General features: G+C 35.4%; 2 protein-coding genes and 3 pseudogenes across 2 annotated transcripts; 3 read left to right on the forward strand and 2 right to left on the reverse strand.

The window, feature by feature from the left end:
• Positions 1-5917: 5917 nt before the first annotated feature.
• Positions 5918-10864, reverse strand: LOC131395427 (olfactory receptor 5G25-like; annotated as a pseudogene).
• A 1279-nt stretch (positions 10865-12143) lies between these two features.
• Positions 12144-13109, reverse strand: LOC131395763 (olfactory receptor 5T2-like). The gene has a single exon (XM_058527591.1). It carries the CDS (start codon positions 13092-13094, stop codon positions 12144-12146), a length of 951 nt encoding a protein of 316 aa, XP_058383574.1. The 5' UTR covers positions 13095-13109.
• Positions 13110-26378: 13269 nt separating this feature from the next.
• Positions 26379-27365, forward strand: LOC131395764 (olfactory receptor 5T9-like). The gene has a single exon (XM_058527592.1). The coding sequence runs from the start codon at positions 26379-26381 to the stop codon at positions 27363-27365; it is 987 nt and encodes a 328-aa protein (XP_058383575.1).
• A 19376-nt stretch (positions 27366-46741) lies between these two features.
• On the forward strand, positions 46742-47786 carry LOC131395428 (olfactory receptor 5T2-like; annotated as a pseudogene).
• Positions 47787-63246: 15460 nt separating this feature from the next.
• On the forward strand, positions 63247-64183 carry LOC131395765 (olfactory receptor 4B1-like; annotated as a pseudogene).
• The last annotated feature ends 7906 nt before the right edge of the window (positions 64184-72089 follow it).

Raw genomic sequence — 72089 nt, forward strand, 5'->3', positions numbered from 1 at the left:
TCCGCGGGACATTTATCTACTCACTGGAGATGTTTACTACATGCCAGGCATTCTTCAAAGTGCTTTGAGAGTATTAACTCATTTAAGCCTCATAAGAGCCCAATGAAGTGGGTTAACAGAAGGACCTAGATTGCTCTACCTCTCATCATCTCACTCAGTCCATTTTCTATTTTTGGAAAAAGCAAGTCAACATTCTACCTCAGAAGCTTCGTCTCTCTTCTGCTTCTAGCATATTTCACTCCAGATATCTGCACAATTTTCTTCTTCACTTCCTTCAGGTTTTTGCTAACATATCCTCTGATCATAGAGGCCATCTCTAATTATCCTTTGTAAATGATTATAGCTAACCTCATCCCAGCACTCATTCACTTTTTCTCTTTAGCCAGTTTTATTTTTCTTCAAAGCAATTACTATTACCTAACACTGAATTTTTATTGCATTCTACCATGCTGTAACATTGGGCATGGATTTTTTTTCAATTTTTACACAGCATATCTATCCCCAATATCCAAAATAGTGTCTTAAAAAGGAAGTATTCAACGAATATTTTTTTTAATTAAAGCTCCATTTTTTTTTTTTTTTTTAGGTTGGCCCAGAGGTAACATCTGTTGCCAATCTTCCTCTTTTTTTCTATTTTGTCCCCAAAGCCCCAGTACATAGCTGTATGTCCTCGTTGTAGGTCCTTCTAGTTCTTCTATGTGGGAATGCCACTTCAGCATGGCTTGATAATTGGTGCTTAGGTCCGCACCCAGGATCTGAACCCACGAACCTGGGGCCGCCAAAGTGGAACACACAAACTTAACCACTGTGCCACTGGGCCAGCCCTGTCAATGAATATTTTTAAACAAATGAAGAAATGGACAAGTAATTCTAACAGTGTGGCTGCAGGTAGAAAAGTTAGGAGATTGATTTAACTTTGTATAGGTGTTGGATACTGAGAACTTTCCTTGAGAACGGAAAGGAATTAAGGTTATTTCTTTGAGAGATAATCCAAGGAAGATCAAACTTGAATGGACAGGACTTGTTTTCCCGGAATGGGAGAGAGAAAAATTGACCCAAGGCAGAATTCTAAGTGCCAGAATTCAGTGTCTGAGCAAACGTTCATATAACTTCCTAGACCTCACCTGGCTGGCTGGCCTTTGACGTTTGCCCTTATAAAGCTTCTACAATTCATTTCCAACAAGATCGTAGCTGACCCAAGAGACTGAAACTTGGTCTCACCACACAGATCACTGGGCTTAAGAGATCCGAGTCAATGTCTACTACCATTTCTACTATATTTTCTTTTGGCTCTGTTTGTTCTTGGCTCCAATTCTTTATTCCTACTCTGGCCCTAGATCATCTGGTTGTTCCAGGAAGGTGGACACAGAGATGGGCCACTCAGATCTCATCAAGGAAGAACGTTCAGCCTAAAAACTAGGAGTGTAGTCAGCAGACAACCTTTGACAGTTGGCTATTTCAAGGTTGGCCTCAACTGCAGAGAGGCACCTTGCCCAAGGTCATGCCATTCCAGGAACAGACCCCATCAAGTGACTGAGTAGGTAGGAATATAAATACTTGGCCATTTTGCCTTAGCCTAGGACAACTCTGACAGTAGTTGCTCTAGAATTTCACCAACATTGGCATAGCTTCTCTTAGTTGGCTTCACAGTTTTATTTTTTTTTCTCCCCAATATAACTTATTTCTCTTCCGTTTATAGGTGTTGATCCCTGATAAACATCTTGCAGTTCAAACTTTGTGTCAGTGTCTGTTTCTGGAGAAGCCAACCTACAATAGCTGGTACCATCAGTAGTCTGAGAGAGCAGGTGAAAAGGCAGAATTGGAGCTGAATCATCCACCACCAAAGTAACAATGAGAACATCATAACTGGTGATAGGTAGAGTTCAGACATCTCTCAACAGAAGATAGTAGTCCAATTGTTATAATTTTCAATAGGCTGAATTGAGAGGATATACCAGTAGAGGGGTTGCACTAATAATGAAAGTAAAATGTATCAGATATTTGAGACATATGAATTGAGTAGTAGCTATCAGGATAATGGAGTTGTATGGCTATTGATAAGCCATTGATGGTCTACAGTAGAGGGAGAGTAACTAGCAATTGAAGCCAAATGTGAAAGCCAGGGCCCCTCTTTGGTTACATAAAATGAAATTCTCATTTTCCTTTTATGTGAGGTGGGAAAAGACCAAGGACTAAGTTCAAGATTTAATAATAATAGTGCCTGAATTTCATAGGTAGTTAAGTGGCCAAACAAGGCAAGTCTGCTACACCAAGGTCTGGTCCTGGGATCCTAACACTTAGAATGGAGATATCTGAGTGGATGCCACTGAGAATATTGACATCTCAGAACCCCCTAAGCCTGCAGACATGGCCTGCCCCTCACCACTAAGAGCTAGTATTCCTCCAAGCTATAAGAAAATGTAGAAGTCTCTCTCTCTAAGGCAACATGCCTTCTCTTCAGAGAACTCTCTCACCTCCTCAGGCCACTAGACCTATAATTGAGGTTAAGTCACAGTATACTCAAATAGGAGGTCCTGGATTTGATAAGGGTGTGAAAAACCTATATCCCCAGAGGATTTGCAATTACTAGCTAGCTGTATTAGGAGACAAGGGTGTTTGTGTAGGACTGGATTCTGAGAGTCCTTGGTCAAGGGGACCCCAACATAAAATTGAAATAAGAAAGAATTTTTAGTTGTGAAGACTCTCCCAAGATAGGAGATTTAACACCCAGATAAGGACACTAGGAGATGATTTAATTCTCTACTTGAATGGATGTATGGAAAGCCTGATGACTTATGTTGACCAAATCACTATGGTAGACAGTGTAGAAATGGATTAGGGACATGAGAAATCTAGAGTTTACAGTTGGAAGCCCTTCAAGACGACTATTTTCCAAGAAATGTCCTAGAGGGTACACCATTTATAAAGACCATAGGAATATGCTGGTTAGAAGGGCACCAATATCACTAACAACGATTAGTGGTAGCTCTCCTCTCTAGACTAGGTCTGGCTGTAGGAGACAGTGTTACAGAACTACAAAACTTAGCTGAGAACTATGGGGATAATAGGACTCCAGACAAGTGATGTCAGTAGATGTTGCTGAACCACCAGAAAACGGGAATGGATGATTGAACTGAAAGAACATAAATCTTTTATTCTTCCATTTTCTCCTAGTATTTACTTGAAATATAACAAAATCCTTCACTACTATTCTGCCACCACAGTTCATAATAAGGAATTCACTGTCTCATTTCTAATTACTAAAATGTTATGTTATATTTGATATCTGATAGGATGATTCTCCCTTCATAGTTATCATTCCAATGGTTCTTGATTGGTGTGAATTTCCTATACAAGAACACTGAAAACATTTGAAGTGCCAATTTACCACAAATTCCAAAAGTACTCATCTATCTGTTTCTAGATATTCCTTTCCATTACATTGATTTTTTTTTTTTCTATGCTGCTAACGTGACAACTAGTGTCGTGATAAGAAATTTAGTTTTATGGTAGAGAGTATCTTCTGTCATTCACCACAATTTTACAATTCTTATTTCGGAAATTGGTGATCACTGGAACTTAACAGGTATGAAGTATCATGCCTAGAATTCAAGAAGTCAGAGAATTCAAGTAGCACAATATGATGGCTGTGATGTCTGGAAATATCAGAGATTTCCTGGTCTAAATGATCATCCAAATGCTGGACATAATAAGTTGTTGATGAAAAGCTAGGAAATCTGGGAAAGTTGATCCAGAAAACCTTTCCCTTTTTCCTCCCTTGCTGTCACAGCAATGAAGGGGACACAAGTGGAAGGAGATTGCATATGTACTTAAGAGGAACATCGTAAGTTATATTTTACTCCATATGTCCCATTCGTATTCATTAAGTCAATACATAAATACTGATTATCCATGATGTATCAGGCAGTGTTCTGAGTACATGGGATACATTAGTGAACAAAACAGTTAAAGAAATAAAAACATTTGACATGGTTAAAATCTCAGCATCACTGCCATGGAAATATTTTAGTCTCCATGTGTGTCCAATGTGTCAGCCTGTGTATCAGAGTCTAGAAAAGCCTCTTCAAATCACACTATCAGCCTCCTAAGAAACAGGACAGATGAACTATTCATCAACAATCACCTGAACTTGCTTGGGTCCCGTTCAAAGGATGGATTAGACAAATGTTGTAGCCTGCATCCTCTTGTTATGGCGCTTAGAATATACCCCACTCCTTTTCCCTGAAAAATTACTATTTGTCTCAATAAATGAAATAGTGTATAAATAAGTTTAATATTATACATTTATTACCACTCTATGCACTATAAGAAAACAGAAAGCCTTAAGTGTGGCCCTGATACAGAAGAAAGCAAAAATTCATTTAAAAGCTGGATAAAAGTACTAACCAGTTCTTCCTAGACATAGCCAGCCTACAAATCAACATGCACTAAAGCAAACAGCCATAGGATGCAAGTGAATTTCCTGAGAAGGAGGCCAGTGTCAATGAAGAAGGAACCCGTTATAAAAATGAGGGTATTGACATTTAGTGATGAACCATTTAGTAAGAAACTATAGGGCCCGCCAAGTAGACAGGAAAGGAAAAAACAAAACAAAACTGTTCTTTGACAAAAAGATGCAGGAGAGTGTAACATGAAGAAGGCAAATGGGGCCAATTATTTCTGCTATTTGAGGAGGACTCAACTTAGATGTGATACATTCCCTCCAAAATCAAGGGCAATCTACATAATCTCTCCTACATCAATCTCATGAAAAAAGCAAAAAAAAAAAAAAAAGAAGAAGGGAAGGGAGCAGGAAGGAACAGAAGGAAGGAGAAAGGAAAGAGGGAAAGAGGAAAAGAAATGAAAAGAAAGGAGAGAAGAACAAACAGTAGTTTGGGGACGGGGATGGCCATGGCCAGCATTTTGAAAAGTGGAAGAAAGAGCAAACATCTTTAGTTTCAAAATCCCATGCAGCAACAGAATAACCAATTAGTACCAACCATAGCTAGAGGAGTTGAAATCAAAATTGTCAAGAATATGTGGAGACTGTAAACTAGAAGCAATTACAGATGGAGAGAATGAGAAATGATAAACCTAGGAAGGGATCATTTCTATGAGGAATGATGTGGGTCTTAAATCACTATGGGTTGAAAAGACATCAATGAGCAGAAGACTAGTGAAAGAAATTTTCCAGATAAAACTGGAAGAGAGATATATCCCTAAAGCACATCTGTTTCCCATTTGTTAGGAGAGATTATGTTTATGACTTAAGGTCACTATATGTATTCTGTTTGTTTTATTCACTCATTCATTTAATTGTTATTTCCTGAAAACTTACAATGTGTCAGGTGCTGTTATAATGTGTTGTGTATTAACCTGTGTTCAAAACACACATGATGTTTACTCCCTTGGAATTTTCCATCTAGGCATTCTAATTTTTTGTTTATAAAGGGCAAAATTTCATTCCACCTTTTGTGCTCAACTATTTTTATCAAAACTTGTGTTATCATTATAAAGTACTGAGTTGAAAAGTCTTCCAGGTAATTGAACTCAAGGGAGAAAGTGCCTAGAAGGCAAAACTGGAAAACCAGGGATATCATTGCTAGGATGCTCTTTTTTGTTTGTTTATTTTTTGGCCACTATGTGAAAAGATGGCATTTATAGGAGTTTGGACACCTTGTTAAAATCATAGAACTTGAGAGAAGAAAGTAATTTAGATGGCATTGAGTTCATTACACTCATTTTACTAATTAAGACAATGACAACCAGAAATGGTGTAGGATTTATATGCTCTTAATCCTCTTGATAATTAGAGGAGACAGGTTTAAACTGACATCTCTTTAGACCAAGTCCAGTTCTCTTCTTAGTACACACTTTAGCTGCTCCACCTGTACAATGACAAGAGCTGTCCTCTGAATTACTTACACAGCAAGAAATTGTTCCTAACAGATGTCCTCCTAAATGTATCTTTTACATTTGTGTTACTCAGGCTATAAATGAGAGAGTTCAACATGGGAATCAATGGGTATAGAATGCAGAAACCACTTTATTAATGTCCTGAGATGAATTTGACTTGGCCTGTAAGTAAGAAGACAAGGGTACCACGCAAGATGGCCACAGCAGACAAGTGTGAAGAGCAGGTAGAGAAAGCTTTTCCTCTCCTATCAGCAGACTGGATATTCCATATGGTTTTGAGGATATGAACACGGTACAGCAGGATGATCAGGGCACTGGGTATTCCTATTAATCCAGCCATGATGAAAAGAACCAACTTATTGTTCTGAGTGTCAGCACACACCAAGGAGAGAAGAGGGAGAATGTCACAGAAAAAGTGGTTGACCCCATGTGGACCACGGAAAGGTAAGTGAAATATGAAGGTCTCATGGATAATAGCACATAGAAAGCCCATGGCATAGGGTCCCACCACCAGCTGCCCACAGACCCGCTGGGACATGATGACTGTGTACAACAAAGGGTTGCAGATGGCTATGTACTGATTACACTTCCCCTGCAGAGAACTTATAGTCTATAAATCCTATAATTGATGAGGCCAGACTTGCTTATCAATATTTGAATCTGTCATAGCATCTATAAGTTGTTTGTACTAGTTCATTATAATTAATCCATAACTTTCAATCAATTTACAAAATTTAACTTACAGGAGTCACATTTTCTGACTACAATACATTTCAAAATTAATATTTATAAGGTAAAAAATATATTTTAGCTTTAAAATTAAAAACATAAAATTTAAAAAATAACTTTAAATTATTTTTAGTCAAATAGAAAATTAAAAAATTAACTTTAGAATATCTGTATAATGTGCCACAATAGGAATAATTAATGTCGCTGCACATGTATTAAAAGGAAAACAACACTCAGATGAATAATGCAAATATTAAATTCCTGTATTATTAAACAGGTACCAAAAAACAAGCAGTTATTACTAGGCATTAGAGGAAAAAACAGTGACTTCAGCCTGTAGAGAAGCTGAATTTGCCACTCCAAAATATGCCTCTTTGGCATAAGGATTATCTTGAGCTTGTTTATTTTAAGAAATAGTAGACACAGGAGAAGCTCTGAAAACCTAGTAGAAGTTACCCTATTGTAGGAGACATTTATAAGGCAAATCTCCATTTGTAAGGGTGTCTCCCTCTCAGTACTGGAAGAGGAGGATGACTAAATCTCTAGAAACTCTTATCAACTTAAATCTGCATAAGACCATGCCCCTGTTTACTGTGCTTTTCCTGGCAATCTCTCATAACTGCACCCCCAATATCTTCTTTTGTCTTTAGTTGGAGATGATATTTAAGGCAGTGGCTTGGGTCATTTTGGGGAATTACTCAGTTTTCCTGGATAACTCCCACATATATAGGAGGTATAAATATTATTAAACTTCTTTTTGTTTTTCTCCCATTTATCTGTTTTTTATCATAGGGGGATCTCAGTCAAGAACCTAGGAGGATAAAGGAAAAATTATTTTTCCTCCCTCACAAACCTAATAAAGTAGGGGAAATAAAAAGATAAAACTTAGATAACAATTAATAAATTAGAAAGCAAAAAATTTTGAACAGCATCTATTCCAAAAAGAAAAAAGAGCCATTGTTTCATGAGTCAAAGAAGAAAGAAAGAAAAAAAAAACCTAGTGACAAGAGATTCTCACATATTGAGGTATATGGGGTAAATATTCGGGTTCACAACTGATTCAGCTTGAACTAAAAAGCCTGACTTATAGCCTATCAAACATGCATTGTACATCTGCTTAACCATTAAAGTAAAAAATACACTTTCTTAAGGTAAGAATGCATACTTCCCCTTCTATGGCCTATTAGTAATGCCCTATTGATAAGACCCTGATTAGTCCCTTTCCTGACATCAGGGTCACTTTGAGCTGCTAATTTGCAACTGGATACCTCTTTGAAATTTTGATGAAATGTGTCCTGGATGTGTTTAATGTACGTTCTTTGTTCTAAAAAGGTATAAGAGTGTACTGAAAACCATGCTTCTCCAGAACACTTTCTAAGGCCTTCCCAGGTTATAATCCTAACTCTGGCTCAAGTAAACTCACCTTATTTCTCTTATCTATAGAAAGGTTATTGGTTATTTTGCATTGACACTAGAATCGTCCAGGAGAGAGAGAGAAAAAAATATATATTTAAGAAGCATAGTTTAAACCATAATGATCTAAGGAATGAAACTACATCATCATTAAATCAAAAGAGATTTAAAATCTCTGGTCAGACTTTGGTTTCTGCCATGACAATAAATGGTACAAGAATAGCCCTGAAATCATAAACGACATTAAATGTAAACAAAATTGTTTCAATGTTGGGAAAATATTGAGCAAGAAAAACTTGTTTCTGGTAATTTTGCAATCACCATGCCTATAGAGGTGGCATTTATGTTGAAAATTACCAATAGTCTCTCATTTGGCTTACCTTTCTAGGTTACCTATTGTCAAATAGGTTGACCCTGTCTTAGCAGTATTAAATTTTTGATGACTAGAAGAATTGTTACCAGACACATACCCACGTTCTTTACCCGCCACACAAGAGGGGCCAAATAAAACAAATGCCAGGTTTATGGCAAGGAAAGAGTTTTTATTTCAGGTGACGTCAGCCAGGAGATGAGAGTTTTCAAATTTGTCCAGTCTCCCTGAAAGCTGGGAGACAAAGGGTTTTAAAAGTTGTGAGGAATGTAGCTGCTTGTAGGGAGGGGGAGCCTGTGGCCTTGCTGATCAGCGCTTTCCCATCAGCCTGTGTTTGGCCTTGTGAGGCTGCTGGCAGGGAGGAGGATGGTGAGATAAGAGAATCACAGGTGTGTGTCCTTCAACCGTCTCTGTCTTCGTGGTGGGTGGTGGATTCTGGCGCCAGGAAGCCAAGGAGCTGAGGTCTGAGAAACTTTAGTTTCTTGATATCAGTTTCCCTGTAACAAACCTCAAGAACTGGTAATTAGCCAAAACTTCAGTGTGAGCCCAGCTTGAGTCCACCTGGGCTTTTAACAATTTGTAACTGCTATCTGCCTTGTGAAGTTCAGGGACACAAAGGTTTAAAAAACCAATATTTACATGTGATTGTAACTTTAACCCCTATATTCTGGGTTTAATGTAGGGGAACTGATATCAGGGCCGGTATCAATTTCCCCCCTATTTTATGTTCATTCCTCAATCTTGAAGGATTCTGGGCAATGACTGGTCTAGCTACTTCTCGCTGAATTGGGGCTTAGGTCCGGGTTAGAGGAATGAGACTGTTTAGCACTCATTTGCATATATTTTTAGTTCCTGGTTTCACGTGGACATTTTGTATTATTAGAACTTTTGTACCTTGTTTAACAGTTTGGAACAACATCTAAAGGCACATTAAGTATCTGACCAAAAGGATAAGAAGGATAGACAACCCAAATTTTAACAGTCCCTGAAAAATAGACTTAATCCCTTGGAGAATCCAAGAAAACAGTCCTGAAAATCAGTCTGGACCTGATACCTCTGGGGATGAGAAGAATTTAGGATCCAGTCCAATTTACAGATAGAAAACAAGACCTCAAAGACAATTAACAGAGCTAGGATCTAATATCCACAAATGTGTACTATACTTTCTGTTGAAACATAATTTTTCTCTCTTAAATCACCCTCATTTTTACCAAAGATAGCCAAATTAAGACTCATTGCTTTGTAAAATAAGTCTAGTTTTAATAAACTTGGCATGATTATTTGCATAAGTACAGCAAGGATAGCAACTGATCATATAGGCTCTTTTAAATCTGCTTTGCTGAAACTTTTTATAAGGGATCTCTGAACTTCAAAGGCCTCTCAAGGCCAGGAAAGCCAAGCCAAGGACTTGTCTTCAGACTTGCCTGTAATACCTACAGATCTGGGTGAATTCCTCTCTTCTTTTGAGGTTCCCAAAAGTATTGAGGTTCCAGGCACCTGCCAGATAAGTGACCTTCCTTACTTATCTGTAAGGTTGCTGTTTGGGAATGCTGTAAACAAGGTACCAGGCCAATATTTCCAGGTGGCTTTATTCCATAAACTCCAATCTTTATTCCTCAAAAGCTGTCTGCTCATATCTGAGCCTGTATATGTTTTTTCTCAAATATGCTGTTCCGATCAAAGCTTTGTTAATATAACTGATGTTTCCAATTGTGTCCTGCTATAAGAAGAACAGATTTTTATTGAACTTATGTAAATAACTATATCGCCATGAAATAAGAGCATTCACTTACTGAGAGTTTCCAAATTCTAGAGAGATCAGGTAGGGAGAAAAAAATAAATGCCTCAATTCTGCTTACTGCTATAAGTTCTGCTTACTGCTAATTGCTATAAGTCATGGTTCCTTAAGAGAAAAGAGAAAATTTTTTTCTTAAACCTGGAAAAACAGAACATTAAAAAAATTCATAAATATTTAAACAAAAAGTTATACAAATTATAATTATCCTTATCAGTTTATTCAGTCTCGTGCAGTTGATTCTTGATTTTAATCTTCTGTTAGCAGTTTCATGAAGTCCTCAGTTTCTCAGTTAGAATTTTGTAATTTCTTACCCAGTTCAGTTCTATGATCTGAAAGTTTAGCACAAAACTGTACATTAGAGTGCCAGAGTCTTTTCCTTGAATTTTTATGAAGATGAAACATATTTTGCAATAGCATCTAGATTAAAACAATAACTGTCTGTAAATAACAAAAGATTTTTTAAAAATGATATTTGACAAAGAAACTTGGTTATTTCTGTGATGTACAAAACTTTAAGATAACCAAAATTGTGACTGATAACCAGGACAGATCTGAATTTTAGGAATGTTATACAATTTTAAAACCCCTATATTGATAATGTTTACCAATATAATATCGTAGGTTTCATGAAGCAACATTGAGCTATCCATTTAAACAGGGTGACAATTAAAGAGCCAACTTGACCATGCACAAAACTCCTGAGGGTTTTACTTGTACAAACCTTCTGTCACTTACTTTTGATGACAAATTTTGTAACAGAGATAACATGTCTGCATCATATCCAATGTTGATAACTCCGAAAACATATTTATTTCAATTAAACTAACAAATTTAAACAGCCTTTTGTTTATCAAAGATCATTTTATATCATGTTAACTTGAAAGACATCTGGGCTAACTCTATTACATTCAGAAATAACTTATGAAAGTGATTACTCCAAACCAATTAAATAGAGCTCCTTTAGAAACTGCACCATCCAGAGGCAGACAAACACATATAGAGACAGATAAACACAGAGATCTTCAAAATTTTAACCAGGTCTCAGGTACAAAACTCAGAAGAATAGTTAGATCCAAACTATTTTTCTAGCAGCTGGATCTGCTCAGATGGCCAAAAATATTTACTAAAGATTTTTTTTCCTTTTACTGTAGGAACTTTTACAGCTGTTTTTTTTAAATAACTTTGTCTTTTTTAGAAGTTTCTGTATATTAATCAAAGATTCCATCCCATTGTGAGAGGTTTTGAATCCTTTCTTTTAAGGGTGACCCTTAAGGTAGACTCATATAATATATACCAATATTCATATATTGAAATCCTAATCCTTGTACCTCAGAATGTGACTGTGTTAGGAGATAAGGTGTTTGTGAAGGTAATTAAGTTAAAATGAGGGCTTTAGCATGGCCCCTAATCCAATATCACTGGTATCTTTATATGAAGAAGATATTAGGACATTGACACTCAAAAGAGTAAAGAACAGGTGAAGACACAGGGGGATCACTGCCATCTACAAGCCAAGGAGCAAGGCCTCAGAAGAAATCAACCCTGCCATTGCCTTGATGTGACATTTTTACATTCTAGAACAGTGAGAAATAAACTTCCCTTTTTTAAGCCACTAGTCTGTGATACTTTGTTATGGCAGCACAGACAAAATTACACAAGCTGTATCAGCATATTTGTACATATGTGTGTACATATTTGTTTGTGTATATCTGAGGATGAATTAAGTAAGAAGGAAATAGATGATACAATTTTTCCTCATACATGGAAACTGTGTAGGTGGAGGTATGACTATGATTTTTATCTAAAAATCACTAAGAAGAATAGAAAGGCACTAATAAACTAAAACAAAACATTTTTATTATAACTTCTTGATATGGAGACAATGAACATCACTCTTAATTTATTTCAATTTAATGGTTAGTGTGCAAAATATATTTTATTGATACCCTCAATTTTACCAATCAATCTAATCATTGCCTCTTTTACATCTTTGTTCCTTAAGCTGTAGATGATGGGATTCAGCATGGGAATCACAATGCTGTAAAATGTTGACACTATCATGTCATGGTCCAAAGAGTAGCTGGAACTTGGTCTCACATACATGCAGAAGATTGTTCCATAGTAAATTGACACTCCAGTTAGGTGAGAACCACATGTAGAAAAGACTTTTCGTCTCCCTTCAGGAGAATGCATCCTCAGAATGGCCAAGAGAATGAAACCGTAGGAGACCAGAACAACCAGAATAGTGACTGTCTCAATAACGCCTGTAAAGTAGGAGACTAGAAGCTGGTTTGTGTGCGTGTCAGAACAAGAAATGGCGAGGACAGGAGGGACGTCACAGAAGACATGTTTAATTTCATTAGATGCACAGAAGCTTAGGCTAAATGCAGCCCCTGTGTGCACTGAAGCATTCAAAATGCCACAAAGATAGGAAGCAATAATGAGTGGCACATAAACTCTGGGTGACATGTTAACTGAATACAGCAGAGGGTTGTAGATTGCTACATAGCGATCATATGCCATTGCAGCCAAGAGAAAGCATTCTGTAGTCCCAAAAGTAATAAAGAGAAACATCTGGGCTGCACATCCAAGAAATGAAATGGCTTTATTTTCCAATAGGAAATTTACCAACATTTTTGGGGTCACAACTGAGGAATAGCAGGCATCCAAGGATGATAACACACTCAGAAAATAGTACATAGGGTTGTGGAGCCAGGAATCCCCAATGACCAATACAACCAGTCCCAAATTTCCCATCAGAGTAAACAGGTAAATTGTCAGAAACAGGCAGAATAAGATGGTTTGCAGTTCAAGCTTGTCTGTGAAGCCCTTCAGTACAAATATAGTAACTTCAGTGACATTCTTCATGTTGACACTTCATATTGAACAAACTTGAAGATATTTCTAAAATTATAATCCATACTGCTATGACAAAAATCAGCAATATTGTGACTCAGAGAAAGTGAACTATGTCCTCATATTTATGTCTTGGCAATGCATAGTTTCCTAGCTGCATTTCAGGAGACAGTAACAAGATGATGGGTCAAAGGTTGATGCCAGTCACTACAGAATCAAATGGAAGATTTGAGTTTTAACTCACTGGCTCAACTCAAGTCATTTCTAAAATCATCAAGTCAAATGGTTAATTAACAATGAATTTTACTAGCTATTTTTCTATTAAATCATGTTAAAACACAGTGACTAGCTAAAAATATTTTGTTATATAATTATGACATTAATGTTTATTTCAAAATAATAGAATAAACATTGAAGGGCTAATTATGTTAATAAAGCTAATTTTGAAAATAACTTTAAATATAGTGTCGGGGAAGAGGGAGAGTCCCCCTTTGTCCTTTCCCTTAAGGTTCTTATGGCTGGCCAAATAATTAAAAGACAGGTTAGCAGGAGAAAATAATACCAAGTTTGATAACATGTATACATGGGAGAAACCAGGGAAACTAAGTTTCTAATACAATAGCAGGGAGTCTCATCTTAAACACCATCTTCAGCTAAAGACAAAGGAGAGTGTTGGGGGTGGTAGAGGTTTGGGATTTCAGAGGGGAAGAAGACAGTTCACATGGAGAGGGAAATGTAAATGTTTGTCAGACAATTCTTTGCAGGGCCACCTGTAGAGAATGTGGCCGGAGAGACAGAAATCACAGTAATCAAAAGTATGTAGATTTAAGTCCTCTCCTTCCATGCTGATAAGTGTTTCTACAGAGACAAGGCCATCCCCCCCACTTCCCAGTACAAAGAGGGAGATAGCTTTACAAATGTAAATGTTTTGGCAAACAGAACTTTGATAAGAATGTGCTTAGAGAGGACCCTGCCAGTCTGTCCATACCCAGAGTTAAATTCCTTTAGGCAGTTAGTGGGGGAGGTTAAATGTTTATCAGAGAAAATAATCAAGGTAAAGAGATATATTTCAGGGGTGGTCCCCACAGTGCAGTGGTTAAGTGCATGCACTCTGCTGCTGGTGGCCTGGGTTCGCATCCCCGGTTCGCACTGAGGCACTACTTGTCAGGCCACGCTGTGGTGGCCTCTCACATAAAGTGGAGGAAGATCAACATGGATGTTAGCTCAGGGCCAGTCTTCCTCAGCAAAAAGAGGAGGATTGGCACGGATGTTAGCTCAGGGCTGATCTTCCTCACAAAAAGAAAAAAAAAGAGATGTATTTCAGGGTGGCCAATTTTGATCTCCCACAATAGAATATGTCGTATTAGATTAGTTTGACAGACTAACAGCCTACTGAATTGTAATATTTTATGAGTTAATCTCTAAAAATTTTCCAACTCCATTAGGTTATTCTGAAAGGAACTAATGAAGATTTTTTTGAAGATGGATTATGATGTTATATAAAATTTTATGACAACTTGTTTCCTTTAATATGTTTTTCAAATACTTAGCATTATTTTGTCCTTTTTGGGTAAATATTTGGTCATTTGCATTGTTTTTGGAAATCTAAATTCTTGATAATCTATGTTTTTATACTTTCTCAAAATCCTGTGGTTAAAATGAATTATAGAAAAAATAAAAAAAATATATGATTTGCCTATTAGAGTACTACATTTGATGAAATATTGTTGATTTTGGATTCAGTGAAATAACAACTAGGTAATTATTATCTAAAAGTAACAAATAAGTTCATAAAGATCAGTAATTAAAAATATAACAACAAAAAACAATCTTTGCTCCTAGATTTAGCATTTGAGCAAAAAAAATTAGCAAAAATTTAATATTAGAACATGCAGAAAAAAATCATTCCTGTGTAGTCCCATGGTTAATCAAATTAGGAGTCACAGTGTTAGCTGAACCTAAATTCAAAGTTCCATTATTAGTCCAAAATGTAATACTAGCTTGAGGATAGATTTTACTCTAGTTATTTATTACAGCTCTTTATTTTATTTTTAATGTATCCACTCATAGAAAATTTGTCAGTCTTGAAGACGTATAATCTGCTGCAAATAATATTCTGTACACTATTTAAATTCATAATTTCAGCCAACTCCAGTTTCAATACACTGGCGTGGATCCCACCAGTAAGAGAAAGAGTTATTTGGATTGGAAATAGTGATGGAAGGAGAAGAAAGCACAGACCAACAATCTTCTGGGAAAGATAAAGTCAGGATTCCTTAGAGGAATTGTCAATATCAGGAGAAAATATTTTCATAGAATTATTGGAAAGATTAAAATCAGGGAAAACAAGAAATACTCACTTGAGACATCAGAGAATGCAGAATGTAGGTTGAGTCCTATGTACTGGAAATAACAGCTACAACAAAACAAGTTAGGGTATTCAAACCACTTACTCTAATTAACTGAATATTTTTGAGTGGGTCTAATACTGCACAACATTTAGAAATATATCATTTCATTAGAAAAATTCGTAATGAATTGATTGGAAAACCCCCAATACATCTTTCTTATTTTAAAAATGCCAAGGGGAGGGATCACATGAATATTAACCATTGGGAGATTCAGACAAGAGTTTATGTAGATAAGATAAAAATAAAAATAAAGGAAACCAAAAACAAACTTTGATGAATATAGTGAAATCAATGTGTTTTAATGCAATTAGGAGTCACAAGAAAAAGTTCAAGCCCAACACAATTCTTGCCATCAGGTCAATGGTAACGTGGTAAAAACAAAATTACACAGCATTTGGAATCTAAAAGTTTGCTCCTCACTCAGCTCCATAATTAAAAGCCACATCTGCGATTAGGCTTTTCTTCCCAAGTTGACTCCTCTTTCAAATAGTATTAAATTTAAATAAGACAGCAGACACAATAACACAAACCCAGGCAGATTAATTAAATATGCGAAACAATGAATATTTAAAGTATTTCCTTTAAATATGTCAATTTTTGGTATAAATTTAGGGTGTCCTTATAAGTGAACTGTTGTCATCTTGTATTTGTTTTTTAAAATTAGCAAATATTGGGCCACAACACTAATATTATAACCAAATCACTGAAAATCACAGTTGACCAGAGCCTTGAACTAGATATTTCATTCTTTTGGTACATGTAATAAATATTTTGTGATTATTAATATGTCCTTAAACATTTTTCTATCAGATTAAATCCAATGTATTACACTGTGATTATGATTTTTTCTCTGTGCACTAAGTGTCTGGATTACAGGATAAAGGAGTTTTGTGTATTGTATGATCTGTTAATAAAAAAACAAAACAAAAAAACACACAGATCACCACAATACCATTTTCAACACTGCAGTGGAATTAATTTTGCTTTGGATAAATAAGATAATGAAAAATTACAATGTTAAACACTTAATTAAATTTCTCTTAAAGCTATCATTTCTGGTAGATGGGCATGACTAAATTGATATTAGTACCTATTGAAAGGATCCAGAGTTATAAAGAGAAAACTGATTCTTGAAGAATTTAATAATATAGAATTATAATTTTATAATTTATGTAAAGCCACTTCCAAAATTATAACTTTAATAGTAGGCAGAATACTCCAAAAATCTTGGGCTCAGTATTGAAACACTAAGTTTGCAAAGGAGGAGAAAAATAACAACAGCCACTTGTGGAGCTGTAGGGATGGACTTCTGCTCACATTTGTTTTTTATTTCACCTTTATAGCGACTCTCACAGCTAATAAGTGCCAGACCAAGATTCCAGCCTAGATCTCCCTCATGGTTCATGCACTTTTCACCAGTTTTTACTGCCTCTTATTATACCAAAGCTTCATTCTGCAGCTGACTCACTCCTACCCCCACCATGGGAACAAAACAAAACGCTCTTTGATGTATTTGGATGTTTTTAAGCCTTTAAGAGTAGAGAAATATTATGAAATAAGTAGTAATCTGAAGTGGCTTTACATTACATAGCTAGGAAAATAAACTTAAAAGAATTACTGATTATTTTTCTCATTATATCAAAATATAATCCCCCAGATAGTTGAATTGGTCAAATGTTTGCTTGCCCTCTATTGATAAATTTCCTGATTGTTTTACTTGGAACTGATCTGTCTTCTTTCATGAAGAAAATGAAAACATACACTGTATTTGGAGCATTCTTATTACTTCTACAAACATAAATTCTATATTTTCTATGTTTTACTTCAGGAAGCATTATTTTCCAATTCTTAGACTGCATAAATCAGATTGTGATGAATACATTCTATTCACCCACGCAATAGGCAACAACAAAAAGGGTTATTACTAGGGATTTCATAACATATTTGACCTCGATATTTAGGTCCCACCTCCTAAAATATTCCACAAATGATCTGAAATATTCTCCTACCTGCGGAACAGCAAAGGCAGATTTAGATACACCATGAATATGATTAATTTAAATTGTTTATATCCACTTACTCAACTGCTGATAAAACCCATGGGAGATGTCCCAAGGGGAATGTGCCACAATTATCTTCTGGTTCAAAATAGCAAAGGTAATGATTTACTCAATAATAAAAAAGTAAACAGTTCTGGAATAATGTACTACATGTCAATATTTACTAAATAAAGTTATTTAGTCTTTGGTTTAAAATGATTTCTTAAGAAAAAAATATATGTTTTGACACTAAATAAGAAATCTTAAGATGTGAGACGTACTTTTACATCATAGCTCTGACACTGGGTTAGCACTAACTTCTCTGAGAACCAAAGTCCTCATCCTGGTAATATAAGCCAATTTATATTGCAACAAGTCAGTAAATATGGAAAACTATAATAATGTAAAATGACAATATCTCTCTTGCAGAATCTAGCAGATGGATTTATAGTCAATCAAATTTGTTACACTTTTACTCTGTTCAAATCATCAAGTGTGTGGTTTAAATGAATAAAGTATATATTTTGAGCTCACTGGAAGATTATTATTCAAAATAATGAGAAAAGTCCAAAAAACTCATAGAAATCTGGAGGAAACATCAAAAATTTAAAGCTCTGTAGGGCTTTATAAGTCATATAATTTTGTGAATTCTAAATACAGTTGAGAGTTTACTAAGATTAAATAAAAATGTCTATTAATCAATAGATATGTGCACACAATAAACACATATACACTCCTAGAACCAAAATAAAGAAATTTAACATTGGTAGAAAAGGGAGGCCCAGTGGAATTTTAATTTTTCTTTGATTTTCCAGGTGTTCCCCACCCCAACCTAGACTCAGTCAGAATGTCAGAGGGACTGTAAGAGACTGAAATGGCACTATATGTCATTGAGGATCTCAGAAATATGCAGCACATAGTCCTTTTGAAAAGTAGGGCTTCACCTAGAGGAATAAAATGCCGAGAAGAATGTCAAATGAGTAGCACAGATACACTAGGAAGGATAGTTTCAAAGGGAAGGGGCTTCTGGAAGATTCAGGACTCAGAAAGTACTGTCATAGCAACACATAATGTCTAGGATGCAGAGTCCTCCTTTGGAAGGTGGAATCTGTTTAGACACAGGAAACAGCAGGTAGAAAGTGCTAGAGTCAAGCTTAGCTCTGAGAGCTAAAGTGGCTGCACAGTCATATTTTAAGGCCATCATAAAAACATGAGAGTTATTTCTTGAGCGTGAAACTGGAAAAGCAACCTTGATATATCTCCGACTTCGTATATACCTCCTTCTGATAGTCAAAATACCCATTATATTTACACATTCAAGGGACAAAAATGTTACTATTGAACTCCATATAATTATATTTAAATTGCAAAAGGATAAAAACAACAAAATAATATTCCAAATATTACTAAAATCAGAGCATAAAATCAGGCCATAAAGCAATCAAACGAATACCATATTAAATATATCCCAAAATTATGTAAAACTAAAATTTTTAAAATGACTAACACTTCAAGAAAATCAAATGTGTCAGGAATTTGGTGAATAGACATAAGGAGAACGTGAAAAGATAATTCACAGAACTTAAAATAATAAACCAAAAAATAGAAGAAATCAAGAGTAATTTAGTAAAATCCAAGAGTGAATACTCACTGTAGAAAGCATGCTTAAGGAAAGAGAAGCCAGAGAGATATGGAGAAAAATCGATTTCAAGTAAAGAAAGAAAATTAAGGTTTGATAGAAACTGATGCACTTAAAGGTACTGAATTACAACTTCTTAATGATAAAGACATGACTCATACAAATATAAAGTTAACACATAGCAATAATTTATAACCATCTCAATAGGTCTATCAGTAAAATGATAGACTGGTATAAAGAACTTTGAAGTAACAAGGGTTTGTATAGTGTATTAGAAAAGTGACAACAAAATAAGGTAGTCTTTTAACTTTATTGAAGGAAATATACAAGAGTAAAGTCCACACATTGGAAGTGTACAGCTGGATGAATGTTTAAACTCAACATAACCCTGCAAACAAGACCAAGACTAAGAAGTAGAACCTTGGCAACACCCAGATCCTCCCTTATTCTGTCTTCTCATCACTGTCCCCTCTGTAGGATCACACGATTCTGCAGCAAAGATTAACTTAGGTAATAGATTTTTAAAGTCAGGGTTCTTGAGTTTTGACATAAATCCAGAAAATCTATCATTTAGAGGTACCAGTTACATGAATGTTAATAGACACATACAATTGTATAACCACAATCATGCTATAGAACATTTCTATCACCCTAAAAATGTCCCCTCTCATCACTTTGTGGTCAGTCACTTCCCTTTACCCCCCAGTTTTGGCAACAGCAGATGCGTCAGAGTGTTCTCCTCTGTTACAACTTTGCCTCGTCCAGAATGTGATAGAGGTGGAATCACACTGTATGCAACCTTTTGAATTTGGCTTCTTTCACGAGCAGGATGTATTTGAGATCCATCTTTGTACTTGAATATATCAGCATTTGTTCCTACTAATTGATGAATAGTATTCCATCCAAAAGATGTACCATGGTTAGTTTATCCACTCAATAGTTGATGGACATTTGGGTTTTTCCAGTTTCAGAAAGTAGTGAACAGAGCCGTTATAAATATTGACAAACAAGTCTTGGCATAGACATATGCTTTATTTTCTCTAGGTAAATTACACAGAGTGAGATTGCTGGGTCAGCTACACTCTTTTACTTTCCTACCAGCAATGGATGAGAGATCCAGTTGCTCTGCATTGTTGTGAGCACTTTGTATTGTCATTTATTATTACACTTTTAAAATTCTAGTCATTCTGATAGGTGTATGGAAGCACGTTGTGGTTTTAACTTGTATATCCCTAATAGCAAATGGTGTTGAATATTTTTTTTCATGTGCTTAGTTGTCATTTGTGTATCTTCTCTGGTGAAGTGTCTGTTCAAGTTTATGCCCATCTTTTATTGTTTATCCTTCCTGTTGTTTTTAAATTGTTGAGTTTTTAGAGTTCTCTATATATTCTGGATTCATATTCTATATTGAATAGCTGTTTATCAAATATTATGTATAAGTCTGTGGTTTGTTCATTCTCTCAACAGTGTCTTTTACAAAGCAGATGTTAATTGTGATGAAGTAAAATTTATCAGTTTTTTCTTCTATGGTTCATGCATTTTGTGTTTTATACAAAAATTTGTGACTAACCCGCAGTCACACATATGTTGTCCTATTTTTTCTCCAGAAATTTTATAGTATTAGGTTTTCTATTAATATCTAAGATTCATTGTGAGACAACTTTTAAATGTGATGTAAAGAATGAGTCAATGTCCCTTTTTTTGTGGTATAAGGCTATTCTACATGTTCAATATCACTTGAAAAAAGAAAGACTATCTTTCCTCCATAGATTCCCCTTAGCAACTTTGTCAAAATTTAATTGACTATATTGTTTGAATCTATTGCTGAGCACTCTTCTGTTTCATTGATCTACATGTGTATCTTTTCACCGACGCCACACTCTCTTAATTATTTTTGTTGGGTAGCAGATCTTGAATTCAGATTATGTGAGTCCTACTTTATTCTTCGTTTTCAAAATTGTTTTGACTAACTGAATTCTGTTGTCATTTTTATAAATTGTAGAATTACTTTGTCAGTTTCTGCAAAAAACTGCTTGTTTAATTTTAATTAGGATTGCATTGAATATATAGATCATTAAAGACTGCATTTAATTTATAAATCCTTTATTCACAATTGTGCTTCCTATCAGTATCATTTTTCTTTCTTTCCTTTTTTTTTCCTCTTTCTTTCTTTTAAAATTCAGATTCCATGACCAACATTCCCTATCTGCTACTTTAGAATCTCTGGGCATAGAGCTTAAGCATCTATGTGTTTTTCACGGTTTTTTGAAAAATTTCTTTAAGTACGTAGCCTAGTACTAGTCTACAGATTACTATATAGGGTCCCCAAGACAGGACAAGACCCTGTACGACTCAAAGTTTGGCCTTTATCTTTGCCATATTTCTAATATCTAATGTTCTATTACCTAGAATATTACAGCTATCTGTATACTGTCCCACCTCTGCTGTCAATACTTCCTAGTCATGTATTTTATCTTACTTCCTCTATTAAATACTCAGAGCTTAAATATATCTCTCATATCACGTAGAAGTATAGCACAGTAAAAGTTAAATAAATATAGTAATCTTTATTAATGATTGTGAATTCTGTCATAGCTTATGCTTTCATATTATTTCATTATGTGCATGTTTGCAGGATTTTGAGCAAAGTAAACAGGTTATTTTCCCAGGAAGAGAAAATTAGATTTCAGTTAATTTGTCTTCAACCCAATGGCATATAGCTGTTTAGCATCAGAGCTAAGGCTATTTCCTGTATCATTAATTTTTTTTCCAATCCTGTGAATATTCTTTTTCCACTGAGGGATCATTTTACACCAGATGCCAAAGTGCATTCATGTAATCATTTCTAATCCTGCAGTCCATTGTTCCAGAATCATTCACTTGTTTACTATGGAAAAAAACAAAATCATCGTGTTACTTTTCTGCCCCAGATGAGAATTGTGTTTTCCACCTGGAGCATCCCTGTGGACATTAAGAAGAGCTCAAGAACCTGATATAAGACTCCAAATGCTTAATATTCGTAGTGTAGCTTAACTGAGTGAGCAGTTCATTTCCACAGGTAAGAGGAAAGGTTTTTCATTACTTACAAAATATCTCATAAGTTATAACCTTGAATCTCCAACTAGCTTATATGTTTTAATATTTAAATCTGAGATAGAAATTTCTAGTTAACTCAGAGTTGAATTAAAAATTGAATGAGAGAATTCCAGGGAACACAGCAGGAATAATAGGAAGGACTGTTTACAGATTTACGTCAATAGATTCATAAGTTAAAAATTTGATTTTAACATTCTTGATGGAAGATAACAATCAGAATAAAAGTAGTAGAAATAAAGGACTATATTTCAAATTTAGGAAAATGATTAAATGGAGAGAGAATTAACTATTAACCAACCATATACAATGAGTATACCCCATTTTGAGATCATAATTTTTTTTCTTTTTCTTGGAGGGATATAAATGATTTTTAAATTTATTTCACTAGTTAGCTAATTGATTTAGAAGCCACTGTAGTTTTATTTATTTTTTAATATAACACTCTGCTTAATCTTGTGGCTTTATAAAAGAATTCAAACACATGAGGATACTATTGTATGTTGTTTCTAGGGGATAACATTTCCAGAATTGTGGGATATCGCAATGAGTCTGCAATATGGTCAAGTGGAAATAGCTTCAAGTTTGGAGACAGAGAAACCTGGACTTGAATCCTGGCTATGCTAGTAACTAACTCTGTGACTGTGATCAAGTTATGGGTCAGGCTGGTTCTCAGTTTTCTCATCTACAAATGGATGTTGAGTGATTTAGCTTGCAGGTTGCTGTGTAAATTACATAAGATAATGTACACAAAACTTCTACCTTCTAGTAGCCACTTAACAACATGTGGTAGCTGCTGTCTTAGCTTTTCTTCTTCTCAAGCTTAGTGCTTGTGGTAGTGTTCTCCTGGATGCCTCGTACTTTATATTTTCTGAATGCATGAGGGTTGAGGAACTGATTTGCTTTTAGTTTTCCAGATTGATAATATTTTGCTAAAAATTCAACATCTATAGTTTTGTCTTTCTAACCTCTGTCTCTTAAAGTGAAATCAGTTAGACATAAATACAATCAGTTCTAATTTCTTTAAATATTAAGTGACAGAAATGCCTGCTTGAAGAACATCTTGGAAGAAGTAAAAGAACCCCATACTTTTTGTCTACCCTTCCTCTATTTTTCTACAGTGAAGGGGATAATTGCTCTAATGGGGCATGATTGAGAATAAAATATATCATCATTCATAAATCACCTTCTTGTAATACAGATAAAATCAGAGAAATCAAGAGTTATGAGAAAATTATTATGGATAAAATTATCAGGGGAATTTAAGCAAACATGCTATTATTTTGCTCTCATCCCCGAAGTCAGAATGCAAAGACAGAGATATATTTTTAAGGTGCCTGATACCATAGAATATTGGGATTCACTGCATTTAATCTCACGAGAAATGTATTTTAACATATCTTTTGTCATATAACAAGCATATGTATAACTGAAAGCAGAAACACTTAGTTTCTGGTTTGGTGCCCATTCATTGCTCAGTGCTTTGATGAAAAATAGATTTTAAAACTCCCTATTAATATTTTATAGTTAAATAATATTTGGAAGGCATATTTCATATGTATGTATCCTTCATGTATAATTAATACATTTTAATTTTATAAAACATACTTTAATGCATCTCATAAATAAGCACTCTGCAATCATACCTTGTTCATGTAGTTGAACAAGATATGCCTGAAAATTTGGTCAGTCTTAGTTATTCTTTGGTTTGGAAGGATAAAGTTACTTTTCTAAGGTTACGCTCTCACTGGTGCTATACCTGAGATATTCATATAGCATGCTAGAATCAAATTATAATGCTCTTAGTATTCAACAATTGTATTATCTTAGACACATCAGTTAAGTAAAGGTTAGAATAGTAATGTCACTGAAAATTCTCCTGTGTAATAGTCAACATGTATTTTGTAATGGATTCCTTCAGTAGACCATCTATTGGTACATTTTTCAAAATTTGCTTGCATATTTTGCTTTGTTTTGTTTTCCCTGCTTTTCTTCCTATCTGCCTAATTCCTGTTTTGTCCCTGACTATCTTTCATTAATATTGTTGTATATAACCCATGGATTCCAGAGAAAGTGAGAGAGAGAAATGGAGGGACTAAGAGAGAGAATGAGGAATTTTTTAAACAGAAATGAATTTTTTGTGATGCTCAAACAATACATTAATATATATTTATATTATTAATTGATAATTTTATCTTATTTTATTAATATGACCATTCAAACTGAATTAGAAATTATTAAAAGACATTTGTGTTTGTATGTTCTCAAGAGTAATGTGTGAGTTGTCTGTATTTACATAGAAGTCAAAATTTAGCTTCATTATATGTTTTTAGTCTAGAATTCTCTAAGGAAAAAATGAACAATTTTTTTTTTACTTGGTATCCCCATATTTAAAATGCTATTCTCTGTATTAAAAAAAATCTTCCACATTGATCTGGAAAGAACTTTTAGTGAAAATAAAGACCTGTAGCTTTCTTCTTCTCCTAACAATACATTTAAGCTGATTTTCTCATTCCTTCTTGACCTGTGGACAGCTCTATATGACAGAAACGTGGTGTGCTTCATGTCATGAACAAAAATCATTTGTATGTCCCTCATTCCATACACTGCAGAATTTTCAATCCTTTAAATACATTTTGATCTACGACACACTGAAGGAAAAGCAAGAATCACAGTGCTAAAATCTTGCTCCTAAATATGGTAGATGCAATATGTAATTTTGTTTCAATCACGAAGCCTTCAGTCTGGATACAGGTGACTCTTCAATGTTTTGTGTTTTTTTCTTTAATGCACTTTTTTTCCTTTTTTTGCTGCAGAAGATTTGCCCTGAGCCAACATCTGTGTCAATCTTTCTCTATTTTTTGGTATGAGGGCCGCCAGCACTGCTGACAGAGGGCTGCTAACAGAGCTGTGTAGGTCCATGCCCGGGAACTGAACCCGGGCCATCAAAGCTAAGTGTGCTGAACTTAACCACCAGGCCATGGGGGCTGGCCTGAACTTTTCTTTTTTCATATTCCATGGACTGAGAACCAACCAGTCCAATGACCAAATATATCAGAAATAAAACACTGCTTTGTGGTTTACGTAGTGAATTTATTCTTTTAGCAGTAGCATTTATAAATTTTATGATTTAGTATTGGGTGGTTTTCTTTCATAATAATTTTAGAGACTACCTAAGAAACTATAATATATTAAAGGAATGGCTGTGATTTATATTTGACAGAAATATATCTCAAAAATACACTCAAGGAATTTGCAACTGTAATGAGTACGTGGATAGAGAAAAATTTTACGTTGGCATTAAGTTATATTTGGAAATACATTGAGAGTATAATAAACTGTGGAGGCCTAAATGGACAACTTAGTGATGAGTGTCTTGATGAGTATCAAGAAAGAACACTGATAAACAAAACAAAACCAATTGTCTCTTACTGTTTGTATGCAGGTGCATCTGCCCCCAGAATAACAACTGTTGTCTGTTCACCAGTGTTCCAGAAGTGCTAGTGGAATGGGATCATAGCCAAAAAAGAGGATATACAATCATTTGGTCAGAAAAGGGTACCCCATATGACAAGCTGAAATGTAAGTTTAACTTATTCCATTTCCTAGTCATATGGGAACATTTTAAAATTAAATAATTTTTACATTGTTTTTCTCATTTAGATACAACCCAATATTGTGATATAATTTTATAATTTTGAGCATTAAGAAAAGGCACTTGATGCATGTGGTAGAAAATATAGGGTTTGTGCTCAGATGTATACTTTCTCCTATAATATTTATGCATTTAAAAATTCTTATATTCATTCAGCTTTGTGAATTTTAGCGGAATACAGTATGAAACCAAATGGTAGTAAACTTAGAAAATAAGCTGGAAATTAAACAACATAAATTGGCATGTTTTTAACATGGCAAATTTAGTCAACCACTTACTAAAATAATTTATTTAATTAAACAGGGTAATGCAGTCACTTGTACCCAACTTCTTTGTCACCACCTATTCCTTCACTGCCGAGGATTCCAATACGCCCTTCTAAAAAACAAACAAAGATGATAAAATAGGGTGGGATCTATTCTCAAAAATATTGCTTTAAAACCTATAAATAGAACTGAAATGTCAGGGTTGACATCAGATTTAGATTTATACAGGATTCAGATGAAAAATGGGACTGAAGTCACCATGTTTATATTGATGGGCTTCACAGATGATTCTGAGGTGCAAGTCTTCCTACTTTTGCTCTTTCTAGCAATCTATCTTTTCACTCTGATGGGAAATTTGGGACTGGTTGTATTGGTCATCAGGGATTCACGGCTCCACAACCCTATGTACTATTTTCTGAGTGTGTTATCATTCTTGGATGCCTGTTATTCTTCAGTTGAGATCCCAAAAATGTTGGTCAATTTCCTGTCAGAGAATAAAGCCATTTCCTTCCTTGGATGTGCAGCACAGATGTTTCTCTTTGTTACTTTTGGGACCACAGAATGCTTTCTCTTGTCCGCAATGGCATATGATCGCTATGTAGCAATCTACAACCCTCTGCTGTATTCAGTTAACATGTCACCCAGGGTCTATGTGCCACTCATCATTGCTTCCTATGTTGGTGGCATTTTCCATGCTTCTGTACACACAGAAGCCACGTTTAGTCTATCTTTCTGTGCATCGAATGAAGTTAGACATGTTTTTTGTGACATCCCTCCTTTCCTCGCTATTTCTTGTTCTGACACTAGCACAAACGAGCTTCTACTCGTCTACGTGGTGGGCTCTATTGAGATAGTCACTATCCTGATTGTCCTGATCTCCTATGGTTTCATTCTGGTGGTGATTCTGAAGATTCATTCTGCTGAAGGGAGACGAAAAGTCTTTTCTACATGTGGCTCTCACCTAACTGGAGTGTCAATTTATCATGGAACAATCCTCTTCGTGTATGTGAGACCAAGTTCCAGCTATGCATTGGACCATGACATGATAGTGTCGACATTTTACACCATTGTGATTCCCATGCTGAATACCGTCATCTACAGTTTAAGGAACAAAGATGTAAATGAGGCAATGAAAAGAATGTTTGGTAAAAACGGGTGTATCAATAAAATATATTTTTGAGATTAGCTATTAAATTGAAACAAATTAAGAATTATGTTCATTGTCTTAATGTCAAAATGATAAAACTGTTTTATTTAGTTTATTAGTGTCTTCCTATTCTTCCTAGATATTTGAGATAAACATCATAGTCATACCTCCACCTGTGCAGTTTTCACACATGCAGAAAAACTGTGTCATCCATTTACTTATTTAATTCACTCTCAGATATATACACACACATATGTACATATATGTACATATAGGCTGATACTGATCAAGTTATTTGGCTAGGGCTGCCATAACAAATTACCACAGACTGATGGTTTAAACAACAGAAATGTATTTCTCACTGTTCTAGAATCTAGAAGTCTGAGATCAAGGTGAAGGCAGGCTTGGTTTCTTCTGAGATCTTTCTCCTTCCCTTGTAGATGGCAGTCTTCTCCCTCTGTCTTCACATTGTTATTCCTCCATATATTTCTTGTCCTAATTCCTCTTCTTATGATGACATTAGTCATATTGGATTAAAGTCCACCCTAAAGGACTTAATTTTAAGTTAATTATCTCCACAAAGACCCTACTGCCAAATACATTCACATTCTGTGTTACAGGGTTTAATATGTCAACATATGATATTTGTATATATTATGTGTATATTTACACACACAGACTGAGTCACATATGTGCACAATCTTTACTTTAAAATGTGTAGTATTAACTCTCATCTTATATGACTCAAATTGCATAGGTTTCAATAGTTGCAATTATTAGTAACTTTATGATTATATCTGACAAGTTTGAACAAATACCACCTAATCAATAGCAAAACCACAGCTCACATAATCTCAGACCACTTTCCATGGAATCATGGGTTTCGACTCCAGGTCGAAGTGCTCTGCTCCAGCCTTAGATCTATGGATTGGTAAGACTCTAACCAGACCCCATGGTTCAGAGATACAGAGAATGTGTTCAGATCCCTGGTGTCGTTACCATGCAGTTTGTGAGGGTGCTTTTCTCTCTCTTTCATTATTTCATCCAGAGCATGGACATTACACTCATTCTTTATTTCCTCCCAGAATACAGAGACTATACGTTAGCATTTATGAAGATGATACTTAAACTAAAAAATGACAAAAGATAAGTACAATTCATAGAATAAGGTACAGTTGGCTGGCAGATTGGACTCTTCCCAAATTAAACCCTATCCATCTTTATGGCTTTCCTTACTGGGCTGGTTCTGACTCAGCTTGGGCTCTGTTTTCCTTTACCCTTACCCCCTGTGATGCCTTTGCAGAAGCCACATCTCCTCAGCGTCCAGGCCCAAGAACCGAGGTACAGAAGAGAGTCTGTACTATGCTCCTGTTTAGCCCCGCTTCCAACAGACCTCATTTTCATGGCAAAGTCATGTCTCTTTCAAAAATATGTGGTTGTGCTTTTCCTTCCTTCGTTTCATTATCGTTAATATTTTTGGAGTGCAAAATCCCTTTAGTTGCAGTAGGACTATCTCCTCAAAGGAGATCTAAAAGGAGAACTAACCTAAGGACATTTCTCTAAAGTGGGATTATTACATTTAAATACGACCTCAACAATACAGAGTATTTCATACACAATATATTACCTTCACAATTTTTCTGCATTTCTTTTTTCCTATTTGGAAGGCTCTCCATACTCTCATTCTCATCATTATTTCAATTTAATGCCTCTTCTTAGTGAGGATATTATTGACTACATTATGATAATTGCAGTTTACCTACTTTGCATCTCCTCCTATTCTTTCTTAAATGCATCCGTTGCCTGTATCATTTCATATAATATGCACTTTAATTTATATTTGACTTATTGTCTAATCTATTTTCCAAAGTCTAGTATAATATCTGACACATATTAGTTGCTCAATATTCTCTAAATTAATTAATATTTTAGGTAGGAAACCATCAAAAGCATTTTACTTAATTCAATTAAGAAACATGTGAAACAGAGATGGCATTTTATATAAACATTAGCTATCGTTTAGATTTTCTAGTTTAATTTTTCCCTTTTAATTTTTTCCCCTTCTTTCTATTGGTCTATTTACCACTCTTTTCTAGCTTTCTGATTTGGATATGGATTTTCCAGTGAACAGTGTGTCAGTAGCAGCCCACATATTTTGTCATATTTTCATTATCAATATTTCTGATTTTTTTCTTATTTCTCTTTGACCTAGGAGTGGTTTAATAACTTATTTTTAAATGCCTAAATGAAATAGTTTGAGTTTTTAAAAATGTGTTATTCGTTGTTAGAATGTGATTTTTAAATTATCTTTATTCAGATTTAGTTTTCACTAATTAAACAGAAGTTTTCCTACGTGCTGCACATACACTTGAAAAGAGAGAATATTTTCTCTTATTTGTGGTCAAAGTTTAATACTTACTTAGCTATAAAAATAATCTTATCGAGGGTATAGTTTAATTATTTTATCCTATTTAATGTTTTCTTTGCTGAAAATGTTTAATAGATGTGTGATAGGTTTTTCTAATGTTTGAATGCTTCTGTCTATTTCTGTCTTTGCTTCTCTATAAGAAGTTTCCTGCTTTGAGATAATTGTTGCTACATTACTATTTGCATAGATAACACTCACTGCTAAGTCTTCATTGTGAATTAAAATATATTATTATAAAGTATCCTTGTTTTATTTTGATGCTTTTCATTCATTCTATATTTCCTAGTATTAAAATTACAACCAATGCCCTCTTTTCATGTATATCGCCTAAACGTATATATGCCCATATTTTTCTTTTTACCTTTCTGAAATACTTTGCAATATATTTGACATTCATGAAATTATACTTAATGTCTTTTCCTTTTAAAGGTATGTTAGGTGCATTTACAATTATTGCTCATCATATATTTAGTCTTGGCTTTGTCATGATGTTCATGTTACAAATATGTGTCATATACACACACAGACTTATACGGGCATCTATATACACAGTCACACACACACACACACAAACATATGTGAGTCTTTCCCTTTGTGGTCTGTCTTCATTACTCTCTGTGTCACTACTATTTTAGAATATTTTTGTTTTTTATGAATGTATTTAGTTTATAAATTCCCCTTATATTTTATCCTTGTTGTCCCTTCTTTTTTAGATACAACTTATTTGTTTCCTACTACGAGAAATATTGATGTTAAAAATGAATGGGTGATGTTTGTTTCTGTTTCTTTGACTTTATTTCTTTTTTGACACTTCAAACTATATGCATGTTCTGTCTTCTTTGCCTAAATATTCTTCTTATCTTCTCTCTCTCTTACTGTATTTTTATGGAATCTATTCACTTTTATTTTTTGAGTTTCCCAGGAGCTTTTTTTACTTAATGCAAATAATATTTAGAGATACCTATAATTCTCAGTATGTTTAAAGAGATGTGCATTTTCATCACTCCAAAAGTAAATCTTGTAGCAGCCAGTAGTCATTCCTCATTCTCCCACCTCCAAACCATGGAACCACTACTCTACCTTCTGTCTCTCTAGATTCGCCTATTCTGGAGTGCATATAAATCTTATCATACCATATGTGGTCTTTTGTGACTTCTTTCCTTAGAATAAAATTTTTAAGATTCATCCATGTTGCAGCCTCTATCAGTAAGTACTTCATTTCTTTTCATTTTTTTGCCAAAACATATCGATTGCACAGATATGCTATATTTTTTATTCATTCAGCAATTGATAGAAATTTTGGTTGTTTCTACTCTTTGCCTATCATTCGTAAAGATTATGAACATTTTCACGCAAGTGTTTAAGTAAACAAATGCTTTCAATTATCTTGGGTAGATACTGAGGAGTGGGCTCAGGACCAGATGGTTTCACTGAAGTATTCCACCAAACATTTAAAGAAGAATCAACACCAATCCTTCACAAACTCTTCCAGAAAATAGAACAGGAAACACTTTTCAACTCATTCTATGGCATCAGTATTACTCTGATGCCAAAACCAAAGACATCATAACAAAAAAAAAGATGTAAATGGAATAATAACAACTCTTTTGGATATAGGTGTAAAAATCCTCAAGAAAATGCTGGCAAATCAAGTTTAGCAATATAGGAAAAGAGTATTCGGGATTCTACTCAGTCTTACCTTCCTTCTAGATTAGTTTTCATTTCTACAGTGATTTTTTTCCCCAAATCTCTCCTGAACACAATCAACTCCTCTTATGAACTCCCATTTTTTTAAACATATATTTGCTAACTTTGTTTATATTTTATATATTTTTTGCTATTATTAATATATTTTAGATTTTTCTTACTTTGTGCGTATGTATGAGTGCATGTATGTGTGTGGGTGTGTGTCTATTTTTGCCTCGTGGTACATTTTTCTTATGCATTTTTATCTGTCAATGCAGTAATTAGAACATATTTTTCTTTTATTCACGTGATATTTTTTGAATGGGTGAGACTTGTTTGCAACCTTTCTCTCCCTCATGTTGCAATTAAATGAATTTACAATACACTTGGGAAGGTTTGTGTGGGGTGTTAGGGTAGTTCCAGAGCGTCTTTCACAGATTTACACCCAGAGGGCTTGTATCTCTGTCGTTAACATAACTGGTTGTTGTTGTTTTTAATGTTGTTGTTTCTATATTCTTTTAGTATCTTCCACATTCTGAAATCTATCTCCTCTGGAACCTACACCAGGTCCTCAACATTCTTTTTTCCATGTACAAATTGTACATGCCTGTACTAATTGTATTCTATCCTCAACAACATTATGGGTCTCAGTCCTAGAAAAGAGTTGTAGAGGTGTTTGATCTCCTTCCTTTCACTTCTTAATCACCACTCCATGATATGATGTTTTTTCTACAAAAGTATAGTACTATTATCACAGTTGAGAAAATACAATTTATTACTTTATTAAAGAAAGCATTAAATAAAATACCAGAGGCCATTGAAAGGTGTATGTTGCTGGCAGACGTTCTCTAGAGCTGCTGAGAGAAGATGGTGTGATTTTGGCAATACAAAATAACCTTCTTAAACATAATGGTACAGTCCTATTTGCAGAAAAAAGAACTCTGTAATGGAGAGAAAAATTTATCAGATGATGGAACGGTGTCGGGGAGAGAATCTGTGTTATTTGGGGTACAGGCTATCCTGGTGTAACAAAGGGATTAGAAACAGAGTTGTTCAACAAAGAAAAAAGTATCCTTGGGCATAACTGTGCAGAGCTTAGTTGACTAGAGTTTGTGGGTGGCTCTTCTTCGTGAGATAATCCTGGGAGCAAGCAATGTTGTTGCTCTGCTCTCTCTCAGAGGTCTTCCAATTCTGCATGATTAGAGATGGTTCATGCAGCAGTCTGTCAACATTCGAGTCTGTGGAAAAGGTTAGATTTTTCACATTGGAATAACAATTCCCCAATTTTTCTTCTTATGGATATTTTTTAGGAATAATTCCATTTATTTAATAAAGATTGTACTATTCAGACTATCCATTTCTTTTGAAATGAACATCTTTAATAAATTGTGCTTTCTATCAATTATTAAATTTATTCACCAGATTGTTTATAATATTTCTTTTTTTTTTTATTTTTGTGAGGGATATCAGCCCTGAGCTAACATCCATGTTAATCCTCCTCTTTTTGCTGAGGAAGACCGGCTCTGAGCTAACATCTATTGCCAAGCCTCCTCCTTTTTTTCCCCTAAAGCCCCAGTAGATAGCTGTATGTCATAGGTGCACGCGCTCCTAGTTGCTGTATGTGGGACACGGCCTCGGCATGGCCAGAGAAGTGGTGCGTTGGCGCACGCCCGGGATCTGAACTGGGGCCGCCAGTAGCGGAACGCATGCACTTAACCGCTAAGCCACGGGGCCGGCCCTATATTTCTTATTTCCATTTCAAAATTTGTGGAACCCATAGTGATATTCCTTCTTTTATTCATGATATTGATAATATGTGTCTTCTCTCTTTTCACTGTGGTGGCCCAAGGATTACAATATGTGTGTTTAATTTGTCATCAAATTAAAACTTAAATAATATACACCACAACTTATAATGTAAGAACCTTTAGAGTAATAGACATATAATTCTTCTTTCTAAATTTTTGTGCTATTTTGTGATAAACTTTACTTTTATGTATTGTTTAAACCAACAATCATCAATATAGTTTTGCTTCAGTCATTTATTTTTTAAAGTAATTAAAATTAAAATCCCAATATATGTTATATTGACCTTCATTTTTATATTTCAGTGTTTTTTAATCTTTTTGTGTAGGCCATGTTTCCTTCTGTTGTCATACTCCTTCTGCCTGGAAAATTGTTGACGTACAAGCCTGCTGGCTATAAATTATATGTAATTTCCATCTCAAGTCATATAAATGACCTCTAATCTTCTATGTCTTCTTTGAAAGAGACTCATCTCCTGTAGCTGCAGAGACGAGATTACATAATACAAAACCTATAATTCACTCTGCAAGTGGCTGATTTATGATACAAATTGAATTTTCAACCTTGGAGTGTGCCTACTGTTAAAATGAGGACAGTGATTGGGAAAAATGGGATGTGAAAACTTTGATGGGAATGTATGGAAAGAGTCTGATAAAGCTGGGGACATTGATCCTCTAAATTCTGATATCTACTTGAGTAGTAGAAGTAGCTTATCATTCTCATCTGAGGGGGTTAACCCTATATTGCCTGAGGAGACAGTAGTAGCCTCCCCTGAGTCAGTTATCATGGAATACAATGCTGATTCTTATCAGGACACACATATCTCCCCTCTTCGCTGCTAGACCAACTAGACTCAGGTTCCAGTAGGCCCCTAAAGGTGAGGAACAAAGTATGACCAATGAAGGGGTGCACTGCACTCCAAAATAATTACTTGAATTTTTAATTTATACAAGCAGAAATCTGGGTAACATGTAGGAATGGATACTAAGGGTGTGGGATAATGGTGGAAGGGACATAACGTTGGATCAGGCCAAATTTATTGATACGGACCTGCTAAGCAGAGAGTCTGCATTTCACGTTGTCCTGTAAACATGGACATAATAAAATACACTATGAAAGCATAACCTATGAGAGAATTTATAATCCTGTAATACAGATCATTATACTTTTTTTAAATTTTAAAATGTTACACTTCTAAGTGATGCGAGAATTAAATTTAAGCTCACTGCGGTTTAATAGGGAAGATAACATATGAATGCATTAATAGCAATTATTGACAGAAGAGATGGGACAGTATAAAAATAACTGTAGTATTATGTGTAATAGAACAATAGAATGTTAGAGAAATGGCAGAGAAAAAGGTCAAACCTTTTGATATTGTAATAGGGTCTTTTCTTGGGGATCCCATAAGAATCCATAGACTATCACCTGGCTATGTATATGAGAATATCTTGGAAAAATTGTAGAAAATACATGGATGCCTAGGCTCCAGGCTCAGAAATTATCAGTTAGGTAGGGAATGTTGGTTATGGAATCGGAATGTAAATAAAAAGAGAAAAAAGGACAATACTGGCAGGCTGCCCAAATGGGAAAAATTGATCTGTTAGTGAAATCAGTCCTAGACTGGTCTATGGATTCAGTGCAACCTCAATTAAAATTTAGCAAGAACTTTTGCAGAAATTTACACTCTGACTCTACAATTTATATGAAAGAAGCAAAGAATTTCGAAAAAAACAATTTTGAAAATGAAGGATAAAGTTGGAATAGTCACATAATCTGATTTCAGGACTTATCATAAAGCTAATATAATCAGTGAGATATTGGTAAAAAGATAAACATCTATATCAGTGGAACAGACTAGAGTCTTTAGAAATAGATTCACACATATAGTCAATTGTTTTTTGACAAAATTGCTAAGAAAAATCCATAGGGGAAGGATAGTAATTCTAAAAATGATGTTTAATATGTAGAATAACCTTATGCCATGAAAAAAAGAAACCTTGACTCGTTTTCACCATATACAAAACTTTTCTCAAAATGAATCTTAAACATTAATATGTCCTAATACTACAACATTTGTAGAGAAAACATAGAGCATTTATGTGACCATGGTTTAGTCACAAATTTTTAGATAAATCTCAAAATACGTGAACCATAGGAGAAAAAAGTGATAATTTGTACTTCATCACAATTAAAATCTTCTGCTCTGAGGAAGACATTGTTGAGAGAATAAACCAACAATTCACAGACTTGTACAAAATATTTGCTAAATAGCTATCCAATAAAGAACATTTATCTAGAATATATAAGGAAGTCTACAACAAAATAAAAGAAAAAGAATATAAAGGGGGCCTGAACTTGAACAAACATTTCACCATAGAAGTTACACAGATGGTAACTAAGCCCATGGAAAAGTGTTAAACACCATCTGATGCTAGGGAAAGAAATGCAATTTAAAATAACAATGTGATCCCATACACCTATTAGAATGGGTAAAGTTTAAAAGTATAATAATAACTGACAATACAAAGTGCTCATGTGGATGCAGAGCAACTGGAACTCTCCTCCATTGCTGGTAGGAATGCAAATGGCGCACCCACCTCAGAAAAGAATCTGACAGTTTCTTATGAAGTAAAACATACCCTGACTATGTTACTCTGCAATCTGACTCTGTTCTTTACCCAAGAGAAATGAAAACATAGATGTACACAAGGACCCAGATTCCAATGTTTATAGTAGCTATATTCACTATTTTCCCAAAGTGAAAAGAATCCAAATGTCCATCAACTGGAGAATGGATAAACTGACTGTGTTACAACCACAGAATGAAACACTGGTCAGCAATTAATAGGAATAATACTGTTGATATATTCAAGTACATGGATGGATCTCAAATATATTGTGTTAAGGGGGGCAAGTCAAATTCAACAGGTTACGGATGATGTGATTCCACTTACATCACATTCTGAACAAAACAAAAATATAAAAATGGAGAACACATCTGTGGTTGCCAGAACTGCACATTCAAGCAAATGATTGACTACAAAGTAGTGTGATGGAACTTCTTAGAAAGATGAAAATGTTCTATAACTTGATGATAGTTATGCAATTGTGTGGGTTTGATAACATTCATAGAACTGGCACCTAAAAATGGTGGAATTTTATTAATTCATATTAAAACATAATAACTCTAACTCTAAAAGCTAGCTTGTTACACAAATGAGATTTTCCTCAGAATGATGATTTTTGTTGTACAGGAGACGGTGACCAGAAGACAGTATAAGAGAGGAATCTAGGGTGTTGGCAATATTCTACTTCTTAGTCTTGGTCTTATTCATAGGGTTATGTTCAGACTCTGAAAATTCATCAGGCTGCACACTTATGATGTAAGCACTTTTATATATGTATGTTTTCTTCAATAAAAATTAAAAAGGAAACAAAAATCTTATTTTGTTGTACATTTTCTAGTAAACTCAATAAGCCCCTGATGCTTAAATGCTTTTTGACTGTCTTATCTTCTTACTGACTCTCCTATTATTGAGAAAGTTAATAAATTTTTGCCATTCATCATTTTATATTATTAGTCATGTTTTTTAACATTTTGAAAATGATAGTTTAGCATTTATCTGTCAGTTTCTCAAACTCTTAATTATTTTTCTCTATTTCAAATTGATTTTTCTTCATATCTCTTTTCTATCTTGTCTTCTCTTAAATATATCTTCAACAATTACCACTAACCCTTGTATTCTAATAAATTATTTTTTATTTATGATTTTTTGTTTTCTTTCTAGTTAATTTCTGTATCCTCTTAATTATGTTTTCAAATCCTTCTAATGTCTAGCCATTTCATTTCTAATATACTAATATACTTTATGATTTTGATAAAACTTTAATTATTCTTTTAAATTGTCTTTGGTATTAAGATACTAAATTACCATATTAGTTTGCTTGCTATATGTCCTTTATGATATGATTTTAGTAACATTTGGAGCATTGTTCAGTTATTTTTATTTATTTGTAAGTTACATACTGTTAGAATACATTAATTCTTTTATCCAACCCTCCCATGTTTAAATCTGACTGGCATTCTGACTATCATAAGAAGGTATATGTGTAGGTTGGAGATAAGTCAAGGTACCTTTTCCAGTTTCATGGTCAAAGAATCACTTGCATGTTTTCATAACCTTAAAGTATTGTCTTATATCACTGCTTAGACTCTCTGAGCTAAGCCTACCTCATTAGCACTTCTACCTGGAGTTCCTTGAATCCCATAAGTAGATAGACCTTACCTTCAAAAGTGGTATTCTATACTTTAGACATTATATGTTGCTGTAACTGTACTTTCTGAGATCTCCATCTTCCAGAACCACCCTTCCTTACTTCAAAATTTCCTTCTCAGTGTTTCTGCCTTACTCATTGACATTTGTCTCTTAGCATTTTCTTCCTCAGGGCGAAGCCCTGTCCTTTCGAAGGGAGAAGGTGCTGCATCTTTCCGAGATCTTCAGTGCCCTAGAGCACCAACCATTTTGGTCTCCTACAGTTCCTTTGTGAATCCTTCATTGAGTGTGCGTGAGGGGAAGCCATTCACTCGCCACCTGGATCACGTGAGGCTTTTCCACTTTCCCAGCTTGATTGAGCTGAGATTCCCACTCTGTAAATTGTCCTCTCCTTGTAGTGGCGCATTTTTAAAATTTCTAGGTCCCAAAGCTGGTAGATCCTTTTAACACTTCCCTTTCCGTGTACAGCCTGTGCTTGGTGAGAAAGTGCTGATTCCAACAAGATTCTGCTACTTTTGGGTGCCTTGACTCTTTAAAAATTTTTACTTTGGGGTTATTAGAGGTATTCTGTGATATAAATTTGTCAAAGTAGGCATCTATTTATTTTCCTTTCTCTTTTTCCTTTGCTCATTTTTAATTTGTTTGTTGTTGTTTGTATCTTTTATATTTAGGAAGTGTTTGGGGGGTAATTCTGTGTTTATTAATGAGAATTTTCTATAATTTTCTTCTGCTTACCTTGTCAGTTTTACTCAATTTTCTTTTTTTTTAAGACTTTATTTTCTTTAGAGTAGTTTCAAGTTCACAGCAAAATTAAGAGTAAGGTACAGAGATTTACCATATAACCTCTGCCCCAACACATGCATAGCCTTCTCAATTATTAACATCCCCAACTAGAGTGGTATATATATATATTTTAAATTGATAGACCTACATTGACACCTCATAATCACTCAAAGCCCACAGTTCACCTTATGGTTCATTCTTTGTACTGTATATTCTTTGTACTATGAGTTTGGTAAAATGTATAAGGACATGAATCCATCATTATAGTATTATGCAGAATATTTTTATTGCCCTAAATATCCTCTGTGTTCTGCCTCTTATCCTCTCACCCCCGAAACCCCTGGCAACCAGTGACCATTTTATTGTCTCCACAGTTGCCTTTTCCAGACATATAGTTGGAATCACACTGTAGGTAGCCTTTTCAGATTGGCTTCTTTTATTTCATAATATGCATTTAAGTTTCCTCCTTGTCTTTTCATGTCTTGGTAGCTTATTTTTTTTTAGCACTGCATAATAATCCATTGTCTGGATATACCACAGTTTATTTGTCCGTTCATCTACTCAAGGATATCTGGGTGCTTCCAAATTTGGCAGTTATGAATAAAGCTCCTATAAACATCCATGTGCATGTTTTGTGTGGACATAAGTTTTCAGCTCCTTTGGGTAAATGCCAAAAAATGTGATTGCTGGATCATATATTAAGAGTATGTTTAGTTTTGTAATTCTTCCATCCTTTCTCTTTTATCATTACTGTCATTCGTTTCATCTACATATAAGCACACATAAGCATGTATATGCATAAGATATATACATAAGCATATATAATCAAATATTCTGTTCCTATTACTCTATTATTTAACTCCATTGTCTTCTTACTTGAATAGTTTCTGAGATGTTGGATGAAATTCTTATCTTTGTTCCTCTATAGATGAGTTATTTTTTTCCTCTAGCTTCTTTCTATTTCATCCTTAATTTTCTATAGTTTGTAAATAATATGCCTAGGGGTATGTGTGTGTGTGTGTGTGTGTGTGTGTGTATTTTGGCATTTATCTGCTTGGTGTTTTCTGATCTCTCAATCTGTATATGTGGTTTGGTGTCTTATGTTAGTTTGGAGAAATTTTCAGTTATTATTGTTTCAAACATTTCTTCTTTCCTTTTTCCGTAGTCTTTTGATATTCTGTTATGATTTTTTTCAATTTTTATTCTCTTTGCTTTTCAGTTTTTGAAGCTTCTATTGATATATCCTCAAGTTCAGAGATGCTTTCTTCTGCCATGCCTAGTCTACTAGTAAGCCCATTAAAGGAATTCTCCATTACAGTTACACTGTTTTTAACTTCTAGCAATTCTTTTTGGTTCTTTCTTAAGATTTCCATCTCTCTACTCATATTGCTCATCTGTTCTTGCATGTTGTCTACTTTATTCATCAGAATCCTTAGCATAGTAATCATGGTTGTCTTAAATTCTCAGTCTATTTAATTCCAACATCCCTGCCGTGTCTGATTCTGAAACTTTCTCTTTGTCTTCAAACTATGTGTTTTGCCTTTTAGTTTGAACTGTCATTTTTTCTGGGTAGACAGACAAGTTGCACTAGATAAAAGGAACTGCTGTAAACAGACCTTTAGTAACGGTGTGGTGAGGTGTGGGAGCTAGGGGAGTGTTCTATGGTCTTATGATTAGGCCTCAGTATTTTAGGAAGCCTATGCTTTTGGACTGTGAACTTCACAAGTGCTTCTTCGTCTTTTTCTTCCCTCTTGGGTGGACCGGACGGCTAGAGTGAGCTGGAGTTGAGTATCTCCCTCCTCCTAGGTTGGTTAGGCTCTGATAATATCCCAGCCAACTAGGCTCTGGCTTACTGGATTCTCCTGAGGGCGGGCTTTGTCAAGAACAGAATGTTCTGCATATATTCAGATGATTGCTTTTGCCTCCCCCTGCTGGAAGCATAAGGAAAGTTTCTCTGATATTTACTGTGGGAACCTGGTCCAGCTCCTGAAGGTAAATCTCACAGTATTTGGCGGGGCTCTGCTATGACTGGACCCCCCCCTCAATTTTTAACTCTCAGAGTTGTCCACACTGAAACTCCAGCAGTTTGTTACAGTTGAAGTTTGCTACCCAGGCACTGGTTCCCACGGTGGTTTCTGCTTCCAAGTCTCTGCTCAGGTAAGCCCGACTCCCTGTGTTCACCTGTCTGTCTCTCCAACTGGATGATGCTGTTTTAAGACTCCAAAAGGAGTTGTTGATTTTTCAGTCTGTTGAGCTTTCTTCTTCTTGATAAGACAGAGTGGCAACTTGCAAGCTCTTTACATGTGGAATTGGAAACTGGGCATCTCCAATTTTCATTTCAAGTTTTCTTTCTTTTGTTCCCTTTTTTACAGTAGAGGGTTTACTCAAATGTTAACTCATGTTACATCACTTCATTCAAATTTGTTTCCATCATCACATCATCATAGAGATATACACCGTGCCACCTGTAAAATGTGTCCAATCCTCACGACAACATTATACTTTATCCTCTTTCTCAGCTTTGCTTCTATTCTTTATGTTTCTAGTCCGTGGCATTATTTTTATGTTTCTCCTCAACATAGTAGGCCCTCAAAAGTATATTTGTATGGATCAATACATGAATAATTATCAAATTATTTTACTACTCCAGAGTTCAATTTGCTTATCTGTAATGTGAGAAATTGTTGACTAGATCTATTGTTTCCAACCCAACTGCTCATCAGAAGCATCTGGAGAGTTGAAGAAAAGCAAAAATTCTGATAGGCTTCTTTGGTCTATCGATGTTAAATTTCTGTATTTGTGTCCTAGGCATGTGTGTATGTACGTGTGTATAGATATAGATATGTAGATATTACCATGTCTTACAAATATGCTCTATATCAGTATTCAGGAATCATAATCTTTCATGTTGCTTAAAGTCTTACAGAGCCTTAAATGTTTTCTGTCTCCTACTCCACATGCTTATGGAATCTTGCATTTTTCTTATCACTCAAATAATAACGATTTCAATAAATTCAAAATTTATATCTTTTTCACTTTAATCACAGCATTTTATAATTTGAACAGTGTAGAAGTATAATTAATTTGAATGACTATAAATCCATGTGCTGTATCCTGCAAGAAATATAATGTAATTTTACCTATTATACTTTACCATGTATACTGACTTGTTGCAATGTATGTTAAGTTACATTGCCAGGATGAAGACCTGAGCCTCAGAGAAATGAAGTGCTAACCTAGTATTAGAAATATGATATAAGATTATGTAGCATGTCTTAGGAGTTCTTATCTAGTGTTAAAACATATATATAAAACCACTTTTTTGAGGTATAATTAACATGTAAGATAGATACCTCATATAAGTGGACTTCTGCAGTATTTGTCTGTCTCTGATTGGTTTATTTCATTTAGCATAATGTTCTACATGTTCTTCAATATTCTTCCATATTGTAGCATATGGTAAAGTTTCCTTCCTTTTTAAAACTGAATAATACTCCATTTACATATATATCAAGATATGTACATATATATACATGTGTATACATGTACATATCTTGCTATTTTTTTTTTTTGTGAGGAAGATCAGCCCTATGCTAACATTTACCAATCCTCCTCTTTTTTTGCTGAGGAAGACTGGCCCAGGGCTAACATCCGTGCCCATCTTCCTCCACTTTATATGGGACACCACCACAGCATGGCTTGCCAAATGGTGCGTCAGTGCACGCCCAGGGTCCGAACCGGTGAACCCCAGGCCGTCCCAGCGGAGCAAGCACACTTAACCGCTTGCACAAGGGGCCGGCCCCTTGTTTTTTTTTTTTTTTTTTTTTTGATAATAGCCATTCTAACATGTGAGAGGTGATATTCAATTCTGGTTTCTGTTTGTATTTGTTGAAGTGCCTATACCACCCAAAGTAATCTAAAGACTCAATGCAATCATTATCAACAAACCAATGATTTTTTTTTTACAGAAATAGAAAATCCACATGATTCCCCCAAAGACCTCAAATATCCAAAGAAATCTTGAGCAAGAACAAAGCTGGAGTCATCACACTACCTGATTTCAAAATCTATTACAAAGCTATAGTAATTAAACAGCATGGTTATTGGCATAAAAACAGACATATAGACCAATGGAACAGAACACAGAGCCCAGAAATAAACCCACATATAGACGGTCCGTTGGTTTTCAACAAGGGTATCAATAATACGCAACGGGGAAAGGAAAGTCACTTTGACAAATTGTGTTGTGAAAACTGGATAACCACATGCAAAAGAATTAAATTCAACGCTTATCTTGCACCGTGCACAAAAGCTAACTTAAAGACTTAAATATAACACCTGAAACTGTAAAACTCCTGCAGGAAAAGCTAGGGGGAAAGCTTCTTGACATTGGGCTTGGCAGTGATCATGGATACGACACCATAAGCACAGGCAACAAAAGCGAATGAGCTAAGTGGGAACACATCAAACTAAAAATCTTGTGCACAGCAAGGGAAACAATCAACCAAGTGAAAAAGCAACATGAGGAATGGAAGAAAATATTTGCAACCCACCTGTATAGACATTTCTCCAAAGAAGACATACAAATGGCCTACAGGCCAATATGAAAAAATATTTAACATCATTAATCATTAGGGACATACAAATCTAAAGCATAATTAAAAAGCAGAGGACAAATGACTCTGTTTAATCAGCAAATATCAACATGTAGCACATTATTCAGGAACCATTTCTTTTTTATTATTAAGTATATCATCATGTTGTTGTTTTGAACAGGAAGATAATTGGGACATATTCCCCTTGGAGCATCTCCTGTGGATTTTATCAAAAGTTGAGTGAGTGGATATAAACAATTTAAATTAATTGTATTCATAGTGTGTCTAAACCTGCTTTTGCTATTCCACAGGTAAGAGAAAATTTCAGATTATTTGCAGAATATTTTAGGCGATAGAACTTAAAATATCAAGGTCAAATATGTTATAAAATCCCCAGTACTAAACCCTTTAGTTGATGCTTATTGCATAGGTGAATAAATACAACAAAGAAAATAGAAACAATTGAATTTACATTTGTAGAGTTAAGAGAGTGCTCCAAATTGAACGTCTGCTTTCATTTTCCTGATGGAAGAAGACAGATCAGAGTAAAGCAAGAACAATAAGAAAAATTTATCAGTGGAGGTCAAGAAACATTTGACCTATTCAACTATCTAGAATCTTACATTTTGCTATAATGAAGAAACAATCAATTATCTTTTTATTTTGCTTGTTTTGTGATGCAGAAACCACTTCAGATTACTGCTATTTCATAATGATTCTCTAGGGCTCAATGTCTAAAAAATATCTAAATATATATCAAGAATAATGTTTCATTTCACTGGGGGTGACAAGTAGGGAAGTCAGTGGTATTATAGGAGGCAGTGTAAAATGGTGAAAGTGCATGCTCTAGGAAGAAGACCTGGGATTGAGTCTTGCCTCTGGTGCTTATTAGCTGTGAGAGTTGCTATAAAGATGAAATAAAGTAATGTGCACAAAAGTCTAGTCCTACTGCATGTACTCAACACACGGCTGTTGTTCTCTCCTTCTTTACAAACTTAGCGTTTCAATGTTGAGCCAAAGATATTGAGAATTTTCCGCCTTCTATTAAAATGTCATTTTTAAAAGTGGCTTTACCTTAATTTTAAAAATTGATGTTATATTATTAAATTCTTCTAGAAGTATAGTCATTTTCTTTTTATAAGTCTGAGTCCATTCAATATATTCTAATATTGACATAGTTATAGCCAGTATAAGTTTTATTTTGGCATCTAGGTCAAGTGCCTGTCTCAACAGAAATTTAGTGGAAGTGCTTAGCATTGTGGTCTTTCACTATCTTATTTACCCAGGTAAACTTAAGTTCACTGTGATGTAGCAAATAAAATTGTGGTGATCTGTGTATATTTTTGGTATTAACAGATCATGCAATTCACAAAACTTCTTTATTCTTTATGCTCTAGATAATCCAGAGACATAAAGAGCGATTAGAGGAAAAAATCATAATCAAAACATGATTCATTGGATTTAATCTGATAAAATAATGTTTTCATGTGTATTAATAATCACATAACAACTATATTACATGTAGCTAGAAAATGAAGTATCTGGCTCAAGACTTTGGTCACATATATTTTTCAATAATTAGTTATATTAATTTTTGGCCCAATATTTGCTAATTTTTAAAAATAAGTACATCTGATGACAAAAGTTCAATTACATGGTCATCTTAAATTTGTAACTAAAAATTGACATATTTAAAGGAAATTGATGTATATTTATTGCTTTGCACATTTAAGTAGTCTACCTGGCTGTATATTATTTTTTCTACTTGGTCACTCAAACATTCTACTATTTAAAGAGGAGTAAACTTTGGAGAGAAAGTCTAACATTGCACATGGATTTTAATCATGAACTTGGCTGATGAATATATACTTCAGATTCTAAATTCTATGTTATTTGTCTTGAAGGCATATCATTGAATTAATGTCAAGAATTGTATTGGAGCTGATCTTTTTCTTGTGACTCCTGGTCACATTTAAAAAAAATAGATTTCCTCATGTTCATCACAGTTTGTATTTTATTTCTTTTGTTTCTGGTTTTATTTCATATATATAAACACTTTCACCCCTGTATACACAAGTGTCTCAACCTCTGTTCAGTTAATATTCATGCCACCCTTCCCATGGCTCTTTAAAATAAAAAAGATACATATTTGGAGGTTTTACAGTCAAGTTATTAACACATTTTTAATTAAGTGGTATATTAAAAAACCTCTTATAGTATTAGAGCCACTCAAAACTATTTGGTTAATTAGAGTATGTGGTTTGTGGGTTCTAATTAGTTTTGTTATAACTTTTACTTCCAATATACAGGATTCAACCTAAAATCTGCCTTGTCTGATGTGTCATATGAGTCTTTCCTGTTTTCTCTGCCTTTTTCTCTCCAATAAATTCTATGAAAATGTCTTCTGATCTTGGGAATTTTTCTAGGGAATCCTGACTTTGTCTTTCCCAGAAGATTGCTGGTCTGTGCTTTCCTCTCTTCTCATCACTATTTCTATTCCAAATGGACCTTTCTCTTACTGGTGGGATCTATCACAATGTATTGAAGCTGGAGCCTGACTTACATTATCAATTTAAATAATGTACAGAATATTATTTGCAGCAGATTATGTGCCCTCAGGACTGACTCAGATTTCCTGTGGGTGGGTGTATAAAAAGCTAAATAAATAATAATCATATATAACTTGAATAAGATCTATCCCTCACCTTGTGCTATATTATGGGCTAATAATTGAAAGTTTGGATTCAAGTGTAGGTTCGATTCCTAATTTGTTTAGCAATGGGATTATCCAGGAAAGATTCATGCTATTCCTTCTTCCAATTCTTTCTACTTTTTTGCTGTTAAATATTAAGTTTTTTCTCTCGGTGTAAACATTGTTTATTTTTGGTGTTGTATTTTAGTTACTGCTTTTCATGAATGACTTTAATTGTGACTCAAATAATAATTAACTAGATGATATTTCACTGGATCCACAATAAACAATACCTAAACAAGTATAATACCTTGAAAAAATCATATTATATATTTTTTCAGAATAATTTTTCCCTTTCCCACCAGTTTTTGAGGAAGTTGAAAAGCATATAGATTTTAGATATCCAAAAGTAATAAATAGGACCAAGTGTTTATCAGAAAAAAGACAATGTAATTATTAGTATTGGAGAAATAAATTTGAATGAAATATAAATTGTCATATAATTTCTTAGTTCAAACATGGTCCATCAACCTGAAGAAAATCTTGATTTCTTCTTTCAGATACACCCAAGAAGATCTAATAGATTTAGAAAATTTTTAGACATTAACTCATAAAATGTTACAATCCAGGACACTGCTGTTCTGTAGAACTTACCTAATTGAGCACATTCTATATTTAACATAATTGTAAAGATTCAATTTTATTAACACATTTTGTCTTCCAATGTTTACTCCAATAATGTAAAATGAAAAGTAATGTTCTCATTCTACAGGTGAGTAGACAATAGCAAATCATTTTACACAATTACCGAAAGGTCTAGAAGGCTGATATTCTTTCCAATGCTCTGTACACTGATTTCTATCTGACCTGTTTGGATGTCAGAGGAAATTATTTTTTAGCCAATAACTTGTTACTTTAATGTGATTTAATCTGAAAACAGCTAATAGAATACAGTGGTAAATTATTCAGTTGACGTGATGGTTTTAAAAATTACATGAATTCAGCCAGTGAGTGAATACCCACATTTTCCATTTGATCCTGCAGTGAGCAGCAGGAACACTTGACTCACTGTCTTGTCACTGTTTCCTGATCTGCAACCGCGAAATTATACAAAAAACGAATACGAGGACATAGCTCACCTTCTCTTGAGTCACAATATTACTCATTCTCTTTGTAGTAAATGAATTGTAATTTTTTGAATATTTTCAAATTTGTCCCATGAGGTGTCAACATGAAGAATGTCACTGAAATTACTACATTTGTACTGAAAGGATTCACAGACAATCTTGAACTGCAGATCATCTTATTTTTCCTGTTTCTAGCAATCTACCTGTTTACTCTGATGGGAATTTGGGACTGGTTGTATTTGTTGCTTGGGATTCCCAGCTCCACAACCCCATGTACTATTTTCTGAGTGTGTTATCATCCGTGGATGCCTGCTATTCTTCAGTAATTACCCCCAATATGTTAGTAGACTTTATGTCAAAGAGTAAAGTCATTTCATTCCTTGGATGTGCAACACAAATCTTTCTTGCTACTACTTTTGGAACCACGGAATGCTTTCTCTTGGCCGCAATGGCATATGATCGCTATGTTGCAATCTACAACCCTCTGCTGTATCCAGTTAGTATGTCACCCACAGTCTATGTGTCACTCATCATTGCTTCCTATGTTTGTGGCATCTTGCATGCTTTTATACACACAGTGGCCACATTCAGTCTATCATTCTGTGCATCCAATGAAATTAGACATATCTTTTGCGACATCTCTCCTCTCCTCACTATTTCTTGTTCTGACACTCATGCAAACTAGCTTCTACTCTTCTACTTGGTGGACTCTATTGAGATAGTCACTATCCTGATTGTCCTGATCTCCTATGGTTTCATTCTCATGGCAATTCTGAAGATTTCTTCCTTTGAAGGGAGACAAAAATTCTTTTCCACATGTGGCTCTCACCTGACTGGAGTGTCAATTTATCATGGAACAATCCTCTTCATGTATGTGAGACCCCATTCCAGCTATGCTTTGGACCATGACATGATAGTGTCGATATTTTACACCATTGTGATTCCCATGCTGAACCCCCTCATCTACAGTTTAAGGAACAAAGATGTAAAAGAGGCAATGAAAAGAGTGTTCAGGAAAAATTGGTTTATCAATAAAATATACCTTCACACTAAAGATTAAATTGAAACCATTGAAGAATAATGTTCACTGTCTCAATATCAAAATGATAAAAATATTTTGTTTTAGTTTATTAGTCTTTCTATTCTTCTTAGACATTTTTATACAAAGATCACTGTCATACCTCCACCTGTGCCATTTCCACACATGCAGAAAAACTGTCATCTATCTGCTTTTTACTTAATTCACTTTCAGATACACATATATATACATTTACATACATATGTACATATATGCTGATACTGATTGTGTTATTCGGTTAGGGCTGCCATAACAAACCACTAAAGGCTAGAGGCTTAAACAAAAGAAATGTATTTCTCACTGTTCTAGACTTGAGGAGTCTGAGATCAAGGTGAAGTCATGGTTGGTTTCTACTGAGGCCTTTATCCTTGGGTTATAGATGGCAGTCTTACCCCTGTGTCTTCACATTGTCACTCCTCCACGTGTTTCTTTGTCCTATCTCCTCTTCTTATAAGGACACCAGTCATATGGTATTAGGGTCCACCCTAAGGACCTTTAAATAACTATCTCCACATAGTCCTTATTGACAAATACAGTCACATTCCGAAGTACAGGGGGTTAGTTTACAACATATGAATATTGAGATATATTATTTTATATTTACACATACACACAGAGAGTCACACATACATGTAATCTTTACTATAAAATGTATAGTATTAACTTTCATCTCATGTGACTCACATTGGATAGGTTTCAATAGTTGCAATTATTAGCAACTTTATGATTATATCTGACTAGTTTAAGCAAATACAACCTAATCGATAACAAAACCACAGTTCACATAGTCCCCTAGCACTTTCCACGGAATCATTAGTTTGGACTCCAGTTCAAAGCACTCTGCTCCACCCTTAGATCTAATATGCATTGGCACCAATCTAATACCAATCTAGGGTTCGGGACCACAGGGAATGTGTTCAGATTCCTGGTGTCATTACCATGCTGGTTGAGGATGCATTTCTCCTTTTATTATTTCATTATTCCATCCAGAGCATGGACACTGAACCCATTCTTCATTTCCTCACAGAATACAGAGACTAGGCATTAACATTTATCAACATTACACTTAAACTCAAGAATGACAAAAGATAAGCACAATTCGGAGAATAAAGTACAGCTGCCTGGCAGATTAAGCTCTTCTCACAACTAAGCCCAAGCTATCTTTATGGGTTTCCCTACAGAGCTGGTTCTGATTCAGCTTGGGCTCTGTTTTTCTTTGACCGCTACCTCTCTGTGATGCCCTTGAAGATTCCACCTCTCCTCAGTGTCCAGGCCCAAGAACCAGGGTACAGAAGAGAGCCTTTCCCGTGCTCATGTTTAGTTCTGCTTCGAACAGTCCACATTTTCACTGCAAGAACATGTCTCCCTCAAAGTTAATTATATGTGGTTGTGTTTTTCCTTTCTACCCTCCTTCCTTCCTTTCATTATCATTAATATTTTTTTGAATGTGAAATTCCTTTAGTTGTAATAAGACAATCTCCTTAAAAGAGAGAGTATAGCCTAAAGACGTTTCTCATTTTACTGACTTATTCTTAGGGAATCCCACTTAGGGATTATTATGTTTAAATAACACCTCAGCAATTCAAATATGGAGCATCTCTTACACAAAATATTACCCTCACAATTTTTTTGCATTTCTTTTCTTCTGTTTGAAAGGCTGTCCACACTTCTAATCACATCATTTCATCCATTTAATGCCTCTTCTCAGTGAGGATCTCATTAACTACATTATGATAATTGCAATTTACCTACTTTGCTTTTCCTCGTATTCCTTATATGTATCAATTGCACATATCATTATTTCACATAGTATTCACTTAAATTTATATATGATTTATTCTCTAATCTATTTTCCAGAGTCTAGTAAAATGTATGACATATATTATTGCTCAGTAAATATTCTCTAAATTAATGAATATTTTAGGTAAGAAACTGTTAAAAATATTTTACTTAAGTCAATCACGGGACACAAGTGTAACAGAGATAGTATTTTTTATTTAGATGTTAGTTATTGGTTAGATTTTCTAGTTTAATTTTTTCCCTTTTAAACTTTTCCTCTTCTTTCTGTTGATCCATGTACTATTCTTTCCTAGCTTTCTGAATTGGATATGGATTTTCCAAAGAACATTATGTCAGTGGCATCCCACATATTTTATATCATACATTCAATATCAATCTTTCTGATTTTTTTCTTGTTTTCTTTGACCTAGGACTGGTTGAATAACTTATTTTTAAATGCCTAAATGGAATAGTTTGAGAGGTTTAAAAATGTGTTATTCGTTTCTAAACAGAATGAAATTTTTAAATTGTCTTTATTCAGATCTTAGTTTTCACTAATATGGAAGATTTCATAAAGCTACACATTTACTTGAAAAGAGAGAGGATATTCTCTTATTTGTAGTCACAGCTTAATACATACTTATTTATAAAAATGATCTTACGGAATGTGTAGTTTAATTCTTTTAACCTAATGAATGTTTTCTTGACTGAAAATGTTTATTGGATCTTTAATAGGTGTCCCTAACGACAGAATGCTTCCATCGATTTCTGTCTGTGTGTCTCTTCTATGAGAAGTTTCCTGCTTTTAAATATTTGTTAATACATTACTATTTGTGTAGATAACACTCTCTGTTAAGTCTTTATTGTGAATTAAAATCTGTCATTATAAAGTATCCTTGTTTTATTTTGATACTTGTCCTGCATTCTATCTCTCTTAATATTAAAATTACAACTAATGCTCAGTTTTCATGGGTATTTCCTAAATGTATATGTGCTCATACTTTTATTTTTACCTTTCTAGAATACTTTATAATATATTTGGCTTTCATGACACTATACTAAAAGTCTTTTCTTTTTAAGGTGTATTAGATGCATTTACAATTATTGTTCATCATATATTTAGTCTTGGCTTTGTCATGATGTTCATGTTACAAATATGTGTCACACACACACAGACGTATACAGGCATATACACACACAGTCACACACACACACAAACATATGTGAAGTCTTTCCCTTTGTGGTCTGTCTTCATTACTCTCTGTGTCGTGAATTATTTATTTTAGCAAGTTTTTTTTTTTTGGAATATATTTAGTTTTATAAATTCCCTTTATATTATCTCTGTTGTCCCTTCTTTTTCAGATATAACTTCTTGATGTCCTACTATGAGAAATATTGACATTAACAATGAACAGTTGAAGTTCATTTGACTCCCTTTAATCCTGTATTCATATGTTGTCTTTTGTTGAGTTTCCTCATTCCTATTTTATCCTGGCATGAAAGATTGCTTTTGAAAAACCTGATGTTAATTTGTTTTGCTAGCCCTTAAAAGTATCAAGTTTTACTGGTCTAGATTTTGTGTAGGAAACCTTTACTTTAATATATATAATTTAGTATTCATCATTTCTTGCTGACTTACTCAGAACACATGATGTCCTTTCAATAGGAAGTTTCAACACTTCTCTCATTTCAGGAAAAAGAAATCTTAACTATAGCTTGTGTTGTTTGTTTCTTTGACTTTATTCTCTAGTTTGAAGGATCAAATTATGTGCATGTTCTATCTTCTTTGCATATCTAGCCTCCTTATCTTCTATTTCTCTTACTATATTTTTGTAGAATCGATTCACTTTTATTTCTTGAGTTTCACATGATCTTTTTTCACTTAATGCAAATAATATTGAGATATATCTAAGGGTTATAATAAAATTTTAATATGTTTAAAGAAATATGCATTTTCATCACTCCAAAATGAAACCTTGCAGCAGCTAGCAGTCATTCTGCATTCTCCCACCCACAAACCTAGGAACCACTGCTCTACCTACTGTCTCTATAGATTTGCCTATTCTGGACATTGCATATAAATCTTAATCATACAATATGTGGTCATTTGTGGCTGATTTCTTTCCTTAGAATCTAATTGTTAGCGTTCATCCACAGTGTAGCCTCTATCAGTACATTTCTTTCTTCTTGCCAAACAATATCCATTGCATGGATACACCACACTTTTTATTCATTCATCAGTTGATAGACATTTGAGTTGTTTCCACTCTTTGCCTATCATTCATAATTCTTATGAATATTTCCATACAAGTGTTTAAGTGAACTTATGCTTTCAATTATCTTGGGCAGATACCAATGAGTAGGGATCAGACCTAGATTTATTGGTGAATTCCGTGAAACATTTAAAGAAGAATCAATACCAATACCTCACAAACTCCTCCAGAAAATAGAAGAGGTGAAAACACTTATCAACTTATTTTATGGCATCTGTGTTACCTAGATGCCCAAACCAAAGACCTCACAAGGAAAACAAAAAAAACAACAAAAAAATGGCAAATGGAATAGTAATTCTTTTGGATATACACATAAAAATCCTCAAGAATATACTGGCAAATCAAATTGAGCAGTGTAAGAAAAAGAGAATTCAGGGGTCTACTCAGTCTTATCTTCCTTCTAGACTAGTTTTCCTTTCTACAGTGATTTTTTTTCCCCAAATCTTTGAGGAACACAATCAACTCTTCATGAACTCTCGTTTTTTAAACATACATTTTCTGATTTTGTCTATATTTTATAACTGCTGTCATTAATATATTTTAGATTTTTCTTAATTTGTATGTATGTATGAATACATGTATGTGTGTGTCTATTTTTGCTTTGTGGTATATTTCTCTTGTATATTTTCATTATCTATAAATGAAATAATTAGAACATGGTTTTTTTGGTTTACATAATATTTTTGAATGTGCAAGACTTGTTTGTAACCTTTTCTTTCCCTCATGTTTCAATGAAATAAATTTATAATACACTTGGGAAAAATTGTGTGTTTGTGTGTGTAATGTTAGGGTTGTGCCAGAGATTCTTTCATAGCTTTACATCTAGAGGACTTCCATCTCTGTTGTTAACATAATTGATTGTTCTTGTTTTTGGTATATTTTAATGGAGATACAATCCTCTCCCATTTTTTGTGGTATTTTATGATCAATTTTACTTATATATATTGTTTAAACCTACACTCATCAATATAGTTTTGTTTCAGTCACTTATTTATTGAAGTAACGAAAATTCAAATTTAAAGCCCAATACATGTTAAATTGACCTTCATTTTTTTTTTTTTTTTGGCGAGGAAGATCAGCCCTGAGCTAACATCTGTGCTAATCCTCCTCTTTTTGCTGAGGAAGACGGGCTCTGAGCTAACATCTATTGCCAATCCTCCTTCTTTTTTTCTCCCCCAAAGCCCCACTAGATAGTTGTATGTCATAGTTGCACATCCTTCTAGTTGCTGTATGTGGGACACGGCCTCAGAATTGCCGGAGAAGCGGTGCGTCGGTGCTTGCCCGGGATCCGAACCCGGGCCGCCAGCAGCGGAGCGCGTGCACTTAACCGCTAAGCCACGGGGCCGGCCCTTGACCTTCATTTTTACATTTTGTTCTTTTTAATCTTTTTGTATGGGTCATATTTCCTTCTGTTGTCATGCTCCTTCTCTCTGGAAAATTGTTGAAGCACCAGCCTGCTGGCTATAATTTATAAATAATTTCCATCTCAAGTGCCATAAAAATTACCTTAATTCTTCTACGTCTTCCCTGAAAAAAACTCTTATTTCCTGTATCTGCAAAGCTGAGATTGTCTAACACAAAATCCAGAATCTCTTCTGGCAAGTGGCTGATTTATAACACAAATTAAATTCTCAACCTTGCAGGGTGTCTCCTGTTAAATGGAGGACAATGATTGGGAAAAATGGGGTCCTGAAAATTTTAAGGGGAATGTGTGTTAAGACTCATAAAGCTGGAGACATTGATCCCTAAATTTTTCTATCTACTTCCCTAGTAGCAGTAGCCTTATCATTCTCATGTGAGGGGATTAACCCTGCATTGCCTGAGCAAACAGTAGAGGCCTCCCTGAGGCAGTTGTCATGCAATACAATGCTAATTCTCATCAGGACCCACTCTTATCATTTCTCTTTGCTCCTAGACCTATAACTAGAGTCAAGTTCCAGCAGGCCCCTAAAGGATAGGAAAAAGTATCATCCAATGAGGATACGCAATGCACACCAAAAGAGCTACATGAATTTTTAATTTATACAAGCAGGAATCAGGGGAACATGTATGGGAATGGATACTAAGAGTGTGGGATAATGGAGGAAGGGATGTAAAGTTGGATCAGGCCAAATTTGTTGGTATGGACCTACTAAGCAGATATTTTGCATTTCATGTTGCAGACCAGGGAGTTAGAAAGGACTCTGGTTACTTGACTGAAACAAGGAGCAAAAGGTGGCCAACACCAAGCAAATTGGTAATGTCTAACTTGCCTTGACTTAACGTAGGGAAAGGAATTTAATGTCTTAGGTAGATTGGAATTTTAGAGATTTGTCATTTAAGATCTACTTACCCACACTGGGAGTGTGCAAAAGACATAGCTTTCACCAGCACTCAGAAAGAAATTTGTGCAAGGAGCTCCAGCATCCTTGAAGAACTCTGTGATCACTCCTTTATAGTCCAGACCATACAGTGGGAACTGCAGTCAGTGAATTAGGAATCCTAATTTCAATGGTAGTAATTGGGTTGGAATTCCTGGGTTGGAAGGGGCTAATTAAAGACACTCAACCTCGGAAACAAGGAGACATGGTTACCCTTTAGTACAGCTGACTCAAACACTCAATCAGAATCATCTAACTTATGAACAAGCATGACCCTAACTAGTTGGTCATGCTGTTCCTAGAAGTGAAATAGATAGGAAGTTGACTAAATTCTGACTAGATCTGCATAAGCAGAAAAGTTCTAAGTTAAGTGACTGAACATCTAACTTGAATCACAAAAACGGAGAGTCATAGTCCCTCAATCAATTCCTGGACTGATCCAGTTTACAGTCCTAGAACCCCATAATGAAGGGGAGGCTGGGTAATCCTGAGGAGGGACCCTGGTATACTATCAAATATTTAAACCGTTAATCTTTCTCCAAGCCTTTCCCAAAGTGACCTTTGGTCCCTTACCAGGGGAACTGTGCATTGGTGAAAAGGGAGTAATCAGATTGTTGGTGACTACCGGACACTAACTCTGAACTGACACTAATTCCAGAAGACCCAAAATGTCACTGTGGCCCAGCAATCAGAGTAGGGGCTTATGGAGGCCAGATGATCAATGGAGTTTTATCTCTGGTCCATCTTACAGAGAGCCCAGTGAGTCCTTGAACTATCCTGTGGTTATTTTCCTAGTTCCAGAATGTACAATTAGAATAGATCAACTCAGCACCTGGCAGAAGCCCACCACTGGTTCCCTGACCTGTGGAGTGAGGGCTATTATAGTGGGAAAAGCCAAGTGGGAGCAATGAGAACTGCCTTTACCAAGGAAAATAGTAAACCCAAATCAATACTGCATTCTTGGAGGGAAATAAGAGATTAGTGCCACCATAAAGACTTTGGAGGATGCAGGGGTGGTGATTCCCACCACATCTCCATTCAGCCCTCCTATTTGGCCTGTGCAGAATACTGATGGACCTTTGAGAATGACAGAGAATTACTTAACTAAGTGGTTACTCCAATTGTTGCTGCTGGACAAGGTGTGGTTTCATTGCTTGGGGAAATTAACATATCCCCTGGTACCTGGTATGTAGCTACTGATCTAGCAAATCCTTTCTTCTTCATCCATTTCCATAGGGCCCACCAAAAGAAGTTTACTCTCAGGTAGCAAGGCCAGCAATACAACTTCATTGTCTTAATTCAGGGGTGTATCTATTCTCCAACCTATGTCATAATTTGCTTCACAGGCATTTGATCACCTTTCCCTTCCACAAAATATCACCCTGATCCCTTATATTGATGACATTGTGCTATTGGATTAGTGAACAAGAAGTAGCAACAACTTTATATTTATTAGCAGGACATTTGTGTGCCATAGGTTGTTGTAAGCCCCACCTCTCCTCTCTGTCTGATCCCCAGTGGTTGAGCTATGCAGGTTCACACGGTGATTCTCATGAGGTCAGACCTGACTGCGCTTTCTGGAAAGTGTCCCACAATGCTGAAGAAGCTGGATGTCCACCTCAGGTTCTCTTTTTCTTACTGGAGAAATTGTAGGCCTAGGGGGGTCCTCTCAGTGCAGTGCTGCGTTAGTTTGTGGGAGGGATGGTGCAGTCAAAGTTAAACTGCTCATCTTACCCTTCTAAAGCAATTTTTCTTGGTCTCTGTTGTTCAAGGATGGATGTTTCAGTCTCACCCTTGGGTTCTGAGATTTACACAATGGTGTCTTGTCTATGGATAGTTGCTAGTTGGTCTTCTTGTGAGGAGGACAGAAGTTGGGAATAACCTGTGTCGCCGTGTTGATAAAATCTATTGGGAATTTTGAAAGACAATTTCATTTAAAATGTCCAAAACAGAATTCTTATTATCCTCTGCTATTCTTGTTCTCCCACAGTCTTTCGTACCTTAGTAAATGGTGACTCTGGTATTATTGCTCAAGTCTAGTACATATATATTTATATATACATATATATATATTGATTTAAAATTGAGATATAATTGATGTAGCATTATATTAGTTTAGTTTCATGTGTAAAATGTAATGATTTGATATTTGTATATTTTGCAAAATGATCAACACACTAAGTCCAGTTACCATCCATTACCATACATAGTCACAAAAATTTTTTTCTTGTGATAGGAACTTTCAAGAAGCACTCTCCTAGCTACTTTCAAATATGCAACACAGTATTACTAACTGTAGTCACCATTCTGTAAATTATATCCCCACGACTTATTTATAACTGGAAATTTTTACCTTTTGACCCTCTTCACCCATCCCCCACTACCCACCTCAGGCAACCACCAATCTGTTCTGTATATCCATGAACTTTATTGTTGTTTTGTTTTGTTTTGTTTTAGATTCCACATATAAGTGAGATAACATAATATTTATCTTTCTCTGTCTGATGTTTCACTCTGATTGTTCAAGTCTAAAACCTTGCTTGTATCTTTGATTCCTCTCTTTCTGTCTTCTCCTTCAAAACATCAGCAAATCTTGTCAGTTATATCTTCAAAATTTATCCAGGATCTGATCACTTCCTAAAATCTTCACTGCTACCATCCTGGCCCAAGTCACGATCATCTCTTGACTGGATTATTTGATGGTCTCCTAACTGGTTTTCTTGCATTTCTCCCTTCTTTCTTCTCAAGACAGCAGACAGAGATCTTGACAAGAGATGGCCTTTCTTTATTAGCCTGTATGAAATTATTTCCAGACGCATTCACTGTCATCTTTAATCTATTTTATTTTACTTCATAGGACTTATTGCTGTCCGACCTGCATATCAAGTTTTATTTGCTCATTATTTTGCTCCACCTCCATTAGTCCTGGTGGGGATATGAAGGTTGTAACCTCCATGAGTCTAAGGAGTTTGTTTTTTATCTACCAAATCTCCAGTTCCTAGAAGAGTGCTTGGAACATGAAAGATCCAATACTATTTGCTGAATGAATGTGTGAATGAATGGATGGATGAATGACATCTCTTTCTTAGGAAGTTCTCACTAGATTACATTATTATTACCACTATCATTATTGTTGGAGAAGGCTGAGGCATTGGGATACTAAGTGACTTACACATGAATCCATGAGTGTAAGAAGGATGGTACGATGGAGATAGTCTAGCTCAACTCTGTCATTTATATAGAAGTAGAAGCAGGGGAGGGTGAGGAGTGGAGAGGTGAAACAACATGGCTTAAGTCAGATGATTAATCAATTACTGAACCAGAGCTGGTGCCCAGTGTCCTGGCTCCCTGTCCAGTTCTCGTTTTCTCCTCTTTTCATTCCTTCCAGTCCAGTTTCGAAAAAGTTCCCTCTATGTCTTTACTTCAACTTTCTTCCCTTAACATATCATTATTGGATGCAAAAACTTTATGGAAATCTCACTAAACTAATTGAAACAGGCTTTTAACTTTTCCAAAGTCATAGTTTCATTGCAAAGTTTCACCAGAGAAAAAAGAAATTCCATGGGGAAGTTGTTCCCTTGATTATAGCATGTGGCTTAATTTATTTTAAATAGTTCAAAGATTTAAGCATTTAATCATGACTCTTGGACTTTCAGTGGGCAAGTAGTTTTTCTACATCAAAATCAAGATCTTAAAATCTCTAACGTTGCTGCTTCCTGTTGCATTTTTTATTTCTTAGATATTATATATTCAAATATAAACCGAGATCCAGATCCCCTGAGTCTTCCTTTTTTTTGAGATTCATCTTATCCATTATCTACTTTGTTTTCTAAGAGCTCCCAGAAACACTGGTGGTTTGTTCTTAGGGACAAGAACTGATCTATGAATTGCAGTAGCAACCACCAACCCATCAGAAAAGAGACTAAAGTTGTTAAAAGAGCACTGATTTCTGGGTTAGTAACTTGAATATAAATAGTATGTAGCTTTGAGAATCCCATTAACCTCTTTCAGCCTTGTTCACCTCATCTATAAATGGAGGAGGTCAGAGTAAAAGATCTGTAAGTTTTTTCAGCTCCACTCTCAGAGTAGCTTAGCTGAGCATGACCTTGACTTTGCTCATTGAGAGTTTTCAGTGAAAAATCCACTGAGTGGGTAACATTAGCCAAAGCACCTTGCTTGTTCAGGGACTAGGATTCCCAGAAAGGAATCCAATGCTCCATCCCTCCCAGTTTTCCCAAACCAGATCATCTCCTTGAGTAATGATCTATTCCAGCACAGTGGTTAACTTCATGCTGAATTGGAGGCACTTGAGTACATCTGAGATCCATCTGATCCAATTCCTTGTTCTAAGGCAGAACAAAACCACACCAGATTTTCTGACCTAAAGGTAGGTGATATGGCTGGAAATAGGTGCAAAGTCTCTAAGCAGACATAGGACATTGGGCAAGTCAGTTCCTGTCTTTGAGCCACAAGTGTTCGTTTGTAAAATGAGCTGGCTGGGAAGAAGATATTTTGGGGGGGTAATGAATTCAACTTCTTTATTTATTTTTATTGTGGTAAAATATAGATAACATAAAATTTGATGAATTTTAAAGTCCCTTACAATTGGGGTTTCTGTGAGATACTACTTGGAGATTGTGAAGTGAGAGCATGTGATGGGGAAGAATGTTCCATTTCTTCATCTGAGATCAGTCATATCAGCACATCAAGCACGCTCTTACATTTTTCTCTGGTGACTGTCTGCATTCTATCAATATGCTCTGGTCCAGAGTCCAGCAAGTTGCCTGATGTAGAGTCTAAACACTCAAATGCTGATTTATTCACTTACATGCTGGTCACATTTTCTTTCCAGGACTGTAGGTGAGGAAGTGTTGTGGGGAGAGAGGAGGTATTTCTTACTAGTTCAGTAGGAGAGATGGTGGGGATGGGTGAGGGTTAGGATAGCAGAGAAAGGAATAAATACAGAAAAGGCATAGATGACAGAAAAGGAAAAAGTAGTTTTCAAAGAGGAAGGCTCTCAGGTATTCCTTCTCTTAGGGATGAAGACTGGAAAAACTGGACCCTTCATGATTCTGCGCTTCTATCTGCCTGATCTCTCAGATTGGTCCTAGGATATTTTCCTTAGTTTCTCTAATGCTTCAAAAAAGTTTGAGTTCATACTTATACAAGAAATATTTGTTTGTATCAGCAAATAATTATACCTTAGACTTCTAACAAAAGGTATAGTTAACTTTAACACTTTACTTATGTGTTATGTACCTAGAAATTGTTTAGGGCAGTGGTAAAGGGTACAGGATCTGTGATTAGGCTGCTTGGATTGAAATCTTGGCTCCACTGCTGTGTAACCTTAAGCCAGTTAATCCACTTATTTGTGCTTCTGTTTCCTCATATAGAAAAAAAGCAGTGATAATAATAGTACCCACATCACAGGTTTGTTCTGAGAATTGAATGCATTAATGTATGTAGAGCACTTGTAAAGTGTGTGGCACATGGTACTACTGAAATATTAGCTATTATTGTCAACCAAAATGCAATTAATAATAAAGAGTTAATAAACAGATAATTTTGAATACTAGGATAGTATATTTCTTAGTAGAAGATATAGACTCAAAGTTACAATTATAAAGAATCTGTTGGTTGCTGTAAAAGAAGTATGATAAAGTACAATAGGAACAAAAATGAAGCAATAAATTATTCCTATTGTAGTGAGGATTTCCATGTGATTGAGAAGGAAAGAATACTCAACACAAATACTAAACAGAGAAATGAGAAAGGATGCCTTGGGTTAGGAAATAGCTGTATAATGTTCACCTGGGGAATGACAATAAGGGTGCAAAAATAGGCGATGACCAGTTCAAGATGGACCTGGAACCCATGCTAAGAATATTGGAGTTTATGCTGTGGGCGATGGGGAGGTGTTGATAGAGTTTAGGTAGGTTAGTGACATGATTTAATATACATTTAAGGAAAATTACCAAAGTATTTTCAATGATGCTCAGAGAAGAGAAGATACACATAGGTTTGAGTATTAAAGACAAGATTAATTGAACACAAAAGACTGGAATTGTGCTTGGAAGGTGGGTAGGGTTGGAAGGAACAAAGAGGGCCTTTCCAGTGAAGGGATGCTTGTGATGGGAATGAGCAGGGTAGGCTTGAGGGACGTGGAGATGACCCTGAGTTGAAGAGAGGTGAGGTGAAGTTTAGTGGGTAAGAGGGTGATTGTTGAGGTGGCTCAGTCTGGGAAGGTTTTTAAAAGTGAGTCAGAGGAGTTCAGGTTCACCCTCATTATCCCAAGCAATGGAGGATCTGAGGAAAGAAGGGTCAGGAAACAATTTTCTGGCTGTAGTGTGCAAGAAGGATGGGGCGGGAGCATCTGGAGACTAAGGTGCTTTTGTAATTTAGGCATGTGACAAGGTGGTCACAGCAAGAATGTAGAGAAAGTGACCATAGGAGAGAGGGTTTAAAGACAAAATTAATGGGACATGGTAATGACTGGGTATGGGAATGAAAGGGGATGTGTGTCCTATATGACATCCAAGCTGCAACCTGTGCAGTCTGGAGGGTGATGGTGGCATCAGAGTATCTTCCAGCTCACACTTGCCCATAGATATCTTGTAACTCCACAGCTTAGTTTCATCAGCTTCCACCCAAATCTCTGTCCAAAACCTTTCCTTGAGCTCCTGATGGAGGACGTGGTAAAAGATGATTCTTGAGTCTCACAATCTTATCTTCTAACCATTCGGCTACTTGATTTTGCAAGGTGCTGAGATGATGCCAGACATACCTAATGATTCTGCCTGCCTAGTGCCCACAACACTGCTCCCACGGGAAAGGACACCACATTGTAATGTATTTAGTAATATTGCTTATGTTAGGCCTTGGGTATCAATGTGATTTCTCAGCTGCACTCACCTGCCTGGAAACTTGAGCTCTTGATTGGGCAGTTTCCTATTGCTTCCGTCGAGTGTTGATCTTCCCCTTTTTGTTTCTGCTGATGAACTTTAGAGCAATTATATAAATTACAAAGAAAAATTCCATTGCATTTTGATTGCAGTTGCATAAATTTGTAGATATATTTAGGTAGAGTTGAAATCTTTATTACATTGAATTTTATTATTTAAACATGATTTTGTAAGAAATTTTTTTTGGTGGATATGAGTACATTTTCCCTCTTATACATGTATTTTCTTGTGTTCTCTTAGTAGTTTTATGGTTTTCTCTGCTTAACTATGTTGTACTTTTAAGTGCTTTTTATTTAAAAAATGTCTTGACTGTTGTAAAGGGAACATTTTTCAGTTGGGTTTTCTAACTAGTAATTGTATTTTGAACTTTCTTATGGTTACTAGTGATTTTTTTCCCTAGGTTTATATCTTAGGGGATTCTGCTTGCAAGAAACAGATGCATCAAAATAGCTTAAGCAAAGAGGAGAATTGATCTGAGGAATAAAAGGTTTTCTCTGGTACCCAAGTACATGAGGGACTGCATCAGGGATTAAAAAGTCAAGAATCAAGAACATTCTCTGCATCTTTAAGATGCCGTCATCTCTTTCTCTACTATTTTTCTTGCTCCAGAATACTAGTTTCTCAATTTTTTCAGGTTCGGTGACTTTATTTAATCTTAAAAATTGTTTTCTTTAATAAAATTATATATATTTAGTATTTACAGCTTGATTTTTTGATATACATTTACATAATTAAATGACTACTACAGTTAAGCTAATTATTATATTCATTTCCTCATATAATTACTTTTTTTGGGGAGAACACCTGTGATTTGCTTTCTGAGGAAATTTCAATGTTCAGCATGTGTCTTACCCGAGGAATTCTGACACACTGTTTTGTTTCCAATTGTCTACATCACTGGCTTTTGTTTTCTCTTTGATTTTGGTCCTTGTTGTTCAGGTGCATTTTTACTTTTTAAAAAATACTCTTGAAAATTTCAGTAAGAAATCAGAGACAAAGGGAAAAGCAATGAGGATAAAATTTATAGCAGGGAATCAAAATGTTCATACTACTTCTTTCTTATTTCTCATGGATCATTTGTGGTGAAAAAAATTCCTAATATGGCGCCTTAATCTAGAGAATATTGTTTTGAATCACATGACATTGTTAGCTCGAGTGTGTATTGTGATCTGTATTTCTTCACTGTAGTTGGTGGGAGGGTGTATAAATGTATAAGAGGTGCTCAGTGAGTATCTGTTCCAGAGAATTAACTTACAGAGAAATCTTCACTCTTGTTATCATATACTTTGCTGCTGGCTACCAACCTGGAACCAGAACGAGCAGGTTCCCAGCCATAACAATGTTCTAGAGCACAAGCTCTGTGATTTCGGGATCGCTTCATAGCTTGAGCTGTGTGCCAAGAGGTGTAAATGTAGTAATGGAATGATGGAGACAAACTAGTGAGTTGAATTCTCGCCAGAGTGCTTGACCATTTGTCACGTAAATATAGTTATTGAAGCTGCAAGACTGGTGAAGGAATCTGACCTGAGTAAATTGAAGACTGCCATAACTGAGTGAAGAAACAGTACAGAGGACCCTTGAAAATGGAAGAATAATCAGTAGTACGATGATTCTCTGAGGTAGAGATCAAGGAAAGAAGGAATTCAGGAGGAGAACTGTGTCATGGGGATTCCCCAATGGGAGAGAGCATTGCAAATGCAATGAGATAATTAAAATATCACTATGAACTTGAACGGTCCCCAAATTCAGAATATCTGGTGGTGAGTTAGAAAGAACCTGGAACTGAAGTCAGAAAGCCTGGTTCTGAGTCTGAGCATCCACCACTTTCTGGGTGATCCTGGGTAAATAACCACTTCTCTGAGCCTTCGTTTTCTATTATATAAACTGTTCTTAGATTGCTAATATTTAGTGCAGTGTGAGTACATACTGGCTAAATGAGTGAGTTTGTGATAAGTTTTTATTGTAAAGTAGTGTATAATCTCTAATGTGCTATAAATGAGGCAAATCGGTTGCAATTAGTGTTTGTTTTATTGCAGGTCTCTCAGGAGCTTGCATCTAGCACATTTGAATGAATTCCATGGTGAGTACAATTAATGTGACCGAGCTAGTTATCATCGGTCTTTTCCAGGATCCAGAGGTGCAGAGAATGTGCTTTGTGGTGTTTCTTACCATGTACCTGATCACGGTGGTGGGCAATGGCCTCCTCGTTGTGACAGTCAGCATCAGTAAGAGTCTGAATTCCCCCGTGTACTTTTTCCTTAGCTACCTGTCCCTGGTGGAGATCAGTTACTCCTCTACTGTTGTCCCTAAATTCATCACAGACTTACTTGCCAAGATTAAAACCACCTCCTTGGAGGGCTGTGTGGCTCAGATTTTCTTCTGTCACTTCTTTGCAGTCACTGAGATCCTTTTGCTTGTGGTGATGGCCTGTGACCGCTATGTGGCCATCTGCAAGCCTCTTCATTATATGAACACTATGAGCAGCCTACTGTGTTATGTACTGGTGGCTGGTTCCTGGCTGGATGTCTTTTTCAACTCCATAATTCAGATTCTAATCACCGTCCAATTGCCCTTCTGTGGTCCCAATGTGATTGACCACTACTTCTGTGACCTCCATCCTTTATTCTAGCTTGCCTACAGTGACACATTTGTGGAGGGAATTATTGTGTTGGTCAACAGTGGATTAATCTCTGTCTTCTCCTTCCTCCTCTTGGTGTCCTCCTATATTGTCATTCTGGTCAACTTGAGAAAACATGCTGCAGAAGGGAGGCGCAAAGCTCTCTCTACCCGCTTCTCACATCACAGTGGTCATCTTGTTTTTTGGACCTGCCATCTTCCTCTACATGAGACCCTCCTCCACCTTCACTGAGGACAAACTAGTGGCCGTGTTCTACACGGTCATCACTCCCATGCTGAACCCCATCATCTACACACTCAGAAATGCAGAGATGAATATCGCCGTGAGGAGGTTGTGCGGAAAAAAGGAGAACTCAGAAATGGAGTGAAAATGAGAAAGTTATAAAAAAATTGTACTTCTAATTATTCTGTTCTTGAAATGCATTTTCATTTTAGTGGGACATTCATGAATGGCAGAAATAAATATAAGGACTTAATGTTACTGCTGTTGTGATGCTCCTTAGCAAGATAAATTATTTGGTAACGTTGGTGTAATGATCCAAGGACAGATATCAGAGAGTCTTGCTGAATCTTAGAGAACTTGGTTAGCTCCATGATATCTAACAATGTTATGGGATTGGGTAATAGTAAGACTCAAACTAAAGTGCAAATCCAAATGAGACCATTATGACAAATACTTCGCATGTTAAAATCATTTCTCCCTTGATTCCCTTCTTCTTTCCCTCCTTACTTCCTTCTCTTTCCTGCCCCTCTCTTTCTTCCACCTCCCTCATGATAACAGCCTCTATTTCATTAAAGAAGGAGACCACACAGAGGAATTATCAGGGGATATTTGGGGAGGAGGGCACCGATCTGATCTCCTCCAATGTGGATAAGTGCATTTTGAAAATTACATCCATGAATTTTTGTTTTCTTCTACTTGGTTCTTGGCACCTTTTGCCATAGACTATCTGATCATGAGTACCAGAAGTGTCCCTGGAACAATTTCAGTTCTTCTGATATGTGAGTACAAATGATAGTCCTTATATCTCCATGGGTCCTGTCACAATGTCCAGCATCCATGAATTGAAAATCTATATATCAAAATGGCATAGATTCCAGCTATCAATAGGGAAAGATCAAGTCAAACATTTTAACAAAAAGGAGATCACTTTTACACTTACCCAGATGTAAATAAATACATAATGTAGAAAATGCTTATTGGGCCTAGCTTGAAGAATGAAGAGGATGAAAATAATGCCCATGCATGTTTCTACTCCAGACTTCTGTCATTTATTCAAAGTGACCATCCCAATTCCATTTCTTTTCATGCCTATTAGCGTTTCTTGGTGACGTTGGATGAGACAGTCTGTGTGGACATTATTGTTTCACCTCTCAGACACTCTGCTTCACCCAAATGACCCAAGTCACTGTGGACAATTTAGAGAATATCATAAAATTTGCCCCTGTTGGCTTTGGAATTACACAGACTGGCTTTGCATTTGCCCTTCGTCCTTCTATCTCTCCTTGAGGAACAGGTGAAATAATGCAGGCAGCATCCTTGCAGAGGGATGAAGCACCATTGGTGTGCTACAGGCCTTAGGGCCTTTTCCCTTTCTTCTTAGGTGCTGGTTGCGCATGTAGGTGAATAGTGTTTTTCAAGGCACCAGGAAATTGTCCTTAATTCCCTCGGTGTCCCCACTAATCATGGCCATAGATTGCCATTGTTAATCCCTAAGAAAATATCACTTCTGCCTGGAATGACTTTACCATCCTTTCCCGTATGGCAAAATCCTAAACAACCTTTAAGACCTAAGTTAAGGTCATTTCTCATATGAGGCCTTCTCTGATGCCCCGCTCCTCCTTGGGTTGAATTTGTGTCTCCCATCCATGGCAATTTTTACATACTTTTATCATTGCCCTTGTCAGTTTGATCATATTATTTTATATATGTTTCTCTCTCACTAGACTGTAAGCTCTCAATGGCAGGATTATTCACTATCTCTTCTTCATTGCATCTCTAAATATCATGCACAGAGCTGGTGCTTCATAAGCGCTTGTCGAATAAACAACACTTCAGGCCTGTGGGCAATCCTTTCTAGATGAATTCTCACTGATTCTTTCTGAACACTTTCATGGTGGGGAGTATGTGTATTCCTGTTAAATTATGAAGAGCTCAGGCTCTGAGATTCATCAGGCTGTTCCGATTGCCTCTCAGCAACAATCCAAGATCCAAGTTAGTTACTTCTCTGAACATTTGCTTCGCATAAATACAAGAAGATTAAGAATAGTATGAACTTCATAATATTATTATGAATATTAAATAGTATAATATACATAAAGCTTTTAGAAAAGAGCATGGTACAGAGTTGTACCGCGTACTCAATAAAATTAGTTACCATAATCATCATCATAATTAGTTTTGGTGATTAATTTTATTTGCCTGAAGCCTGTTCACATATTGGTCTTATTTCTTTCTTGGGTAGCTACTAAGAGTAGACCTTGATTCCATCTTAAAATGTTTTTAATCATTTGAAGGCAGTTCATGCCTTTCATTTTGAGGCTTCTTTGGGCTAAACATTCTTTGTTGATTAATTGCTTTTGAGTGCCTCACACAGTCCCTGGCAGATTGTAGGTGCTCAATAAATATTTGTTAAATAGATGTTGACTCTAACGTAGCCTCCTCATTATGTTTCATGCTGAATGCACTTATATATTATCAATGTATAGTTTAAGGCATTTGGTAGAACTAAACTCAGTGGAGCAACCTTCCCTTTTTCTTTTCCATTTTTTAAAATTGAAGTATAGTTGACATAGAATATTGTATTAGTTTCAGGTGTACAACATAGAGATTTGACATTTATTTACATTACAAGATAATTACCCTGATAAGACTAGTTACCATCTGTCATCACACAAAGTTATTACAATATTGTTGACTATATTCCCTATGCTGTACGTTACATCCCCATTACTTATTTTATGACTGGAAGTGTGTGCCTCTTAATCTCCTTCATGTGTTTCACCCTGCCTTCCACCCTCTTCCCATCTGGCAACCACCAATTTGTTCTCTGTCTGTATTAGTCTGTTTCTGTTTTGTTTTGTTTGGTCATTTGTTTTGTTTTTTGTGTTTTTAGCTTCCACTTAAAAGTGAAACCATATATTTTCTTCTTTCACTGCCTGGCTTATTTCACTCATCATAATACCTTCTAGACCCATCTATGTTGTCACAAATAAGAGGATTCAATTCCACTTTATGGCTGAGTGATTTCCCATTGTATATATATATATACCACATCTTCCATATCCTTCATCTACCAATGGACACTCAGGTTGCTTTCATATCTTGTCTGTTTTCAATAATGCTGTGATGAACATATGGGTGCATATATCTTTTCAAATTAGTCTTTGTGTTTTCTTTGTATAAATACTTGGAACTGGTGTTGCTGGATCGTATGGTAGGTCTATTTTTAATTCTTTGAGAAACCTCTATACTGTTTTCCATAGTAGTTGCACCAATCTACATTACCGTCAACAGTGCATGAGGATTCCCCTTTCTCCACATCCTCGCCAACATTTGTTATTTGTTGTCTTTTTGATAATAGCCATTCTGACAGGTGTGAGGAAGTATCTCACTGTGTTTTTTTTTTAATGACTTTTATTTTTGAGGAAGATTGGCCCTGCACTAACATCTTTTGTCAATCTTCCTCTTTTTCTTTTTTTCTCTCCAAAGCCCCAGTACATAGTTGGGTATCATAGTTGTACAGTTGTAGCTCTTCTAAGTTGCATGCTGCCGCAGCATGGCTTAATGAGCAATGAGTAGGTCTGCGCCCAGGATCTGAACTGACGAACCCTGGGCTGCCGACAAAGCAGAATGCGTGAACTTAACTGCTACACCACTGGGCCAGCCCCTCATTGTGGTTTCGATTGCATTTCCCTGGTGATTAGTGATGTTGAGCACCTTTTCACGTACCTGTTGGCCACCTATATGTCTTCTTGGGAGAAATGTCTATTTAGGTCCTCCACTCATTTTTTGATAAGATTATTTATTTTTTGCTATGAGTTGTATAAGTTCTTTATATATTTTTGATGTTAATCCCTCATCAGACATATTATTTGCAAATACATTCTCCCATTCAATAGGTTGCCTTTTTGTTCAGTTGATGATTTCCTTTGCTATGAAAAAGATTTTTAGTTTTATGCAGTTCCATTTGTTTATTTTTGCTGTTGTTACCCTTGCTTAAAGAGACATAGCCAAAAAAATATTGCTAAGACTGATGTCAAAGAGTTTACTATCTATTTTTTTCTTCTAGGAGTTTTACGGTTTCAGATCTTACATTTAATTCTTTAATCCATTTTGAGTTGCTGTTGTTGTTGTTGTTGTCTTGTGTGTGTGTAAGGTGTAAGGAAGTGGTCCAGTTTCATTCTTTTGTGTGTATCTGTCCAGTTTTCCCAGCTCCATTTGTTTAAGAGATTGTCTTTTCATCACTATATATTCTTGCCTCCTTTGTCATAGGTTAACTGACCATATATGTGTGGATTATTTCTGTGTTCTCTAATCTGTTCCATTGATCTATGTGTCTGTTTTTGTGCCAGTACCATGCTGTTCTGATTACTATAGCTTAGTAGTATAGTTTGAAATTGATACCTTCCATTTCTCTTGATGTCTAGCTCATATTGTAGCAGTCTAGGCCTTAGGATGTAGGCTGTGATAGAAGTCCCTTACTCATGTGCACATTTGGCTTCCTCACTAAGAGCTACAGAAAGAACATCATCAATGAACTCTGAGTCATTGGATACTGCATGGGCAGATAATATCTACTGCTACTAAATTGTCAAAATTCTCAGGGATTACCTTACCTACTGAAGGTGGAGACTTGGTGGGTTTATTGAGGGCTAATTACTCACTTTGTTCTAGTCTCACTGGAGAAAACACAGGAATCAAAAGAAAGCATCTTTTCAATTATTTTAAGAGACAGAGATTGTTGTGAAATTTAAAAAATGCCTACTCAACTTTTAGGAGTAGTAACAGTCTAATTATACCACTTAGTATTGGAGACCACATAGTTCTTATTGTTGATTCTGTTACAACGATAAAAAAATGTATTTTGTAGACAATAAATATAAAATGATCTCATTAAAAAAATAGTAGAGTGCTGCAAACTACTGTGTATATACAATTTTGTATTCTTTTCCTATTAATTATTCATATCCTTTTAGGTATAGATTTGACTGCATATAACAGTAAAAAAGGCAACTTATTTCATAATTACAGAGGTAAAATTTCATCACTCTTGGGAGGTCTGACAATATTGTCAGAAACCCAGACTCTGCCATCTTCAGCCTCTGGCTTCAAATTCATGCCCTGAAAGGGCTGCCAGTTCTCCATACCAGTGCTGTCCAGGAGAACTTCGTGCCATGCTGGAGCTGTTCTTTGTCTGTGCAGTTCAACAGGGTAGTGGCTAAGGAGCAGCTGAAATGTGGCTTGTGAGATCAGGAGTGGAATTTTAAATTTTATTTAATTTGAATAAATATAATTTAAAAAGCTCAGGTGGCTAGTGGATGCCATATTGGACAGTGCAGCTCTAGCATTTTATCTGTATTCCAGGAGGCAATAAAGGGGAAGGGGGGAGGATGAACTGATCACTCTCCCTTTTAGGAGATGTTTCAAAAGCGCCACATAGCACTTTTGCCTTCATCTTATTTCATAGAAATTAGTCACATGCTCACCCTTAATTGCAAGGGAGGCTGGAATTGTGGTTTGTTAAAAATCAAGGTTCTGTTCTGTTCTTTTCCTTAAGAGGAAGGAGAAAATGAATGTAAAAATTGGCATATAGTCTGAGGCACCCTATTATATCCACAATTTCTTGTGTAATTAAAAAAATTTCAAAACTTACAGGATGTGGCAAAAGCACTTCTAAGAGGAAAGTTTATAGTGATAAATCCCTACATCAAGAAACAAGTAAGATTTCAGATAACTTAATCTTACACCTCAAGGAACTAGAAAAAGAAGAATAAATGAAGCCCAAAGTTAGTAGATGGAATGAAATAACAAAGGTAGAGTGGAAATAAATTAAATAGAGACTAAAAAGAGAACAAAGAAAAGATCAATGAACCTGACAGCTGGTTTTTCAAAAGATAAACAAAATGACAAAACTTTAGCTAGACCCACCAAGGAAAAAATAGAGGACTCAATTAAACAAAATTAGAAATGAAAGAAGAGATATTACAACTGATACCACAGAAATACAGATGATCATAATAAAAGACTCCTACGAACAATTGTACACCAACAAATTGGAGAACCAGAAAGAAATGGATAAATTCAACCTACCAGACTGAATAAAGAAGAAATAGAAAATCTGAATAGGTGGATTACTAGTAAGGAGAGTAAATTAGTAATCAAAAACCTCTCATCAAACAAAAATCTAAGACCAGATGGCTTTACTGGTGAATTCTACCAAATATTTAAAGAAGAATTAATACCAATCCTACTCAAACTCTTCCAAAAAACAGAATGGGAGAACACTTCCTAACTAATTTTACAAGGGTGGCATCACCCTGATAACAAAACCAGACAAGGGGCACTACAAGAAAAGAAAATTACAGGCCAATATCTCTGATCAATGTTGATGTGAAAATTCTCAACAAAATATTAGCAAACCAAATTAAACAATACGTTAAGAGGATCATACAACATGATCAAGTAGGATTTATTCCTGGGGTGCAAGGATGGTTCAATATCCACAGATCAATCAATGTGATACACCACATTAACCAAATGAGAAATAAAAATCATATGATCATTTCAATAGATGCAGAAAAAGCATTAGACAAAATTCAACATCCATGTGTGATAAAAACTCTCAATGAAGTGGGTATAGGGGAAATGTACTTCACCATAATAAAGGTCATATATGACAAGCATATAGCTAACATAATACTCAACAGTGAAAAGCTTAGAGCTTTTCTTCTAAGATCAGTAACAAGGCAAGGATGCCCACTTTTGCCACTTCTATTCAACATAGTATTGGAAGTCCTAGCCAGAGTAATTAGACAAGAAAAAGAAATAAAAGGCATCCAAATTGGAAAGAGAGAAGTAAAGTTGTCCCTGTTTGCAGATAACTGACATTATACATTGAAAACCCTAAGAACTCCACCAAAAAAACTGTTAGAACTAATAAACAAATTCAGTAAAGTTGCAGGATACAAAATCAATGGCAAAAATCTGTTGCATTCCTATACAGTAATAATGAACTAACTGAAAGAGAAATTAAGAAAACAATTGCATTTACAATTGCATCAAAAAGAATGAGACACCTTGGAATAAATTTAACCAAAGAGGTGAAGATCTGTACCCTGAAAACTATAACACATTGATGAAGGAAATTAAAGAAGACACAAATAAATGGTAAGATATTTCATGCTTAGGAACTGGAAGAATTAATATTTTTAAAATGTCCATACTACCAAAGCAATCTACAGATTCAAAGCAATCCCTACCAAATTCCAATATCATTCTTCACAGAAGTAGAACAAGCAATCCTAAAATTTTTATTGAACCACAAAAGACACTGAACAGCCAAAGCAACCTGGAGAAAGAAGAATAAAGCTGGAGGCATCACACTCCCTGAATTCAAACTATATTACAAAGCTGTAGTAATCAAAACAGGAAGGTATTGTCACAAAACAGACATATAGATACCCAAAAATTAACACAAAATGGATTAAAGACTTGAACGTAAGACCTGAAACTGTAAACATCCTAGAAGAAAACATAGGGGCAAATCTCCTTGACATCAGTCTTGGTGAGCATTTTTTGTATTTTACAGGAAAAGAAAGGCAACAAAAGCAAAAATAAACAAGTGGGTCTACATCAAACTAAAAAGCTTCTGCCTAGCAAAGGAAACCATAAACAAAATAAAAAGGCAACCTACTGAATAGGAGAAAATATTTGCAAATCATATATCTGTTAAAGGGTTAATATCCAAAATATATAAAGAACTTAAACAACTCAATAACAAAAAAAAATGTGATTGAAAAGGCAGAAGCTCTGATTAGACATTTTTTCTGAAGAAGACGTGCAAGTGTCCAACAGGCATATGAAAAGGTGCTCACCAGAACTAATCATCAGGGAAATGCAAATCAAAACCACAATGAGATGTCACCTCACACCTGTTAGAATGGCTATTATCAAAAAGATAAGAAATAACATGCTGGCAAGGATGTGGAAATAAAGGGAACACTTGTGCGTTGTTGGTGGTAATGTAAATTGGTGCAGCCACTGTGGAAAAC

The sequence above is a fragment of the Diceros bicornis genome, chromosome 31, assembly GCF_020826845.1.
Source record: "Diceros bicornis minor isolate mBicDic1 chromosome 31, mDicBic1.mat.cur, whole genome shotgun sequence".
Lineage (NCBI taxonomy): Eukaryota > Metazoa > Chordata > Mammalia > Perissodactyla > Rhinocerotidae > Diceros > Diceros bicornis.

Bases quoted from the DNA above. Each gene is read 5' to 3' on its own strand.
- LOC131395763 (XM_058527591.1), bottom strand. From the start codon at position 13,094: ATGAAGAATGTCACTGAAGTTACTATATTTGTACTGAAGGGCTTCACA.
- LOC131395764 (XM_058527592.1), top strand. From the start codon at position 26,379: ATGTCAGGGTTGACATCAGATTTAGATTTATACAGGATTCAGATGAAA.